Source organism: Cajanus cajan, chromosome 1 (genome assembly GCF_000230855.2).
Source record: "Cajanus cajan strain Asha chromosome 1, NIPB_CcT2T_4, whole genome shotgun sequence".
Taxonomy (NCBI): Eukaryota; Viridiplantae; Streptophyta; class Magnoliopsida; order Fabales; family Fabaceae; genus Cajanus; species Cajanus cajan.
Window position 1 is genome coordinate 23,162,396 of NC_138517.1, and position 72,089 is coordinate 23,234,484.

At 33.1% G+C, this 72,089-nt stretch overlaps 3 protein-coding genes across 3 annotated transcripts; all 3 read right to left on the reverse strand.

The window, feature by feature from the left end:
* Nucleotides 1-9,993: 9,993 nt before the first annotated feature.
* On the reverse strand, nt 9,994-14,310 carry LOC109808812 (tryptophan aminotransferase-related protein 4). The gene is made up of 5 exons (XM_020371956.3): nt 13,961-14,310; nt 13,289-13,583; nt 12,469-12,761; nt 10,795-11,075; nt 9,994-10,416 (listed from the first exon to the last, which is right to left on the reverse strand). Exons 1-5 carry the CDS (start codon nt 14,260-14,262, stop codon nt 10,223-10,225), a joined length of 1,365 nt encoding a protein of 454 aa, XP_020227545.1. The 5' UTR covers nt 14,263-14,310; the 3' UTR covers nt 9,994-10,222.
* Nucleotides 14,311-23,384: 9,074 nt separating this feature from the next.
* Nucleotides 23,385-34,963, reverse strand: LOC109793165 (uncharacterized). Its single transcript, XM_083076766.1, has 8 exons — nt 34,870-34,963; nt 32,460-32,524; nt 32,039-32,377; nt 31,441-31,550; nt 25,396-25,862; nt 25,172-25,307; nt 24,623-25,074; nt 23,385-24,006 (listed from the first exon to the last, which is right to left on the reverse strand). Exons 5-7 carry the CDS (start codon nt 25,845-25,847, stop codon nt 24,748-24,750), a joined length of 915 nt encoding a protein of 304 aa, XP_082932892.1. The 5' UTR covers nt 25,848-25,862; nt 31,441-31,550; nt 32,039-32,377; nt 32,460-32,524; nt 34,870-34,963; the 3' UTR covers nt 23,385-24,006; nt 24,623-24,747.
* LOC145958967 (uncharacterized) lies at nt 25,878-29,454 on the reverse strand. The gene is made up of 3 exons (XM_083076762.1): nt 27,235-29,454; nt 26,844-27,155; nt 25,878-26,762 (listed from the first exon to the last, which is right to left on the reverse strand). Exons 1-3 carry the CDS (start codon nt 29,301-29,303, stop codon nt 26,579-26,581), a joined length of 2,565 nt encoding a protein of 854 aa, XP_082932888.1. The 5' UTR covers nt 29,304-29,454; the 3' UTR covers nt 25,878-26,578.
* Nucleotides 34,964-72,089: the final 37,126 nt, after the last annotated feature.

Here is a 72,089-nt window from a genome sequence, read left to right on the forward strand (position 1 = left end):
TGGGAGAAATCCCTCATACATGAGCATACAAAAATACAACAAACACAGGATTGGGGGCCAATCCCACTACCTAGCATACAATCCCACACCCAGAGCGAGGTTTCTCACTCTCCCCTTACCTGGATAAGCAGAAGACAAAGGTGTGATCTAAGGTCGTTCCTGAGTACTCTTCCTTAGAGCTCTTTGTTTCTCCTTTTATTTTTCCTAACCCTTCAGAACGCAAATGAGGTAGATAGGGTTAACGCTACCTGACTCCTTAAAATTAATTCATTGGGTTGGGTCAACCCAACCCATTTTCCTTCTCTTCTAACCCACTTCTCTTTTTCCTCAAAATAATTAAATAAAATAAATACATGTATATTATAAAATATTTTTCCTCTATAATAATAATATATTTCTGACCCAAAATATAATAATATAATTTCAATAACAAAATATCATATAAAATCAACCTTCTCTTAAAACATATAAATATTTATTTAAATATGCTAATAAAAAATACTTATTTAATACGTACAAAATAATTGTCCAAAACAATAATTATTTAAAACGTAAAAAATAATATTCTTCTATAATTATTAAAATATTTATGACCAAATACCATATAATTGTAACACCTCAATTTTCAAAAAGGTTATTATTATTATTATTATTAGATGGTATTTGGTCATAATTATTTTAATAATTATAGATGAATATTATTTTGTACGTTTTAAATAATTATTATTTTGGACAATTATTTTGTACGTATTAAATAAGTATTTTTATTAGCATTTTTAAATAAATATTTATATGTTTTAAGAGAAGGTTGATTTTATATGATATTTTGTTATTGAAATTATATTATTATATTTAGGGTCAGAAATATATTATTATTATAGAGAAAAAATATTTTATAATATACATGTATTTATTTTATTTAATTATTTTGAGGAAAATTAGAAGTGAGTTAGAAGAGAAGGAAAATGGGTTGGGTTGACCCAGTCCAATGGATTAATTTTAAGAAAGGAGTCAGGTGGTGTTAACCCTATCTGCCTCATTTGCGTTCTGAAGGGTTAGGGAAAAAAAGAGGAGAAACAAAGAGCTCTAAGGAAGAGTACTCAGTAACGATCTTAGATCACACCAAGACCATTCATCTTCTGCTCATCCAGGTACGGGGGAGATGGGTTTCTTCATATGTGAATATAGGGGTGTTCGGGTAGTGAGGGCAATCTCTAAGTCCCTCTAGGAACTCTATTTAAAATTCTGAACGATTATCTGTGCAATCGATGTTCTAAATTCTTAATTCATTTGGAAGAACTTATTTCTTGAATTGTCTTTGAATTCCATTGGGGCTTTCTTGTTAATTCTTTATCCTTAAATTTGATGACTTGAATTTTATGTGTTAAGAAGAGTTTAGATTTTTTTTTTGTAAAACCAATGGAAACCAATTTTTGAGGCTTGAGATGCGTATGGATTGATTTGGAACGTATGAAGAATATAAATGGAGTTAAACTGAACCAACGGGGTGTAGAAGTAGTGAAAATTGGTAAAAACCTTGTTGAAACTCGTAAAACGCAGGTTTAATTTCACAGAGGGGAGTTTGGGCAGAGATTTGGGCGCTCAGCGCCAGTTTTGGGCGTCGGGCGTCGGGACCCCGACATACGTTTGTAATTTTACGATATCTTTCTGTGTAGTTATCCAAATCGAGTGCCGTTTATTTTGTTAGAAACTAGACATCTGGGGCTACCATTTAGACACAAGAATCATGTAAAAATATTAATATTTGATCAAGTTATGTGAGTTGCAATTTGAGCCTTCCAATCTGTGTGCGAACCACAACATCAATTTTTGTGAGCCCTGAATGGTAACCTAAACGACTTTATTAGGATTTGTGTTCTTCATGAAAGTTGTAGATATTGATGTTAGGATTCTAATGGAGTTGGGATCACTTAGAAAGGATATGTATATCTCGAGTTATGGTTAAATTATTAACTGAATGTCATAGATATTGTGATGTGTGTGAAGAATTATGTGAAATTTGTGGTCTATGATGTTGATAACTTAATGATAGGTACCTAGCATGTGAGGATGATATTGCATGGATTGTTATTGACATGTGATGATGTTATATAATGGAGATGCATTAATTATGAGTTACGTGGGATGCATGAGTTGCATGAGACTTATGAGTTGCATGTGGTGCTTGAGAAGCCAGACGTGGCTATATTGCATTGGACCCTGGGCCCAGAGAGGGGTTGAGACAGGGGGGACCATGACGGGAGGCATTCCATGCGTGGGTCGTTGGGTGTTTAACTGCGCAGCTCACTGGCCACAGAGGGTTTAACGGTGGGTGGATTGCCTTTGCACGGGCCGCTGGGTGTTTAACCGTGCAACATACCGGCCCTGGGAGGGTGTGAGAACGGTATGCCCGCATTGGCAACAACTAAGGGAATTGACGAGGTACGCCCATTGTGCGGAGTGCCAAGTTGAGACTCTTAGGAGAGGAGATGTGTATGAGCATATAGTGAGCATGTGTATGAAAGCTTGTATGATTGAAAAAAAATGATGTTTGGTAATTATATGAGATGTATTTGTTGTTTATAGTTAATGATGATATTTTGGTGCACGGTGTAGGGTGGGAATTGGGTAGCTCTATGTTCATATATGATGTTATCTATCTCTCACCGTCCTGTTTTTATGTGGTTTTCTTTTAGGTGAAGATGAAGGCACTCATAGTGTTGAGTTCTAAAGGGAAAGGGTTCTGCTCTGATAGGATGTGACATTGGGGCATGAATTTAGGATGCTTTAGTTATGAATTGTTATTTGTCGTTTGAGGAGACTTATTTTTAGGAGTTTTATATTCACCTTATATTTGTAAATTCTAGATCCCTTTCATTTTCTTTAGAGACCTTGATAATTTTCTTTTAAGAGTAAAACTTTATTATTATTATTATTATTATTATTATTATTTCTATTTATTTCAAGACTTGTGAACCTATGAGTTTTTATTAAAATATGTGGACCCTTCTTGATGTTATATTTATTGAATTATTCTTATTGTTGTTACTTATCTATTATGGGGTAGAAGGGTGTCACAATAATAATAATAATTATCATAATTAATAATATTATACAAAATAATTTTCATAAATGATTATTATTAAAAACCTTTAAAAATTCAATCAAACATATTTAATTAATCAAAATAATTATAAGGAAATAATTTTTATAAATACAAAAATAAATAATAATTATTTGTAGTATTAGTAAAAAAATTCGAGGTGTTACAAAAATAAAGAATACGTGATGTACCGGAAGGACCTTCTCGGCCACGTGGATCGACACGTCATGTCCTATCAGATATTGACGCGGGTCAAGCGTCATCTCGGCCCGACCACGTGGGTCGGCCACGTGGATCGACACGTAACACGACGCAGCCTAGATACCACTTCGGCTCGACAAGGAGTTCAAAGCTGTACTCCACCCCTATTGGCTCGGCCGAAGCCGAGAGAATACGTTTCGGTCGTTTTGTATCGGCTCGGCCAAAAGTCAACATTGAGTAACTAGAATAACGATCATGGTTAAAAGTTTATGTGATTAAATTGTGGATATTACTGGGGTCAAATATTCTAATGAAATTAAGAGCATTGAAATGCTTTTAATCAATGAAACGATTTTTTTTATCATGCAATATAATTTATATTACATCTTATTATTATATTTTATAATTTAGTTTGATTTCTTTAAATAACTTAACTTTTATTATACTTTTTTTTATATATAAAATGAGAAGATTCATGCGTGGGTGAAGAAAAAATTATTACACAAATTCAACAATGTTCTTGAATAAGGACAGAGATATGTGATTAACAATATTTTAATTGTTGAAAATGATTTCAAATTTAAAATTACAAATTACAATTTTAAGTTGCATTTTATTAATGACACAATTAATTTGTTCAAATATTGAGACACAAGCTATTCCTAAAAATCACTTTGATTTCATGTCATTTTTTTTTTTTTACATTCTGTCTGCAATAAGAGAAGATATATTACTAAATCAATTATATTATTTTATAATTTTAATTTTTAAGTAAAATTCTTACAATACAAATTGTTAATTTTCTAATTCATAGACTATTCAGATGTCACGTGTAGTGGAAAAAGATAACATAAAAGGAAAATGACAAAAATGGTTAGAAAAAAAAAACTAATTGAGATTGTTTTCCATGATTTAGGGTAAGAATTTTAAACATACATCAATATTATTATTTATTTAATAAAATTATTCACTTTAAATTATTATCAATCATTTTTTTTAATTTATTGGAATAGGAAAAATTTAATTCATTGAATTCTAAGAGAAGATTTTGCTCTCAAAATGCAATAATACCTTCATAACCACACCTCAAATAGTCCAATCATTATACTCTATGTAATTTTAATTTAATTTAACACACACATATATAAATGAATAATTTTTTTAATTTTATATATATATATATATATATATATATATATATATATACTTAAATTCAGTGCATATATTAAATTTAATGTAAATTTATATTCATCTTTTGATTATTTTTAAAAATTTACAACAAAATAATTTATCTAATACCTCTTCATTTGTTACCTGCATATTAGTTGTCATAGTTTCATATTAATTTAATATCAAAATTTTAATTTATATATATATATATATATATATATATATATATCATTAATTTATTATTTTTATAAACATTACATGTATAATTTATACATAATATTCTAAAATCTGTAAAACAACTTTTAATTTAACAATATACTACTAGAAAAGTGTTATTTTCCTGCGAATTTTCCCGCAAAAAAATATTCGCAGAAATTTTTTGCCAATTAATATTGGTAGAAATTTCTTGCAAATTTATTTGCGAAAAATAATTTACAGATATTTCTTATGAATTTTGCTACAATTTTAATAATCATAGAAATTTTTTTCCATGATAAAAATTTGCAGAAAATATTATAAAAATTTTATTTTTTTTCTTGCAATAATATTTACTAAATGGTAGAAAAATTTTGCTAGTAACTTTTCTTACGAACTTCCCTACAAATTTTAATCTACAAGAAAAATAAAATTAAAATTAAAATTTATAAGTTTAATATTTTCAAAAAAAATTTCAAGTCCCACATCGATTGAAAATAAAACAATTAAAGAGTATATAAGTTGGGGCAACACTTACCTTACAAGTTGATTTGTATGGTTGAGTATTAGGCTTATAATCTATAATCTTAGAATTTAAAAGATTATGTATCACATGTTAGAGACATGGAAACAAATGTTTCAAATATTCCTGCAGAGTTTCTTGTGAAAAAATTCGCAGGAAACTTGCAATTATTTTTTGCAGGAAACTTTCTTGCGAATTTTTTTTGCAAGAAATTTCGCAGGAAAATTTCCTGCTTAAAATTCGCAAAAATATATTATCCACGAAGGTATTACCTACAGATAAAATTTTGCAAAAAAATTTGTAGGAACGTTTCTTGCGAATTTTTCATAAAAATTCGCAGAAAAAATCGCATGTAATAAGAAAAATTCTAGTAGTGATAATAAAACATCACTTTATATAAAAAAATTAGTACAATTATTGATATTCATTCACCAGATTCATTATTTACCATTTGAAACATTCCCTACAATTTTATCAATTTTTATTCCAAGATTATCACTTTCTGATCCTAAAATTTCCTTTAAATTTCAACAAAAATAATTTTCACCAACGGTTTGTTTTGCGATAACTATTAATAAAAGTGAAGATTAATCACCGAAACATGTGACCATTTATCTTCTTAGACCTAATTTTTCACACATATAATTATATGTTGCAATATCAAAGGTTACAACACGTAATGGTTTGAAGATACTTATATGCAACAATGAAGAACCATATACAAATATGACTTTGAATGTAATTTATGAAAAAGTCTTTCAAAATTTGAAATAGGTATGAGTTTAGAAAACTTAGGGGTGTATTAGATTAGGATATTTTATAGAATTTTTTTAGTTGAAAAAAGTCTTACGAATTTTAAAGGACTTTATAGAATTTTCATAACTTTTAAGACTTTGCAGGATTTTGCAAGATTTTAAATCAGAATTTTAATAGATTATGTAAAACTTTTAAGTCAAGATTTTAATAGATTCTGCAGGATTTTATAGACTTTGCACGTGGACTTTTGACAACAATAAGAGTTCAAGATTTTTTCAAATTTAAAAAGAGTTAAAGACATATATATATATATATATATATATATATATATATTAATATTTTAGTTATATATTATATATGATAACTTTTTATATAAATAAATTTTTTAACAGATATTTTTAATCTTTAAATTATATTATAATTAAAATTCATAACAAATGGACATATTTAAATATATGAACTAGAATTTGAATTTATAATCAATAATTATTGATATAAAATTATTTTAAATATTAATAAATTTTTAAAAATAAATTATCAAAATTAAATTAAAAAATTAATATAAAATATAGTAGACTGGAAGGTTAGATAATTAAAAATTTATATGTTAACATAAAAATAAAATGAATATAATTTAACATAATTGAGAGATTTTTTTAATTACAAAAATAATGTGTAAAATTAATATTAGAAAAATAAATAATACTAAAAAAATAAATTAAAAATAAAAATAATCAACTAAAATAAGTTAATGGAGGCATAAAATATTTATAATGTAAATGTAAATTATTCTAAACAACACTTTAAAATATTTTATTTATAAATTTATAATTGTTGAGTCATAAAAGGAGCATGAATAATAATAACAAACTCAAGAGAGGGAGGGAGGGAGATCTCAATTCTTGTATTAAGAGGGTTTTTTCCCCATCTAAGATTCATTCTCATCTTATTCTATTCACAAAAATCCTAACTCAATTCATCTTATATATATATATATATATATAGTATTTTTTGTTCTAATAAATCTAAATTGATTACAAGGTCTTAAAGATTTTACAGTTGATTATAGAGATTATGATCTCAATTTCAGCTTTCAGCTTTCTCTTTTCTTGACGTGTGTTATAAAAAAATTACTACTTAAAAATTAAAATTTCAAGCATTTTCTATGTTATATATATGAGGAACAAACTCAACTAAATAGAGCAAAATAGAGCAATCAAGTTAATTAGCACTGTCATATACGTATTGGAATTTCACCAAATAGGAGAATAGAATGAGAACAGAAGTATAATATTATATACGAGCAGTACTGTAGTATATTAGAAAAGAAAAAAAATGGAGAAAACATGAGCATAAAAAAAATGAAAAATTTACTTGGAAAAGTCACTTCAAACAATCCTCCAAAATCTAATGAATTTGGATGTGATTGTTTTATGAATTTAGTATTTATAGATACTACTAAAAAATTCTTCAAAATCCCACTAATACAACTAGGGATGACAAATATACCCGTACCCGCGGGTAATACCCAAAGCCGTCCCAACTTTGACGGGGAATACCCGGTTTGACCGGGTACGGGTACGGGTACAGGTAAAACCCGATATATTAAATCGGGTACGGGTACGGGTATGTACTTATCCGCCCCGTATCTTTACTCGTCCCCGTCCCCGTTCCTATTTTTAATTTAATACCCACTTTCAATTTAATTATATTAAAGAATTTTAATATTTTTTTATGTGTAATTATTCATTATAATATGAGATAAAGAAATAACATAATTATAATTATAATATCATTAAAAAAATAATTTAAAAATATTATATTTTTTTTTAAAAAAATAAAAAATAAAAAATTTGACGGGTACGGGTATACCCGATACCCGACGAGGACGGGGATGGAGATGAAAATCACATACCCGACGGGTACGGGTACGGGGATGGGGATGAGTTTAGCTCGCGGGGACGGGGACGGGTATCATGAAACCCATACCCGCCCCGCCCCGTTGCCATCCCTAAATACAACAATCCTTTAAAATCTTTATATTTTTGAATATCAATGAATTATTTTTAAGTTGTAAAAAATCTCAAATGAATACTAATGAATTTTAATTGACTCTTTAAAAAATCTTGAAAATCTAGACTGAATACTACTGGATTGTTTTTAAGTGATATAAAATGCTGATTAAATTCAAATAAACTTTTTTACTTAATTTTCTTTAAATTTTTTTATAAAATCTTAAATTAATACACCCCCTTAATTATATGTTTTAATGCTTTATCTTCAAACTATGAATATCATATATTGTCAATCTTCATCCATGTCCAAATCCAATATTGATATACTTTCTCATGTTATATTATATCTTTTATGCAGATAATTATTTGCAGTTTTTTTTTTTGTAGATTTTTTTTTTTTTTTTTTTTTTTAGGTTCGTTCCTGGAGTATCCACCGCCGACAGCAGTGACTAATCTCCTCGCTACGTTGGAGGCACCTCAAAGGGTGGGATAGCTGGCCCCAAGATTTAACGCGGCTGCATACACAAGGCAGGATTCGAACCCCTGACCTTGCTTAAGCGTGGATCAACCCCTACCGCTGAACCACACGCTTGGGGTTTTTTTTTTTTTTGTAGATGAACTAAGGAAAAGGAGCGTTTAAATGTTTAGTAACAAATAATTAGTGTTACAAGTAGCTATTAAAGAAGACTATGATTTTCTTTTTTATTTCACTTTTATGTATTAAACACTTCTATAAAGTGATTTATAATGGGAACATTCATATAAATTCTATGATGTCTTTTATATATATATATATATATATATATATAAAAGTTAATCATCCATACAATGTTAGTGTAAATTTTTTTATACTGGTAACTATTATATCTTTTAAAGTTGTTTATTTTATTATTATTTCATCAAATAAGCAACTGACATGGTACTATTAAAAGATATGATTGGTTGCCAGTATAAAATTTTTTTACATTAAGAGTGTATAGGTAATATTTAACTCTCTCTCTCTCTATATATATACATATATATTTGTAAATTTCCCAATCACCAAATTAATTTGTAAATTACATCACAACTAAAAAAATTATTTTTTAGTAAACTTAACTAAATATTAATTTATATTTAGGACATATAATTCATGTTGTCAGTTTAAATATAAACTTTTATTAACAATATTTTATTTTTTAATAATACATAATAAAACTATTTAATTTAGTAAAATAATAACAATAAACAAACATTTACATATATACATCTGGGTCAAAATCTAGTTGTTATATAAAGATAAAAGTATTTGAAGATTCTCCACGACATAACTAAAGCAATTTTTAGGAGTTAGCGACTAATTTTTATTGAGAATCGTAAATACACACAAAGTAAATATTTTCTCTCTCAGTATAGTTTTTTCATACCCAAAGCAAAGATTCGAGCTTTGGACATCTTAGTTAATGGACATTACTACTTGTGTTAACCAATTTTGTTTGAACAAACTCATTTTAATATAACATCAAAGTTTATCTTAATGATAATTATTGAGTCTGATAGACAGATATTCAGTCCTACAAATTTTAATTCAAAATATTCAATCCCTTATAACTTGTGAAGGAATATGTTAGAAATTTCATATAAACTTATTATATAAAAAAAGTAATATATATAAATGAAAAATAATTATCATATTACTAACCAATTACATAGATTGAATAAAGTTTTAACTCGCGTCTTAAGAAGAGTCTAGTTCGCTAAAGCTTCTACTCATGAAGTTTAAAATACAAGTAGATAACAAATGACTATTGATCAATAAGGTTTTTTTTTCTTTATTTAAATACATGATTCATATAATACTGTAAAACCAACAATTATGAACTAATGTTTAGGACATTGCATGAATAAGTTTTGAAAAAAAAGAAAAAAAACTAATCTATACTATGGATAAGATTTATTTGTCCTTCAGATGATTTCCGGTATTTGATGATAATTAATTCTATTCTTAAAGGGCAGCTCTCCCATAGAAAAAACTAAAACAGCAGCCACAATACTGAATGCATTCGTAATTAGTATTTAAAGGCATTTTAGATTAATGCCTTACTAAAATGAGCAAGAGCAATGCTTTATTAATTCGATATCACGGTTTTACACTAAGAGTACAAGAAACAATACTTTTTTACTCAACAAACAACCATATATACCACCGAATTCAGAAGGTTTTATTGGTACGTAATTATTTTGATATTATGACACTAATTGTAAACTTTATTTGGATCCCTATCCCTTAGCAACAAGATTTGTGAGCTTGTTTATTAGTATCTCAAAATCATCTTGACTTCTAATGAGACTGAGACGCACGTAACGATTATCTGCGCTATAGACACGTCCTTCACGGCCATTGATACCAGCAGCTTCAAGAATTTCATAGCAATTCTTGTCTTCTTCTCTCTCACACTTTACCCAAGCATACGCTGAGGAAAAATTGTTTTGTAAGGACAAAGGAAAAGTTTTGCACTTCATATATTTTACTCAATTTGTATTGTGAAATTAAACTGAGATTAGCTATTAATTAATTCTTCATAAAATTCACAAATAAGTGGTGTATTAAAACAGAATCAGAAAGAATTTAATGATAATGTAGAATTAGTATCACAAGTTTTAAAGCTTATTATATATATATATATATATATATATATATATATATATGTTTGTAATTGGATGATAATATATATATATATATATATAATTTATACCATTAGTGCATTTTATGAATAAAAGGGTTTCATAATTAAAGGGTGAAGAAAGTTATGAAAACTAAAAATGTTATCTGTAATTTGGCGTTTAATTACCTGGTGAAGCATCTCTTTGCCTCTTGAAAAAGGTACAGTATTCAGAAGACAGTTTCTGTAGAGAAAACCGTTTTGATTTTGATATGATTTGTTTCAACCTTGTCCAACGATCTCTCATAGTTGAATATGCAAATTGAAATATTTGTTTTCCATCTCCTTCAACAACCACATCCAAAAGCTTTAAGGCTCTCAACTGAGCCTCACGGGAAACCCCCATCGTGTTCATGCTCAAATATGTCAACATCTTTTCATATACTGTCTCATCCTTTATTATTGCCCATCTGTTAAAACATCATAATTCAAAATATGTATTATATTGTAGTTCTGATAAAGTAGATATTAATTTTGATCTGAAATATACACTCACTTTATCCTTTCTTATATAACATTGCAGAATTCAAATTAAATATATAACATACATACATATATATATATATATATATATATATATATATCAATTCAAAATCCCGAAGTGCTTTAGGCTCTGTAGAAACTTTTAGAGAATTACCAAACTCTGATCTTAGAATGTCTTTATAGCTAGCTATAGCTGTAATTTTATGCCAGTATGTTAATTCATTCAGAAAAATCATAACAAATACCAAAACTTCAGATTACTAGGTAAAAGAGAAGCTTTTAATGGAGTTATTATTTTTTAATCTTAGTTACAATTTGTAGGGGTTAATTTATATGCTATAGTAGATTAGAAATGAGAAATCAAATGGTGGACAAAGTGCTATAAGGTCGTTTTTATATATATTGTCATTTTAGCAAGACAAGTCTTGTTTCGGTTATAGGTCAATTTTGAAAAAATTGATATCATGTATATCTAACTTAAATGAAGACAATTAATGAGGAATCCAAATAAAAAAAAAATGCTAAAAAGTATAAAAGTCATATCTAACTTATTTTTCAAACATTTAGTGGTCCTTAACTTAACTAGTACTCTTAAATTATATATTGACTAAACGACCCTAATGGTGTGTTTGGATGAGAAATTTATATAGGGTAATTCATTTATTTGAAGAATTTCAAATTCCTTGAGGTGAAATATTTTGTTTGGATGAGGAATTTACAAAGAATTTGAAATCCAAGCATTTGTGAAATTCTTTAAAATAATAGAATTTCAAATTCTCCCAAAAATGGGAGAATTTGAAATTTCTCATATTTGTTTTTCTTATTTCACCTATATATTTTATCTTATCTCTTCATTCTTTTAATTATTGGATATTCAAAAATATTTTTAAAAATTAAATATTATCTTATATTAATTTTTAAAATTATTAAATATTTAAAAATGGATTAATATTTATTTTTATAAAATTTAATTTAAAAATCTCAACATATAAATATATTTTTAAAATAAATTTTACAATGATGGAATCAAATTATCATATTCAACCTAACAATTTAAAATTTAAGAAATTTGAATTGACTCATCCAAACAAAATATTTTAAGAATGATAGAAATTGAAATAAAAGTAATTCAAATACCAAGAATTTAAAATTCTTTAAATTTATAAAATTCTTCATCCAAACACACACTATAAAGGTAATAAAGAAAACCTTTATGATTAAATAATGGCAACCGTACGTGAATATATGTAGATTCTATTTCATAGATTTATATAACTTAGCTTAATTGATGAAAGTTTCATATGTAGTAATATATCTCACCCAAATCTGCTCCCAGCATGGCCAGTGAGTTTGGAAATTGTAAAGATCATAAGATCATCATCAGCTGGTGAAGGAATAGCAGTGAAATGTGGCCAATAATAGGCACGATCATATATCGATTTTACATTTGAACCTTCAAGAACTCCCTCAGTCAACTTTCCATCTGGATTGTTTGGTGAAGTCACAAACTCAATAAATATTGAGTCGCTATCTGTCTTGTTTTTCCACGAAGATGTGTCTCCTTCATAGATATAATCCCTAGAATTAAAAAATTCTGTTTGTGTTCTATAGACCTGTCGCAAAGAGTTTACCACAATTTATGTCATCTATCTACTAATTTTATAATTTATACAAAATATAAATTAATGTATACGTAAAAAATGTAGTAGTACAAAGCTTATATTTAATTCATCCTTTAGTATATATTGATGTAATTTTTCTGTCATAATAAATGTCATCCTAATTTGTTTTATATAGACAAAAAAAAAAGTAATAAATAAATAAATAAATAATACTTTTTGTAAAATAAATTTATGATTGATCTTTCATTTGTTAAAAATAATATAATATACGATAATAGTTTTTTAAATGTTATTATAAAGAGTATAAATATAGAATAATAATTAATTCCAAATTAAAAAACTAACATACAATTGTTTAGGGACTTAATTATTTTTTTTAAAACATGACAGGACAGAGGAAGTAACATTTTCCAATTAAGTAAAAGGTCAACACAATTTTTTTCCAATTTTAATTAAATAATGACAAATACATAATAAATTAATTTGAATAAAAATTTTGTGAAAATATAAGAGCTCACCGGGTAATATGGGGCTGTGGCTACCACTTTTGCTGGAGAATCTGAAGAGTTGGGGGACAATGCATAAACAGCAGCATTAAGGAGTTGTGTTGAGCCACTTCCAAATATGAAGTACTTTCCATCAGTTATTGCATTACCAACGATGGAATGAACTTTTTTGAGGTACTCAACAAGTAGTTCTGAGATGTATGATCCATCGCTGTAAGAATAACCCATTCTGTGCCACCCTGATACTAAAATCGCACTACTTGCTGCATGTCTCATCCAAAATGGCTCCAAAAAATATGGATCCCCACTGCAATAAACGAATTTAATAAACTCTATTAAACATAAAATTTAATTAATATCGATCAGAAAATTTAAAAAATACTTTTAGCATTCTTGTTTGCTAACATTTTGCATTTGATTTAAAAATTTATATGGCCAATCTTAATGAATAAACAATATAGAGTGATTGACTCTTATAGCGAATAAATAAAGTCATCATAGTAACTGTGATATCTGATTAGTGGACAATATAAAACCATTTTGTACTATCAGTGTATGATCTATTAAACTCAGTAATATAATTGATATTGAGGTAGACTACTCATGCAATTTTGAGAGCATAGGTTAAATTAGAAGTTATTATTAGTATCAGTAGATTAAATTTATGAGAAAGGGTTTACGTACCTTCCAGCGTCGGCAGAACAATCAGATGAAAAGTTGGAGCAATCAGATCCAGAATAGCATGGATTGCACTCACAAACAGGTTGATGATGTCCTTTAAGAATTAAACCATCTAAGTAGGCTCTTCCATGTCCTGAGCATGGTATTGCTGCAACAGCCTCAGCTTCTTCTGCAGCTTTGCTGCTCCAACTTCCCTCCCATTCTCCCCTACAAACAAGCATGTTTGAGGCAAACAACGCAATCATGAACATTACAATCAATGCTAAATTCATTGGACTTGTTTTTTTCGCCATTCTATCGTTCATTTTTCTTATGAAATATTCAAAGCAATTTCTGGTTGCTCTTTGAGATGAATCTCCATGCATTTATATATAGATACAGGTTTGACCATAATGAATATTCAAATTTAAGGATAAAGACTCTACTATAGCTAGAGTTTATTAAGTGTACGTTTCCCTAGATGGAAAATTGCACACGCGTTACACCAAAGGATGACACATTCACATTAATAACTGAAAATTCTTCCTCCCTCGTCCATCCTATTGGTTATAATAGAACATTAAGACGTGGATTAATCAAATCACATATGGTTGAATTCTTATCTACGAATGGATATAGACCGAAACATAAAGAAAATACCAAAGTCAAAAACTCAAAATTCAACATTATGTAATTCCAGAGAACTTCTAGGATAAGAAAAACATACCTTATTTATAATTTATAATATTTTTTTTGTTTAAATTGTAGGAATGAAAAATAATAAAGTCTTGATAAATACATTATCTGTTATTGAATATCTTTGCTACACTTGATTATATAAATTTCCTACTTATAAAAATAATTCACAAACGCATACATACTTTAAGAAAAAGATTTGAACTTACGAAATGTGAATTTTAAGATGATATTTAGTTACGAGCTTCCTTAAAATACCTTTTTCTACCATATATTGGATAAATTCCTCTATTAAATAATCTGAACAATCCATTTATAGCCAGATCAACATCAATTTTATCCAATGGCAAAAGATGTATATTTATAAATAAATAAATAAAAATGTAAAACAGTGTTTTTAGGCTTTTCAACAAATAATTACAAACAAATACTTGTGCCTATGTGATGTGCAGAATAAATTATAAACTAACTATTATAAAATTTCTGATATATATTTTGAGTGGATATTTTAAAATGATATAATTGTTAAATTAAGATTTAGTTTTTATTAATATTTTAATTAATTTAATTTTGTTGACTTGGTCTTTTAGACCAAGTTTCATCGTATTTTATATTTTGACTTGGTCATCTAAAAATAGTTATATCTTATCTTCAATCTATTGACTTTTAATCTCAAAAAGTTTTGAGAATTAATTTTTCTTTACTCATAAATATAACTATTTTAAAAGGTTTTAAAAATGTATCTCCTTATGCATCTTTATCAATTATTCTCACTTATAAAATATTATAGTTCTATTACCCCAATTATTCTTGAAAAAAATTTGTTATATTGTGAGAGACTTATGTATCACATAAATAAGTCCTTTAAGAATAATGTTATTACACGTACTTCAATTATTCTTAGAAAAAACTTGTTATATATTATGAGAGACTTACGTACATAAACACTTAAGAATAATGTCATTACACGTCTCAAGTTGTTAATATTTATGAATTATGATTATACAAGTTCTAGACCAGAAAGTGAATCCCTGTTTGTGAATGATTATAAAGATGGACAACAATACATGCAAAGGTTAGTTGTTGTCCATGAAAATTTAAGTTTCATGGTGGATGGTAGACACCGCCAAACTAGCGCCCTTGCAAAATCCTAGAACACAAACCAATGCGAACGCAAAACGCAGAATCACTAGTGAGCAATTTTCACTGGAGCGGCGAAAGTTGCCGGAGGCAGTGAGTAAGGCTGTGCTAGGGTTCCGGCTGAGCGAGGTGGTGGTGTGTCTGATTTCGTTCTCTGTTATGGCGGCGGATAAGATGCAAGGTTGGAGTGTCGATTCCTATGATCTCTACAGAGAATATAGGTATTAATTGTTTATCTGTGAAGTGTGAATTTTATTGGCTTTGCATACTCAACATTACAGGCATGTGATCTTGTAGGTGAATTTGCCACGGGAAACACTTAATCAGTCATCAGTCATGGTTTTAAATTGCGGTTGCGATCGCGGTTGCAGTTACTGCGGTTGCGGGTATTGCGGGTATTGCAATGCAGATTGCGGCTGTTGCGGTGTGAGATTATTAATTATTTTCACTAAATATAAAAAAATTATAATTATCAATATATATTTTATTTTTAAGGATTTATACATTTTAATTCTTTTTTTTTTAAATATTCTATTATTTTAATGAATAATTTAATTTATTTTAAAATTATAGTATCAATTTATCGTATTGCGGATGTATTGCGGTACATTGCAGATGTGTTGCGGACGCAACACCGTTACGTTGCAGAAAAATGTGTGATTTCCAGTATCATCGCAATTGCGGTCCGATGCCGTTGCGAACAAGGCTGCAACAGCAATATTGCGGCCGCAACACGTGTTGCGGTCCGCAATTTAAAACCATGAGTCATCACCTTCGCTACCACTTTGATTTCTTCATGGATCAGGATCCGAATGCGGTCACTTTGAGGCAAACAGTGAAGCAGAATGGTGGTTACATATTGAAGCTTAGCAATTAGCATACGTGAGAAGTTGATCATGTGGTGAAGTAAATATCGCTCTAAAGTTTGACAGTCTCTCCAGAACATTCTCCCAATTGCTTACTCCCATTGCCACACGTCCACTGGAGGCTCAACCTTGTTGTGGGCACTGTTCCACTGAATCATTCTGCTGTGATGTGATGATGTTTTCGCAGTTAGTTAGAAAGGGAATAAAACAGGAGGACGTTATGTTCTTCGCAATATAATGATTCTTGTTCATTGTTGCATCACAATGAAGAGGTACACACATACAATATAATTATACTTTGTGCATGCATGTAAGTAACAATGAAGTGGTACACACATACAATATGATTATACTTTGTGTATGCATGTAAGTATAAGTTTATGACCATTTACTTGGTTGGTATTTAAAGTATATATTTTATTTGCTTTTGAAACTATGCATTATTAGAATGGGTTTGATCCATATGATATTATAAAATGTACATATATAAATTATAAAGTGACATCCTTAATTAATAATCCTAGAATATTCTTTTTTTTTGTATGCAATTCATTAAAGTATAGTAAATATTTATCCTATATTTATATAATATTATAAGGTATTATAAAATATAATAATATCGATATTGATATAAAAAAAAATCCATTGTACTAGTAAAAAAAAGACATTTAAGATATTTATTTTTGACTTTTAACATCGGTTAAAGAATCGATCTTAAAAGAGACAATAAAATCGGTTATTTAACCGATCTTAATAGTCTAGCTTTTAAGATCGGTTACGAAATAACCAATCTTAAAAGTACCAGGTTTAATTTTTGTCTAATTTTAATAAATTTATTAATGTAACAACCTTCATATTTGGCCTCAAGGATGTTATTTCATGACACTTCACTTTTCAACGTGTTTTATCCTTACTGCACATTTTCTGGGAAACTTCTCAGAAGGTCACCCATCTCTATATTACTCCAAGTTAAATACGCTTAATTGTAGAGTTCTGATAAGATAAGCTACCGAAAAGCAAATGCATGTTGTTAGTATAAGTAGTACAAATTAATTCATTTAAGTCATCCTCAACTATACAATCTTATACTTATACTATTTTTGGATCCCTCTCATTTTGGTGTGTCCAGACCTCTATAAAAATATAATAATTATATTATCAATAATACTAATTATATTATATTTAATTAATCTTTATTTATATATATATATACTTACTTGTATAATTAATAATCTACTTATTTCTATTTAAAATTAATATTATGATACAATTTAAATTATTTATTATAAATTTAAAAGTTTAAATAATAATTTATATATTTTAAAATGATAAGGGTTATAATAACACCGGTACAACTTTTACTAAGTATTATACCGCTCAATAACTTTATATTAAATGTGAATTTTGTAAATTCAACCGTTAGATTGAAAGTTCATATCACTTTATATGTTTATATCAAATTTTGTTAAAATTGAACAACAACTTGAAGGTAATCAAAGAGTTCATATTCTAGTATATTTTGAAATATATTACGTCAATTTTATTTTATAAGAATGAAGTATCAAATCATCTTGAATTAACATAAAAATTTGTATATATGAGCTAAGAGTAAAAAAATTTTAATCTAACGGTTGAATTTATAAAATTCACATTTAATATAAAGTTATTGAGCGGTGTAATACTTAGTAAAAGTTACATCAGTGTTATTATAACCCTTCTCTTTTAAAATATTATTTTTATAAATTAAATTTTAACATTTTAAATAAATTATTAATTAACTTAATATGTTTATTCATCCTAAAATATGAGTAAGGGAGGTGCATGCGAGGAAGAATGACTAAGGGAGAGCGTTGTATTTTTTAAATAGTTACAGTTCTTCTATGACCGGTCTTAAAAGGTATTTTTGACACAACTTTTAAGATCAGTTCTTTTGTAACCGATCTTAAAAGTTGTGTTAGACATAACTTTTAAGATCATTTAAAATTTAATCAATCTTAAAAGTGTTCACATTATTTACAAAATTGTCACCACCTCAATATTAAGATCGGTCACCTTTTAACCGATCTTAAAACCCTGATTTTAAAACTAATTTTTGCACTAGTGATCTTAATAATCCTAGAATATTCTTCTTTTTTGTATGCAATTCAGTAAAGTATAGTAAATATTTATTGTATATTTATATAATATTATAAGGTATTATAAAATATAATAATATCGATATTGATATAAAAAAACCCATTGCAACAATTTAACAAGTGAAATCTCACCTGTCAAATTACAATGATCTAATTATCAATATCAAAATTATTATTAAAAAATATAATATTTTATAGTATTATGTAAAATAAATAATAAATATTCACTACACCTTGTTGAGAGATAAGTTTAATGTTGAGGAGATATAACTAGTGTTAGTTAAGTTTTTGATTAATTAATGTTTCAATTATATGATGAATGGTGATGCCTTTGGTATTAGTGATGTGCAAAATTACTTGATAGAATATTCTTAACATATAATGATTTATTTTTTTAGTTTCTAAGTTTGTTAAAGAAGTTATTGATCTTTATAAGCGTACTTTTTATGTGTTCTGTTGATTTAAAGAAGTTATTAATGTTTATAAAGATTTTAATTATGGAAGTTTTTGTGCAGATTTATAGTGATAAAATTTTCTTAAAAAGGTATGAAAGTTTTAGGTTTTTTAAATAAAGTGAATGACAAGTAAGTTCATATTTGATTTTGATACATGGTTTTTAGACTAAACTAGACTTGTAGTTTTGGTAAATCAGGTTGAGATGTGATATGATGTAAGGAATGTGAGTTTAAAATTAAGGCAACTTTATGATATAAAACTAGCAAGATTTGAGAATTTTGGTGCAATTTTTTTTTGTGAGAATGGTTCTTGGAAAGAACAAGAGAAATCTATCCATAAGCTTGTGACAAGATTAAGTCAAAAGGAGGACTTGATAAAAGTATTTATAAGTTGTAATCCTTTGTTGACTTCTTAAGGGAGTAAGTTTTAGTTCTTATTATGAGACAATACCTCCACCATCTCTTGGAGATGTGAGTTCTCTATGTTTAACTTTTGAAGGAATTTGTCACTTATGACATGAGATGCTAAGAATTATGTGAATTGCTAAAAAAATTATTTGTATTTTTAACTATAGTACTGTCAATGTGAAGTTCTCCATATTACAAAATTTTACATACTATGAGATGTTGGGGAGATACAATAAATTAATGGTATTCAACATAGTTGATTTTTCATTGTATTAGAATACAATGATGGTAATAATTGGATCTTTGATCAAAATGAGACAAAATCCACCATTGGTTGAATCACTATACTTAGTTGTAGTGTAATTACTTTGAGATCAAACAACTAAATAATTATTGAGTCAAGTTTATTACTCTTGATATGGTTGATTGTGAGGCTAAGTTATTAAAAAATCTCTTAGAAATATTCCTTTGTTAATATAAGATTGAGATTGAATAATGTGATAAAATAATTGCTTAATTAAAAAGATTAAAGTTAATTTATTGATCATGTAAAGTCAACAATGGATTCGATTGATCCTATGACATAAACCCCTAAGGAAGATATTGTTATACTAAACATAGAGGTGAATGAGACTTTATTAAGCCACTTGAAAAAAAATAAGTGATGGTAATAACCCAACCTTTGTGATTAGATATCCTATGAATAAGGTTCATATGATTAAGAACAAGTAACTTGTCAGTTCTGCTGATACTGAATTGATTCTTATCAATTTTAATATTTAAGTTTCTTCCTATGATGTGAGAAAGTGTTAGAGTTGCATTAACGCGAGGATAATTTTTATAGTTGAGCTTTATGAAGTTATGGGAAAACTTGACATTATATAAAATTTTAATGATTTTCATATCTCTTATGGGTGGTGTATGATTGGTAGAATACACTTGATGAAATTACCTATATGAGTGTTAAGTGAGTTCGCTTGTATGAGGTCTTAATGAGATCTCTAGAGTACTCATGAATATCATACACGTGCATGGCCTATTAGCACACAATAACGATAACAACAAGGATTTTAGAGGTTTCATGTGATTAGTAGATCTCTAACATACGTCAAGTATCTTTGGTTCATATAACTTGTTGAACCAATTACACTGTGTTAAGTCTTATCAGTCTAGGTCTAGTTCATATAGTCTGGTACACTAGATCCGACGCATTACATCCAAGAGAATGAGAATCCAAAAATTATTTTCTTTACTAAAACTTTTCTTTAACCTTTTAAAATGTGTGGGGTATTGTTGTAAATTTTGAGTGGATATTTCAAAATGGTTAATATATTTTTCAAATTAACATTTATTTTTTATTAGATAAATATTTTAATTAATTTAGTTTTGTTGACTTGGTCTTTTAGATTAAGTCTCATCTTATCTGATCTTATATGTTGACTTGGTCTCAGGAAGTTTTGAGAAATATATTTTTTTTTCTTATAAATATAACTATTTCAGAAGGTTTTAAAAATATGTCTCCTTGCACATCTTTATCACTCTTGGGTTATTCTTATAAAACTTACTAGTTCTGTAATTATTCTTGGGATAAACATGTCATATCCTAAGAGACTTGAATATCACACGGATAAGTTCTTAAAAATAGTGTTATCACACAACTCAAGTTATTAACATTTATGATTATTCAGGTTCTAATCTAGAAGATGAATTATTATTTGTGATTGATCGTGAAGATGAACAACAATGTACAATAGTTTCCTCAAGAACCTTGATCACAATACTATATATAGGATAACTTAATTACTAGAAAAGTTTCCACATCTTAGGAGGTGCATTTTTGTAGTGGGGTGGATTTAGAGTTGCAAGCAAAATAGTTGACTTCTCTAAGGGTTGGTGACTCAATTATTGATGATCAAGAGACTATTCACAAGAATGTTCTTCAATATTGTGCTTCCTTATATGATTTAGAGAACATTTGTATCCTTAATGAGTTGGTTGACACCGTGATTCCCCCTAGTGTTTCTGATGAGGACAATGTTATGCTTACTAATCTACCCACATAGAAGGAGGTCAAAAAACATGTTTTTTATATGAGTCCTTTGGGTGCTTTTGGTTCTGATGGTTTTAGTGGCAACTTCTTTCATTCCTTTTGGAATATTATTGGTTTGGATGTTTCTCATTTGAACCTTGTAACAACCTAAACATACCAAAATGAGAGAGTTCCATATATTATACATGTGTGAGTGAATAAATTTAGAGATGGGTGATTTTTTGAGAATTTTCCTAAAAAATGTTCGAGTGAAGACAAAATACACTAAAAAGTCTTGTATTGGTTTATGGGTGTCGTTGATCCTTAAAATGAACGAATATCTTAGAAAGAGCTATCCTAGAAGGGTTCTGACCAATGAAAGGTTCTAACCAACGAGGAGTTGTGTGAAGTATTACCGTGAGAAATATTATGGAATGGAGTTGTTGAAATGTCAAATGTGAGGAGTGTTATAGTCCTACAATTGTTTTTTTTATCAAAATTGGATTCTTCCTAGTTTGAATTCCAATTTGGTGGCTCTTTTACCAAAGTTTTTTGGGGCAAATTGAATTGAGGAATTTCGACCTATTTCCATGACAAACTTTCAATTCAAGTTACTTTCCAACGTTTTGGTAGATAAATTGGTTTTCATTTCTACTAGGATTATTTCTTTGGAGAAAAAAGGTTTTATCTGTGGGTGAAATATATCTGACTACATTTGTGTTGCTTCTAAGGCTATTAATATGCTTGATAGGTAATTTTTTGGTGGTCATTTGGTGATTAAGCTTGACATTCATAAAACATTTGATACTTTGGATTGGAACTTTCTATTATTCGTGCTTAGAGCATTATGTGGCTAGATTTGTACGATTTTGGAATCATCTAGGTTTTCATTTAATATACTTTGTTTGACTTCTGGGTACACTACTAGAAAAATTAAAATTAGAGAGGAAACAAATCCGTCACTAAATTTTATAAAATCCGTCACAAAATAAATTTGTGACGGAACTGATTCCGTCACAAAAATTGGCGTCACAAAATCATTAGTGACGGAAATTTCAGTCTGTCACAATTAGTGACGGAGTGAAGGCGTCACAAAAGATATATTTTCCGTCACTAATTGCTAACAATAAATGTTTATAAATTAATAAAAATTCGTCGTAATTTGTGACGACCTGTAACTCCGTCGCAATTTGTGAGGGATTAAGTCCATCGCAATTTGTGAGGGGCTACCACCGTCACAAATTTGTGAGGGATAAAGTCCGTCACAAATTGTGATGAATAGAATCCCTCACAAACTGTGATGAATAGAATCCGTCACAAACTGTGATGACTAGAATCCCTCACAAATTGTGATGACAAGAATCCCTCACAAACTGTGATGACTAGAATCCGTCACAAACTATGAAGGATCTATCACAAGAACAAAATCTGTCACAAACTGTGATGACTAGAATCCCTCACAAACTGTGAAATCTGTTATAGACTGCTATGATAAATGGAATCCGCCAGTTATATTGATCTTATAAAGAACTTTTTTTTTACGTGAAGAATATGTTTTTCTCTTGTAATTGTGATATATTTTTTTAATTATGAATATAACAAATAATTTATTAATTAATCAAAAAAGTTGAATTTATTGTCTATTTGTTTGAAAAATTAACAAAATAAATAATTAGGAAAAATTTTTCAATTCTATAAAAGCATGTAACTAAACACGAATATAAGAAAGTCAAGCATACCATATATACAAATAACACCAAATATAACAAAGTTTATGACTGTAGCTGATCCGTAATGTATGATAAGTACTGTAGTAAAAGTTAAACATAACAAATTATAAGTTTAAAGCATAGTAAACATAATAGTAAAAGATAATGCATCCCTAAACATCTATATCATGATCATCATCTAACTCATTATCATCAGATTGTATAGTGTCAGCATCATGTGTAGGAGGAGGTTGGGGAGGACGAGAAGATTGAGAAAACATCTCCATAAATTGCTTCAGTTGCTCACGAACCAACCGAGACTCTTCCTGTGAACCACGAATCAAATCTGCATGGCTTTGCAATTGTTCTTTCAATGTTTTGTTTTCTTCAGACAAATTTGAAACAAGATTTTTCATTTGTTCATACTCAGGAGTTGAGATACCATCTAAGAATGTAGAAGAAGAAGGTTTATACTTCCCAGCCTCTGAACCTAAACCAAATATTATTCCTTTATTGTTCACACCACCAACAACATCATAGAAAATACTATTTTCAGATTGCACACTAGAGGCAACATGATGTCCCGATAATTGTTGTCACTGTCTTTCAGATAACCGTCTTTCATACTCATTCTATAAAAAGAAAAGTAAGAAACAAAAGTATATAAACATTAATGACAATAGAAGATCTCATGAATGTCATGAATGATGCAAAGAATCATGCAAGAAGAACACACAAAAATACTTAGTAAAAAGTCTAAGATGTAACTTATGAGCAACATGACTAGATAAGTATGAATTCCAATGAAATTAGTAACTTGTAAACCTAAATGCAACACCACATACACATGAATCTCGTTGAATTTAGAAATTAGTAAACTAAGATGTAGAGATGGTGGCACTTCACATTACATGAAACTAAAATTGAGCACAACCAATAAGGTGAAATGATTCTATGTTGACATAATTCAGTAAAAAATTCAAATCATATAAAAAAATTACATACTATAAATGGTATGGCTTGAAATTTTGAGACCATTAATTGTAACCTATCTTAATATGTCAAGTCGATAGTGAAGGACGAAACATGACAACTTTCACAGTACCATAACCATTGTTGAAACATAACCATTGTTGTGTCTCTAATATAACCATTATATGTCAAGTCTTGCAAACATAATCATTGTTATCTCTCTAACAGAATCAATCAACTTCTTCATAATTCAATATATATAAAATTATAACTTACCGCTATCCTTTCTGCCTTGGAAGACACCCATGTATTCCCGTTCGCTGTCTTATGGGTCTTTTGGAATAGGTCCCAACATGTTGGAGTCATATCTCTAGATATTTTCTGAAGGAACAAAAAGTAATCTAGTTTAATTTTAAATTTTGCTCCTGAAAAGAATAAGTTAATATACTTAGCAATCTCTTAAAATGCTCAGAAGTAGGAATGGATCCCCCAGTATGCAATGAACCATCAGAAGAATTTCTATTATTAGCATTAGTCATTGACTTTTGTTTCCAATTCTCATCATTCCATTTCTGTTGAAGTTCTACACGTTTTTGCTTTGGAATCCAACTCCCTAGATCAATGCCTCGTCGCACCCTATACATAGCATTTGAAAGCCCTTCAGATGCTTTATGGTCAAATGCTTTTCTTATTTGTGCATCATGATCAGGCAGCCACTTGAACTTCCTCTACATCAAAAATTTATAAAATTTTATATAAACAATGTGTAATTTAATGCAATGAAAAATATAAAATGGTTATTATAATATTTGTAGTTCTTTATACCTGAAACTCTTCAAACCACATGTTTTCCACACCTTCATTAGTGCTTTTAACCTCTCCATATGATTCCCATGACCCTTCAAACTTCCCTTTGATTATTCTTGAAATTTCACGGGTAGGGTGAATTGGTGGGTCGAATCTATAAAAATAAAATAGAAGAACTAAAATCACTTATAACAGGAAACACGTTTATATTGATCTAAAAGAAAAGAATTATTAATACTTACGTGTTTTGTTGACCTGGACGAATCCAAATACGTCCATCAGAGTCAAAACTTCCAATTTCTAAAAATGGATCAATAGAGGATGATGAGCTAACAATTGGACTACAAGCAGCATGAATGGAGGGATTTGTCTGTGGTCTTTTAGTCATATTTGGGGATTGTGCCAAAGAAACATGAGGGGTAGGTATAGACTGGTTAGTTTGAGGAACTAAATGTGGTTGAGAAGTGGAAGTAACATGAGGGGTAGGTGTAGCTTTGTTACTTTGGGGAGTTGTAGGTGTTTGGGAGGTGGAACCATGTGTAGGTTGTGTAATACAATGAGGGGGTTCTCCAATAGAATGTGTTGGCTGAGAAGTAGAAGGTGGTGGCACAATGGTGGTACCTCTACCTCTCCCTCTTCCCCTACCTCTACTAATACCTCTACCAGTGCCTCTCCCTCTTCCTCTATCAGTCATGTTATTGCTCACAATCTATATACACAATGTACAACATTAATAAATGAAGTTTATTAAGACATCAATAATAAGTTCAAGATTAACAAATAATATGTACTATATAGTAATATATGCATATCCACAACAACCACAACATTATGACATCAAAGTCTATTAACAAGACTTTGTTGAAAATCATCATTTGAAACATCTAAAGGCATTTGTTGTAGATCATCATCTTGGTAAGAAACATTTGTTTCAAATTTATCATTTCCTAATGATTGAATTATATTTCGTGCCTTAGTTTTTATGAAACCAAACCAACCTTGTTGTCCCTCAGGAAAGGATGTAAAATACACTTGTTCTACTTGTTGAGCTAGTATAAAAGAATCATAGCTATGATATCTCCTAGATTTTTTAATTTCAACATTGTCATAAATATCTATTTTTGTCCCTTGAGAACTGGAATCAAACCAGTCACATTTAAATAAATTAAAACCAACTTTTTGTTAGGCCACCCAGTGTACTCCAATTCACAAATATCAATTAACAGTCCATAATAATCATTTTCCATTACTTCATATTGGCCTCCTCGCACACAAACATGATGGTTTGTTGTACTCATTCCCTCATTTTGGGATTTAGTTACAAACTTGTATCCATTGATAGCACAATTAGGCCATTTTGTGACTTTTCTAATAGGGCCCCATGCCAAACTCCTTAAAAGCACATCATCAATTGCATTATCAGGGTTAAGCACCTACATTTGATACTTTGTTAGTCAAAGCTAATAAAATAAGGTACCTTGTTTGAAATAAAATAATTATTTCACGTACATGTGTTTTAAACCAAGTAGAAAAGTTCATGGAAATTTCCTTGTCTAGGTTGGCTTCATTTATCTTAGGGTTCAATTCCCGTAACAAATGCGAGTAGATACTGCATATCCAAGATTAGGATTTAATCATTTTTAAGTCTAACTTAAATTTATCACACGATGCTTATATTAAATATACTTACTTTAAGTAAGGAACCACCTCTGGAAAATTTAAAAGCACATACAAATGTGCAACTTCCATTTCCTTCTCTTCCAAGGTAGAATTGATACGTTTCCCAAAAAGACGACATGGATAATTGAAAATTGACAATGGAGGATATGAAGAAGATTGTTCACCGTCATCATTTCGTGACACTCTTGTTCTCCTTGATGGAATATGGGAAGGATAATAATATGATGCAAATGTCGACATCTCCTCAAGTAAATATGCTTTACAAATTGAGCCTTCCACATAAGCTTGGTTTGTAACTTTCTTTTTTAATGATCCTATAAACCTATGAAAAAAGTAAGTCTTAAAATTCAAGCAAAAAAAATAAGCATATTGTAATAGATTTAATATTAATAATAACTAACCTTTCAAATGGATACATCCATCTATATTGAACAGGACCACCAACTCTTACTTCATATGCTAAATGAATTGGTAGATGTTCCATTGAGTCAAAAAAACTTGGAGGGAATATTTGTTCTAGTTTGCACATTATGATTGGAATGTTATCTTCTAACACACACAACTTCTCTTCTGAAAGCAGGGATGAAGTAATTTCTCTAAAGAATTGACTAAACTCAGTAAGAGTGTTCCATATAGGCTTAGGCAACACTTTGAATGCAAGTGAAAGCAAACGTTGCATAAACACATGACAATCATGACTTTTCATGCCAAATAACTTTGCTTCCCTCAAGTCAACACACATACTCAAATTGGAAGCATAACCATCTGGAAGCTTGAGACTTATAACCCATTGACATACAGCTAGTCTTTGTTGTTTGGTTAATGTATATTGTGCCTTTGGCTTTACAAGGTTCCTAGTCCTGCCGACATGTAGCTCTAAACCTCTACGCTTACAATGAACTTCCAAGTCCTTTCTAGATTTGATAGTATCCTTTGTTTTTCCTTTGGTATCCATGACTGTGAACAAAATATTGAGAAATACGTTTCTATCAATGTGCATCACATCAAGATTATGTCGAAGAAGATTTGTCTTCCAATATGGTAATTCCCAAAAAATACTTCGTTTTGTCCAATTGTGCTCTTTCCCATAGCCTGATGGATTTTGTTCTTGGGATTCTTCAATACTTGGTAGATGTTGCACCCTTTCCCATATTTCTTGACCACTCAACCTTCGTGGAGGAGTTAGAACCTCAACTTTGCCTTTTGTAAATGAAGTCTTATTCCTTCTATATGGATGATCTTGTGGTAAGAATCGACGATGGCAATCAAACCATGATGTCTTTTTACTACATGCAAGGCTAAACCCTCTATTATTTTCCATACAAATTGGGCAAGCAAGTCTTCCCATTGTCATCCAACCACTTAACATCCCATAGGCTGGAAAATCATTGATCGTCCACATCAAAGCTGCTCTCATCATAAAATTTTGCTTCAAGGATACATCATAAGTCATAACTCCATCATCCCATAACACTTTCAATTCATCTATAAGGAGGCGCAAATACACATCAACTTTATTCTTTGGGTTGGATGGCCCAGGAATTATAATGGTTAAGAACATGAACTCTCTTCTCATACACAACCAAGGCGGCAAATTATAAGGAGTAACAATTACAGACCAACAAGAATAAGTCCTACCAATTTTGTCAAATGGAGAAAAGCCATCAGCACACAACCCTAATCGAACATTTCGAGCCTCTTGAGCAAAATCAGGCCATGTTTCATCAAAGTGTCTCCAAGCTTCTGCATCTGAGGGATGAGACAAAGAACCAGGTTCTCTTTGATGAGTATGATTCCATTTCATTTCATGAGCTGTTTGCATTGAAGAATACAATCGTTTCAACCTAGGAACAAGCGGGAAGTACCACATACTTTTAAGTGGCACTACTTTGTCCTTACCTCGTCTTGGAAAATGTTTATACCGCTGCCTTTGACAAACTTTACAATTTTGGAGCATCTCATTTTCCTTGTAGTACAACATACATCCACTTGGACAACAATCAATTTTCATACTTCCTAACCCCAATTCAGCAACTGTTTTCTTTGCTTGGTAAATATTTTTAGGCAAATGATTGTCATCTGGCATTATATCCCCCATAAATTGCATCCATTCATTAAAACATCCTTTGGATAAACCATAGTCTGTTTTCAAAGTTAAAGCTCTTAAAGAAACAGACAAAATAGAATATTTATCACAACCATCCCATAAAGGAGATTGTGCATCCTTTAACATTTGAAAGAATTTTTGTGCCTCTACATTTGGATCTTCCATCATTATGTTGTTGTTGTCATCATCATGTTGGTCAAGGTGGGTGCCAATTTCTGGTCCAACAGCATCCATGACCAATTGTTCATAATTATCAAACATTTCCCTAGGCCCATTACTAGCATAGTATGATTGATCTGCAACCATAGGAGGAATTGGGGGTATTGGTTCACCATGATTTGTCCAATGATAATAGTTAGCCATGAATCCTTTCTTGCAAAGATGCACCCTTACTAAGTTAGATGTTTCATATCTCCTACACTTACATTTCTTACAAGGGCACCTAATCTTCCCTTGTCCAATATCATCTTCATCGTGTTCCAAAGCAAAATTCACAAATTCATTAATTCCAACAATAAGACAAAATTAATAAGACAAAATTAATTATTATCCATCCACCTTCTATTTTCAGGAATATTCATTTCTGATGCATATAATAAGACAAAATTAATTATTATAACAATTTTAATCTATTTTATCCTGTGACACTCCTATGAGCATTAAATGAATTTTGTGTGTGTATATATATATATATATATATATATATATATATTGATGGAGAAGGTAGGAGAAGTGGATGTGATTCTTCTCCTTAGCTTCACCTTAGCTTGGATCTTCTTCAAAGGAGATGGAGATCGAATCTAAGACACTTGAAGGAGTGAAGATTTTCGGAACTAAGGTTTCCTAAGCTATGGAGGGAAGTATCCAAGCTTAAGAAGCAAATGATTGCTCACTTCAAAAGGTAGGAACTAGGTAGAATTCCTAAGGTTCTTGAAGGCAATATCTAGGAGACTTTTGGGAGAAACTTGGCAAATGAAACGCTCTCAAATTTCTGAAGTTCAAAAGTGATTACAATGTGTGAAGGAGGTAGCTTAAATGGATCCGGAATTAGGGACACTTGGCGCCAATGTGGAGGCTTCACATGTGGCGCCAAGTTTTGAATTCAAATTTTGAATTTTGAATTCAAAACTTAACTCACATGTACAAGTCCGGTTCACATTGATGCTAGGTGTATTTAGGTTTGATTTAGTGTGCAATTAGGGTTGAATTTGAGTCACACATGTTCAGCCAAGGTGGTACCATCCATGTGACTCAAAGTGCAACTTAAATGCATGCTAAATTAAACCTAGTTTTGCCTAATTCACTTAAACTAATAATCCTCCTTAAATCCTAATCTAATGGCCTAAATACAATGGCCAAACATATACAATGAATAGGAAAAATTACAAGAATGAAAATGAGCCCAATATTGGCTACCAAAAGCCCAAAGGCCCACAAAGCCCAAAAACAGGCCCAATAAGCCTATGGCCAAAAAATGCTAATCTATGTGGTCCAAAATACAAGACCAAAATATATGAAACCTATACTAATAGAATATGTACAAAATATAAGAAAATGGATTTATCAAGATAGGCCCATGAGAAGTTTCAAATTGGGCCTTCTAGGCCCATTGGGCCTTGACTGGCCCAAACCTCCATACCTAGCCCACTCCTCTTGGATCTTTTAGGTTGTCACCTCTTGCCTTCCTAAGCATGATTCCATCATATATATATAGAGAGAGAGAGAGAGAGAGAAACAGAGAGAGATGAGATAGAGACAATGAGGGGTTCACTTCAACAATAACACTTAGTGGAGTTACTCCACTCAATAATAGCCCATACATTAGTCGTTTACATAGAGGCATAGTGTATATATATATATATATATATATATATATATATATATATATATATATATATATATATATATATATATATATATATATAAACCATACTTGTAGTAGAATAAACAGTCTTAGTTGACTATTTCTTATTTTATTGTTATTCTGAACTAAACAGTAACATTTGTCTTCTGAAATTTAATAACAAGTAACTAAGTGTGCTATATAATCCTATCAGCTGCAAACAATCATTGAAAAATTCGTTTATAGTATGTTAATGGAACAATTATTGATTCAAGATCTTGCGTATTTAATTTGTACAATTAATCAACTATACTCTTAATCTTTCATGTTTTTATTTTGTAAAGTTGGTAGCTGTCAGTACATAATGCAAAATATAAAACCAACTAATCAACTATACTCTTATTTTATTCTTTCATGTTTTTATTCAATTTGATTTTGGTTTCCGAAATGAACATGTGGTTCGCATTAAGTATATGCAGTAGTAAGTTAAAAATTAAAAAAGGTGTTCTACGGAGGTCGTTTTCTTCTTTTATGAAGATTGTTATTTTTCGGATTCAATGAAGGTCGGTCCATATAAAACCAAGTTGAATTTGTCCACTAAAACCAACTCTAACAGTAATAATTATAAAAACTCAATGATAAAAAGGTTATAAATACCTTGAGTAAATCAGAAACCTTCTCAGCAATATATTTTTGTTCAATATTGACTCCCTCCTATGTTACTTATCAACATGAATGCACAGTATAACTTCATCAACACATTACACCTGAAAGTATAACTTAATAAATTCTAGGAACAATATATATAAATTATTGCAAGTATATATAAATAGACAAGGCAGACGAGAGGCAAGTAGTATAAAACAACAATGAACCATATTAATATCAACCAGCTAATAGAAAATAACAATTAAGAAATAAGATATTTTGGTCTATGATCATGGTCTTTTCACTAACTCTCGTGATAATTAAGAAGATTAAATTTGTAAATTTTTTAATATGATAAAATATGTAAATTTAAAAGTTTAGTGATAAAACTCGTAAAACCATAAAATATAATAATTAAGATAGAAAGAAATAGTAGAAAGCAAACTATCCTTGCAATTGTGGTGGGGAATATTTATCACCATTGACCCATCATAATTTGTCACTTGTTAATTACTGTATGAGTACAAACTATAAAAGGAACCTTTACATCAACCAACCAACCAAATGAGAATTATATAAATTATAAAGTAGAAACTGAGGAGGCTACCTTTAATTGAAGTCATGTAATTAGAAAGGAACTTAGTAGGGAATGCACCAATAGCAGGTCATCACCGGTAGCTAACTCTCAAAAATCAAACAAGAATTGCAAGCTACGCCAAGAAACCAAACATCACCCTCCGTTTTACAATTAACACACAACCATGTCATCCTATTAAAAAGAGACAGTAACGCTTACATTCAAAATACCGATGATCTTAACTGATAAATAAACAATTCACAAGATAATACTTTTACAATAACACATGCTTGTGCCAAAGGTGATACTCGGGGACTGATCCCTCCTTCACGCTCCATCTGTGCCAATGTACAAGCTATTCTGAGCTCCCTGGTAACAGCACAAATATCATTAAAATCCTCCATCCATTTGTGTTCCAAAGAAATTTCAAGAAATAAAAATAGCATGTTACTTTAATGTTTCTCCCCCAAGAATAGCTGCTAAAAATAATCCATCTGGCTTCAATGCTAATCTGGACTGCAAAACATTATAAAAAATAAAAAATCAGATAATAATAAATGATATTAAAAATAACATTCAGATAAGGATAAAGACAGGTAATTTGCACATAAAATTTTTCTCCGTATTGACGAAAGCAAATGCTCAAACATTAATGAGAATTATAACTCAATTATAAGCCAAATTATCCATAAATTACAATCAAGTCCTTCCCAACTAATGAGGCTTTAACTAGCTGTTTTCTGTGGCTTCTTTTGGTCATAAGAATTTGCAGATGTTCAAGAGTAAAAACACACTTAGCACATAAGGTGTGTGACTTTGAACAGTGTTTACAAACTCCACATCCTGACTTTGTCAAACAACATTAGAGACTAACTTACAAAATGGTAGGATATATATTCTTTCAAACTATAAAATCCACAGTTGCTACTCAGTTACGGTGTTTGTATGCTACAGTACCTGGGAATTACATAAAGCTTTATAAATCTTTTGCTTTAAACATAACATATAAATCTTAAACGTTTCAAATATCCATTATATTAAATCGCTAAAATGAATTAAATAGTTTTCCAGTCAATTTGATACAACATTCACCCCTAGTAATGTTTACACCGAACCAGTGGGTTGAACCCGTCAAACTGTGAACCATGTCTCCACTTCAAGCATATCCGGTTCAACCAGAAATCAAATTGGCTGAACTATGTCATAGAGGTCTTGCCAGTCGACCTTTGCTTTAGTTTTCAAAACATCACCTAGAAGATTGTTACTGATAAAATTTGTTTTCTAGTTGATAGTGTTTTTTTTTTCTGAATTAAAACCTACCTGCTGTTTATAATCATTTACTCATTGTTCATTGTGGAGAATTCTAAAAGTTGAAATCAATAGAAGTATGCTTGTTGAAATCATGCTATCCACTAGTTGGCTTCTACTGGTTAAATTCATGCAGCTGTAAAATGTTATTGAATTTACATGATGCTTTTTAATTTATGCTTTCAAGTAGTCTGGCTATGTGATTTAATTTACTCTATTGTTTTATCTCACAGCATTCCACTGACAGTGGAGTGGTCAGTTAAGCCGCCTCATGACTATATACTTGCTGGCTGCCATGATGGAATGGTATAATTCCCTAAAGGTTCAATTATTTGTACTTTACCTTCTCTAAATTGATGTTTACCTTGCTTTTTAACAAATAGGAACTATATTTTTCCATAATGTTTCGTTATGGAAAAGGGAGAAAACATTCAATTTTTTTCCATAATAGCATTGTTGTTTTAAAATATCAGCATATTGTTGTCTGAAGCCCTTTTTTCACAATATATATCACTTTTAATATAATTTGCTTTATATTTATATAGGTGGCTTTGTGGAAATTTTGTACAAATTCTTCATCAAAATGCGAGGGTAATAATTTTGTTACTTTATGTGTGTCTCATGTTTACCTATTTGGTTGTTAGAGCAAGTAGCTATATTGAAAAATAAGTTTATGCTTTATTGTTTATTTACTAAATTTGCAATCTACAGAATCAAAGCCTGTGCTTTGTTTTGGTGCGGATACAGTTCCTATTAGAACTGTTGCCTGAGCTCCATTTAAAGGGTTAGTAAAAATAAAATTTTGTAAAAGTATATTAATATATAAATTTTCTTAGTGCCTAATACCCTCAAAACTTGATGACACTTGAGGAAGACAAAAGAAAACCATCACAGTATCACAATCTGCGCCTTCAATATTTTTATGAGAATTAACACAACACTAAGAAAGTTTATGGCACTTAAACGCCCCACTTAACTAACACTCACTCACTTAGTCTATAATTAATTAATCGAGTAAACAAATTAATTACTACACTAACTAATCAGTCTAATTAATTAGTCTAACTAAACTTATTTCATTATACTAACTTATATAGTCTAATGCTAATCCTCAAAAACTAACTTACTCTAATTTTTATTTATCTAATACAAAACGACTAACGAAGAAATTAATCAAAAATTAGTTTCTTTATTATATGGCTTTTATCAAACAATTAACAACCATAATAAAAAATAAAAATAAAAAAACTAATCAAACCAAATATTTTTGGAACATTTCCACACCCACCTCTACACGCACCTGACATGGATGGCGAAAACAAAGCACAACATATTCATTCCATAAACACGTTATCCCAATAACAGCACAGGAATGCAATCAAACAAAAATGAAAAGAAAATGTGAAAATGCAACAAAATAGGAGCAACACGAGCAAGAAAGTAAAAACAAAGAAGGCAAAGGAGCACGCCAAGCCAGAAAGAGAATGGAGTAGAAAAACATTGAGTGAGGAAGAGAATAGAGAGACATTTGGGAATGGAATTGAAACCCTAACCTTAGGAGGGGCGGCGGACTCCTAATTTTTTCGGGAGATAGAGCAAAAATTAATTGCAAGACGCGGGACGGGTTTGGGACTCATAAAGGAAGGATTTTATTTTATTATTTATTTTCAAATTTTTTTAACAATATTTTTTAAAACAAATTTTACATTAAATTATTAATTATAGTCATTTTTTAACTAAGTTATTTAATTTTTGTTTTTACAATCATTTTTTTTATTATTTTTATACTGAATTTAAATTTATTCCGTAACAGCCCAAAATCGCTGGGTCAGAGGCCCAATTGATTGCCCGGAACAGGCCGTTTCAAAAGTGAAACGGGCCATTCCGGAATAAGAAAAATGCCCAAAACTGGAGAAGCAGAACGGGTCGTTCTGGTTTCAGAACGGGCCGTTCTGCTGGTTTTGAGAACAGGTCGTTCTGCTTCTCCAGTTTTGGGCATTTTTCTTATTCCGGAACGACCCGTTTTACTTTTGAAACGTGTGACACCCTTCTACCCCATAATAGATAAGTAACAACAATAAGAATAATTCAATAAATATAACATCAAGAAGGGTCCACATATTTTAATAAAAACTCATAGGTTCACAAGTCTTGAAATAAATAGAAATAATAATAATAATAATAATAATAAAGTTTTACTCTTAAAAGAAAATTATCAAGGTCTCTAAAGAAAAATGAAAGGGATCCAGAATTTACAAATATAAGGTGAATATAAAACTCCTAAAAATAAGTCTCCTCAAACGACAAATAACAATTCATAACTAAAGCATCCTAAATTCATGCCCCAATGTCACATCCTATCAGAGCAGAACCCTTTCCCTTTAGAACTCAACACTATGAGTGCCTTCATCTTCACCTAAAAGAAAACCATATAAAAACAGGACGGTGAGAGATAGATAACATCATATATGAACATAGAGCTATCCAATTCCCACCCCACACCGTGCACCAAAATATCATCATTAACTATAAACAACAAATACATCTCATATAATTACCAAACATCATTTTTTTTCAATCATACAAGCTTTCATACACATGCTCACTATATGCTCATACACATCTCCTCTCCTAAGAGTCTCAACTTGGCACTCCGCACAATGGGCGTACCTCGTCAATTCCCTTAGTTGTTGCCAATGCGGGCATACCGTTCTCACACCCTTCCAGGGCCGATATGTTGCACGGTTAAACACCCAGCAGCCCGTGCAAAGGCAATCCACCCACCGTTAAACCCTCTGTGGCCAGTGAGCTGCGCAGTTAAACACCCAACGGCCCACGCATGGAATGCCTCCCGTCATGGTCCCCCTGTCTCAACCCCTCTCTGGGCCCAGGGTCCAATGCAATATAGCCACGTCTGGCTTCTCAAGCACCACATGCAACTCATAAGTCTCATGCAACTCATGCATCCCACGTAACTCATAATTAATGCATCTCCATTATATAACATCGTCACATGTCAATAACAATCCATGCAATATCATCCTCACATGCTAGGTACCTATCATTAAGTTATCAACATCATAGATCACAAATTTCACATAATTCTTCACACACATCACAATATCTATGACATTTAGTTAATAATTTAACCATAACTCGAGATATACATATCCTTTCTAAGTGATCCCAACTCCATTAGAATCCTAACATCAATATCTACAACTTTCATGAAGAATACAAATCCTAATAAAGTCGTTTAGGTTACCATTCAGGGCTCACAAAAATTGATGTTGTGGTTCGCACACAGATTGGAAGGCTCAAATTTCAACTCACATAACTTGATAAAATATTAATATTTTTACACGATTCTTGTGTCTAAATGGTAGCCCCAGATGTGTAGTTTCTAACAAAACAAACGGAACTCGATTTGGATAATTACACAGAAAGATATCGCAAAATTACAAACGTATGTCGGGGTCCCGACGCCTGACGCCCAAAACTGGCGCTGAGCGCCCAAATCTCTGCCCAGACTCCCCTCTGTGAAATTAAACCTGCGTTTTACGAGTTTCAACAAGGTTTTTACCAATTTTCACTACTTCTACACCCCGTTGGTTCAGTTTAACTCCATTTATATTCTTCATACGTTCCAAATCAATCCATACACATCTCAAGCCTCAAAAATTGGTTTCCATTGGTTTTACAAAAAAAAATCTAAACTCTTCTTAACACATAAAATTCAAGTCATCAAATTTAAGGATAAAGAATTAACAAGAAAGCCCCAATGGAATTCAAAGACAATTCAAGAAATAAGTTCTTCCAAATGAATTAAGAATTTAGAACATCAATTGCACAGATAATCGTTCAGAATTTTAAATAGAGTTCCTAGAGGGACTTAGGGATTGCCCTCACTACCCGAACACCCCTATATTCACATATGAAGAAACTCATCTCCCCCGTACCTGGATGAGCAGAAGATGAATGGTCTTGGTGTGATCTAAGATCGTTCCTGAGTACACTTCCTTAGAGCTATTTGTTTCTCCTCTTTTTTTCCCTAACCCTTCAGAACGCAAATGAGGCAGATAGGGTTAACACCACCTGACTCCTTTCTTAAAATTAATCCATTGGACTGGGTCAACCCAACCCATTTTCCTTCTCTTCTAACCCACTTCTAATTTTCCTCAAAATAATTAAATAAAATAAATACATGTATATTATAAAATATTTTTTCTCTATAATAATAATATATTTCTGACCCTAAATATAATAATATAATTTCAATAACAAAATATCATATAAAATCAACCTTCTCTTAAAACATATAAATATTTATTTAAAAATGCTAATAAAAATACCTATTTAATACGTACAAAATAATTGTCCAAAATAATAATTATTTAAAACGTACAAAATAATATTCCTCTATAATTATTAAAATAATTATGACTAAATACCATCTAATAATAATAATAATAACCTTTTTGAAAATTAGGGTGTTACAAAACGGCCCGTTCCAGGCAATCAATTGGGCCTCTGGCCCAGAAATTTTGGGCTGTTACATATTCAACTTATTAAAAATCTAAATTTAAGATATTTCTATTTATCAAATTCATTTTTTTTATTTAAAATAACATAAATATAAATTATCGTTTCAATAATTTCTAAATTCATTTTTAAAAATTTAAATATATAATCATATTTTATTATAAATTCAATTTTAAAATTAGCCTAATTTTGAATTTTGAAATTTATATAATTTTTATGGGTTTTTTAATTAAAAAATTTCAAATAACTAAATTTATGTTATTTTGAATATTTTATTTAGAAATTTGATTTCATTTGAGTTTTTCCAAAAAAAAAATTATAAATAAAATCAACAATAAATTATTACGTTTAGTCATTTTTTTAATCTAAATCATGTTTCCTCATTTTAAAAAAAAACCAATTTAAACTTATTTATAACTTAACTAAAGATAAAAGAAATACAAAGGTTTTGGTCTCCACTTTATTAAAAAATAACCTCCATGTAGTAGTTTTGTTGGTTATCCAATTTTACAGTTTTGTTGGTTTTTATAATAAAAATAAGACATAATTTAAAATAGATAAATTATTGACGGTTCTTAGAGGATGGAGCAAAGCAATTCTTGCATTTCAAAATCAAAGTGTTTAGGGTTTATTGAATATGCATTCCAATTCATCACAGTAGTAGTACTTTCCATTTTCATTCGAATTAAATCTTCGATATAAGGTTCCCAACCTCTCCATGTTCTTGTTAATCGAATTCATAACGACCATGTGTTACTGTCAAACCCATGGTTGAGCCAAGTACTATGGTATTGATAAAAATTTATTCACTAGAGTCTGGGATTGTTTCTCATAATTTGTTAGATATGACTCAATGAAGGGTTTCAAGATTTCTTGTTTTCTTACTTCTTTTCCTTCATTTAGAAGCAATTAAAGTTAAAAAAAATAATTAAAAAGTTGTAAATTATCCTTGTCACTTTTAAATCTAAATTACATAAATTTATAAGTTTGTTTTTAAACATAAAAATAAAGAAATTAAAAGATATTATTTTATTAACATAAAATAAGAAACTTTTAATTTTTTAACTAAAAATTTACACTTTAATATTATGAAATTAGAAAGACATTTTTCAATAAACAACTAAACTAAAAAAAAAAAAGAAATCAATAACTTAGAAAAATAAATTGACACTTCTAATTTCTTTACTTTAATTTATAAGTTTTTTTTTTAAATTTATTATATTATAATTAAATTATTAAATTAAAAAATAAATATTTTAAACTTATTTAATTACACATTCATTTTTAACTTTTTTAGCTAAAAAATTATATGCTTAATTGTATTTTTGATCTTTCAAGTATTGCAATTGTGCAATTTAGATTCCTAAGATTTTAATTGGGTAATTTTAGATTGCAATGGTGCAATTTTAGTCCTTCAATTTTTAATTGAACAATTTTAGTCTATTAAATATCATAATTGTGTGATTTTAGTCTCTCTCATTAAAAATTTAATAATTTTACTATATATACATACATATATATATACAATATTTTAAAATTATATTATTTGTCTATTCAAATCAACGTATATTATAATTTTCATTAATATATCAAATTGTAACATCCTGTGTGACACCCTTACTACCCCAACACATATATTGTAATAATATAAATAAACTAAGGAAATAAAATTTTCCACGTAGGTAAAAGGGTTCACATAAAAACCTTTGGAAACATTATTCAATATCTAAAATAGTCTGAAAATGAAACTTGGAAAATAAAACATAAGAGGTTACAAAATGTTTTCAAAATAATAGGTTCAACTCCATATACAAATACAATTCATATCCTAGAAATCCTCTGCTCCGATGTCACAATATCAGAGCATACCCATAAATCAACTGTTGACATTCTAGATGCCACTCATAGCCCGAATCTTCCTCACCTAAAACATCCACAAGTTGTACGGTGAGAAAAGAAAACATCTATATATATAGCACATAAGAAAACACAACATATTATCTCATTATAGCTTAATATTCATAAATATTTCAATCAATCATGCATCGTCATCACGTCATAATTCTCAATCACACCATTCATCACAAATCTTGCACTTCACACTATGCCAAGGTCACGCTACCCAATTAACAATCCAAGGTCGTGCTCACCCCTGATATAACACTGTGCCAAGGTCACGATTCCCCTGTAGCATACTAGCCCAAGGTCGTGCTCACCCCCGACATGTTATTCAAGGTCACGATACCCACGTAACAATCCAGAGCCGTGCTCACCCCTGATATAACACTATGCCAAGGTCACGTTACCCCTAACCTAGGGCCGTGCTCACCCCTGACATGTTAACCAAGGTCACGATACTCATGTAACATACCCGGGCCGTGCTCACCCCTGATATAACACTGTGCCAAGGTCACGTTACCCCTAACCCAAGGTTGTGCTCACCCCTGACATGTTAACCAAGGTCACGATACCCATGTAACAATCCCGGGCCGTGCTCACCCCTGGTCATAGGTGTGAAGAACCACAATCACATCTCATTCACATTCCACACAACATCTCATAGTTCAACTCCATACACGCATCAAATAAGTCCAAGATAATGAGTTTCATACATCTCAAGCAATTCACATCTAAGTCATCAATTTTATCAAGTGATATAGCAATAACATTCATAAGTTAATATGATAATCAATGGAATTATCAGTTTAATACAATGATGGAGAAGGTTAGGAGGAGTGATAGTTGACTTCTCCTTAGCTACTCCTTAAACTCGGATCTTCTTCAAAGGAGATTGAACACGAAATGATGAACCAAAGAAGGTGGAAGTATCACGGATGGAAGAGGCTTAAGCCTTGGATGGAATCATCCAAGCTTAAGGTGCAAGGGAAAACTCACTTCAAAGAGGAGGAAAACCTAGCTAGGGTTCCTAGAAAGTGAGGTTTCTCTCTTGGTGACTCTTGAACGAAATTTGGCAGAAAATGCTCTCAAATTTCATATATCTCAAAAGTGTGTACAATGTATGATAAAGGAGGTATATATTGAACCGAAACTAGGGTTACTTGGCGCCATTGTGAAAGGCATCACATGTGGCGCCAATTTTGAATTCAAATTCAAAAACTTGAATTCAAAATTTGGCTCACATGTTCAAGTCCGGTCACACTAGTGCTAAGTTCATTTAGATTTGATTTAATATGCATTTAGGGTTGCATTTTGAGTCACACATGTTCAGCCAAGGTGGCACCAAACATGTGACCCAAAATGCAACTTAAATGCATCCTAAATTAAACCTAGTTTACCCTAATTCATTTAAACTAGTAATCCTCCTTAAATCCTAATCTAATGACCTAAATACAATGGTCAAGGAAATACAATGAATAGGAAAAATTACAAGAATGAAAATGAGCCCAATATTGGGTACCAAAAGCCCAAAGGCCCATGAAGCCCAAAACTAGGCCCAACAAGCCTAAAACTTAAAATGCCACTCTATGTGGTCCAAAATACAAGACCAAAATATATTCAAACTATGCTAAAAAAATATAATAAGAATGTTCATATCAAGATAGGCCCATGTTGAAAACTTGGTTTGGGCCTTCCAAGCCCATAAGGCCCATTGGGCCTTGACTGACCCAATCTTCCATGTCTAACCCACTCCTCTTGGATCTTTGAGTGTGTCACCTCTTGCATTCCCAAGTATGATTCCATCATCCCCTCCCTCTTGAAAAGGATTTGTCCTCAAATCTAGAGGATGCATGGAAAAAAAATTAGTACCTACATGTAAAACATGCAAGGAATAAGAAGTGACATGGTAAGAGAAAAAATCATGGATCCTAAGAGGAGTCCTACTATCTAACCTAACAAAGAAAGATAAAATATTAGACTCTCTAGAAATAGAAATAGGCTCCTCTCCTAAGCATAACCTAGAAGTAAAACCTAAAAATGTGATAACACTATGACTAAGACAACGAAAAGATTGATTTTTAAACACTACAATATCTTGCCTAAAGTACCCTAAATGGTAACCTAGGCTTTTCCTAAAATATAAAGAAAAAACTACTAGAAAAGGCCCTAAACAATTTTGGATTTGATTATTTACTAGATACTCATAATTATATAAGCTATATTTATCTTGTAGGGAAGGAAACATATTAAGTTCAAAAGAGTAAGAACTTCCCATAAGATCAAACATAGGATATAGATTATTACAAGTTGTACCTACTAAACAATGTAAACTGAAAATTGGGTGCTTTATGAAATTCAAATAAATACTTCCTTCCTTGTGCACCTTCAAGGAAGTAGTATAAGGAGTAACACTAGGAATAGTCCACCCCTTCTTCACTATATCTTGAAGTTGAGAATTATTTGTTTGAAATTTATTTTTTTCCTCATTCTCAACTTCAAGATTAGTGGTAGCATTAGGATAAGAGTCAAAACTTTTATGAATAAAGAGAGTTCTTTTCAAGTCTTGTTTGGTCATAAAATAACTCTCCTTTGTCACAAAGGTTTTAGTGGAATCCCCTTCTTCCACACTCTTTCCTTCTTTTCTTTCTTTATTTCTTTTTCTTTTCATTTTCCTTTGATCCTCAAACACTTGGGGTGGTGTTAAAGGATTAAAAACAATTTCCTTTTTTTTATGAGTGAAGGTTATTTTGTTAGTAAGGCCATCATGTATAGTTTGTTTATCAAATTGCCATGGCCTACCAAGCAAAATATGACAAGCTTCCATAGGGATCACATCACATAAAACTTTGTCTTTATAATCCCCTATAGAAAACTTGACCTTCACTTGTTGATTCACCTCCAATTCTTCACCTTCATTGAGCCAATGAAGTTTATAAGGGTGTGGGTGAGGAATAGTGGTAAGGGCTAACTTGTTAACCAACCTTGTACTACAACAATTAGAACAAGAACCACTATCAACAATGAGAGAACAAGTTCTTTTGGAAACCAAACATCTTGTATGAAAGATGTTCTCTCTTTGAGATAGTGAAGTGGGACAAGGTTGACTTCCAAGAAGCCTTTTGATCATAAGAAGATCACTATCAACAGGATATAGCTTTTCAATTTGAGGATCTTCCTGACTAGTCTCACTATCACTTGAAGTGGTAGAACTAGATTCATCAAGGCTACTATAAATGTCTTGTCCTCTCAAAATCATGACCTTTTTAGTTGGACATTGAGAAGCTATATGGCCTCTCCCAAGACATTTAAAGCATTTGATATCACTAGTTTTACTACTAGAAGTGACAACATTATTTTTATCATTTTCTTTTTTTATTTCTTTTTCTTGACCCTTACTAGAGTTTGTAGAAGAGTCATGTTGACCCTCCCTCTTGTAGTCATTCTTGATATATGAGCTAGATTGAGTTTTACCTTTAAAAGAACTTTTTCTCAAATTTTGTTGTTCCACCCTTATACAAAGTTGAACCAAATCATCAAGGTCCTTATAAGGGAGTAACTCAACTCTATCTCTAATATCAAAATTTAGACCACTCAAAAATCTAGCAATGGTCAATCTTTCTTCTTCCCTAATCCCAGCCCTCATGAGATACAACTCCATTTTCTGTCTATACTCCTCTACACTCATGTTCTTTTGTTGGAGTCTTTGGAGCTTATCCATAAGCTCCCTACTATAATAAGAAGGTATGTGCCTTCTTCTCATAGCACTCCTCAACTCATTCCAATAAGTGATTGGAGGGTCATTGTGAAGTCTTCTCTCTCTTTCCAAGGATGTCCACCAATACATAGCTTGTCCTTGGAAAGCTAAGGTGGATAGGGAAACTTTTCTTTCTTCACCTACTTGGTGACAAGTGAAGATTTGCTCCACTTTCATTTCCCAATCCAAGTAGGCATCCACATCTTCCTTTCCATGGAAGTAAGGGAGATCAACCCTTGATTCCCTCACTTTGGGTTCCTTAATGACTCTCCTAGGTTTAGGTTGGTAGTATGCATCCATATTCAAACTACCATCATACTCTTGGCTTTGAGAGTCATTGGAACTCTTGGTTGAGCTCCTTGAAGAACTTTTTTTGACTTTTACTTTTATTGATTTTTTTCAAAAGTTTTTCTTCTTGTTGCTTAATCTTTTGTATCTCTTCTTCAAAAGCAATAAGTTGTACTTCTCTTTGAACCTTTTCTTTTTGTTTTTGAAGTACCTCTTCATGCTTCCAAAGTTTTAGTGCTTCAACCTCCTTGATAATTCTTTTTAAACTTTTAGGAGTTTCAAAGTCACTACTACTTTGAGAATGATGACTCATGATTAAGTAATAAGAATTTATATGCTATGCAAAAAGATATAAAATGTTTTTGGTAATTTTCTAGGAATGAAAATAGAACTTGGGAGTCTAAGTGTACAAGTTGCACTATTAAGGGAGGTGAGCTACAAAGACCCACTTAATAACCAAGCCTTTTCAAGTGGAAATCACTAAACTCCTTTGTGGTACTTCCAATTCCCCAAAACTTTTCACAAATTTTTTTTTGTATGCTTTTCACAATTTGTTTGTTTTTGAAACTAAACTAAGCGTGAGCAATTAAACTACACAATTCTAGAAGAATTAGGGCAGCAAAGTAAACACAAATAGAGATAAGAAACTTAAAGGAAGCAAGGTAAGCAACTAGTCGGATAACCCTAAGTGGAAGCTTGAAACATATGAAATTTCCAAGCCACTTCCACTAGTACTACACGTGTGTAGGCTACCAAGGAGTTAGATATACCTGACCAGCTTCTTAATACTCCCTCCAAGCTTTACAAATTGGTTTAAAATACAAGAGAGATTGCAAAAATTTAAACTAGCCTAGAAAGCAATAAATGGCGGTTTTAGTGACCAATTAGTGACGAATTTTGTTGTCCAATTTTCTAACACTTGTTTAAGTGTTTTAATCCGCCACTAACCCTTGAAATAAGATGCTCCTGGACCTTCACAATGAACACAACAAAAGTGATTAATGGAGGCTTCTCACAAGGTGAAAGGAATGGTCACTCAAGTGAAGGAAGTTTAGGAAAAGTAAGGTCACTAAATTAGGTCAAATTTTGTGGTATTAGTGTCCAAAACTTTCCTACTCTTTGTTGAGTCAATGCTTGATCCTTAAGCAACGATTTGAGGCCACTTCCAGCACAGGGAATTTAATGAAAGAAAACTAGACAAGCAACAAAGCACAATTTGAAAAGCTTATACCAAAAATAAAGAGTAATAGGTGTATATGACAAGGCTCAAAGAGATCAAGAAGTAAAACTGAAAATTAAGACTCCAAAGAAAGCTAGCACACAGTTAGGAAGGTTCCTAGATAGGTACTAGAGTAGATGAACAATACAAAAAAAAATTGAAAGCAATTGGATAAGTATAAACCAAATAGTAGTCAAAACAATAACAAGGAATCAGGTGAATTTTGTCAATGAACACCTCTCGGCTTTTTCAATTTAAATTGCTTTAACTATTTTTTTATTATTATTTCTTTTTCTATATTCAAATTAAGATTCCAGAGAAGGTATTTGCCTTTTGTTTCAATTTTTTTATGATTCCAAGCTATAGAAACCGAGACTACAAGTTATCAAAAAATTCAAGTGAAAAATGATGAAACTAGTGCACTAGTTTTTAGGTTTTGTGTTTGGATTCCTTTTGTACTCTTTTCTTTTGAACTTTTGCAACTTAGGCTCTTTTTTTATCTCTGTTTTCAGCCTCTTAATTCCTCTTTTTTTTTTTTTTTTTTTTTTTTTTAATTTGAATCCACAAAAGTAGTGCACTAGAAGTAGGATTACACTTGAGATTTTGAGTAACACAATTTTTTTGAGAATTTTCAATGGAAAGTGAAATGAAAACTTAAGTACACAATGGAAACCTAACTCTAAAGAAATTTGCTAGAACTAATAGCAAATTATGAACACAATAAGGTAAAAGAAAAAGCACATATAGGTAGGCAATAATGAGAACAAACCGAGAGCAAAATGTAGACACACAATTCAAAATAAAACTAGGTTAAACATGCTATTCAAGGAATTTGCAACATATAAGGACTAAACACAAACTTCTAAGACAAAACAAAGATTCAAAACAAAAATTCTAATGCAATGAATGAGGTCCAATCACGGACACATACAAGGAAATGGAGAGACTCAAATAAAAGCAAAAATAAGCACAAGCAAATAAGTCCTAAACACATTGATTGTGGAAGAAAATCAAAACAATCAATAATGGATCTATGAAACACAAGAACACCAAGACAATATAGATCCAAAAATGAAACTCAAATTAAGACACAAGAACACACAAGAACAGCACAAGACACGGACACAAAAGTTGAAGCAACTTATCTCCTTGAAGACCTTGCTCTTGATACCAAAAATGATAGAGAAGGTTAGGAGGAGTGATAGTTGACTTCTCCTTAGCTACTCCTTAAACTCGGATCTTCTTCAAAGGAGATTGAACACGAAATGATGAACCAAAGAAGGTGGAAGTATCACGGATGGAAGAGGCTTAAGCCTTGGATGGAAGCATCCAAGCTTAAGGTGCAAGGGAAAGCTCACTTCAAAGAGGAGGAAAACCTAGCTAGGGTTCCTAGAAATGAGGTTTCTCTCTTGGTGACTCTTGAACGAAATTTGGCAGAAAATGCTCTCAAATTTCATATATCTCAAAAGTGTGTACAATGTATGATAAAGGAGGTATATATTGAACCGAAACTAGGGTTACTTGGCGCCATTCACTACAAGAAAAATGCTGATTTCCGACGGAAATAGGTAAATTTTCGACGGATTTTGCTTTTTCCGACGGATTTCAATCCGTCGGAAAAAGTGGCGTCGGAAAAAAAAAATCCGTCGGAAATAATTTTTTCGACGGAATTTTCCGACAGAAAATTCCGTCGGAAAATTCCTGTCAAATTTTCCTCGAAAATTATAATTTTTTTTTAATTTTAATAAATTTATTAATGTAACAACTCTCATATTTGGCTTCTCAAGGGTTCTATTTCACAATATTTCACTGTTTAGCGTGTTTTATTCTTACTTGTGCAATTTCTGGGAGACTTCCCAGAAGGTCACCCATCCCAGTACTACTCCAGGTCAAGCACGCTTAACTGTGAAGTTCTGATGAGTAAGCTACCGAAATGTCTATGTATGTTGTCAGTATAACTTGTACAAATTAATTCATTTAAGTCATCCTCAAATATACAATCTCATATTTGTACTATAATAATAATATATAATAATTTTATATTACGAATAATAATAATAATAATAATAATAATAATAATATATTTAATTATTCTTTATTTATATGTACTTACTTTTATAATTAACATCTACTTATTTTTATTTAAAATTATAATTTAAATTATTTAATTTTATAATTTATAATGATAATATAATTTATAAAATTATAAATATTTATTTATTACATACTTATAAATTAAATTTTAATATTTTAAATAAATTATTAATTAATTTAATATATTTATTTACCTTAAATCAAACATATAAAATTTAAAAAATGTATTTATCCTTATTTTTTTTCTTCTAATTATCAACTATTAATAAAATACTAACTTAAAATCTTATCTAATTATATATAATATTTTCATATCAAATTTAAAACCAGATATTAGTTATACAAAAATATTAAGATCATATAGTAAATTGTCAATAAGATTTTAGTTAAATAATTTAAAATAATTAATATTTCAATTATATTGTTAATTAGCAAATAATTTATTCCAAAACTAATTAATTTTTTATATTAATTATTAGTAAAATTTAATAACTTTTAATTTAACAATTAATTGGATCGATGAAATTCAACACACCATGAGTTATTGAGCGGAATAACTTTACCAAGAGTTATTTTGTAAGTTATCTTAAATCAAACATATAAAATTCAAATAATGTATTTATCCATGTTTTATTTTTTAATTATCAACCATTAATAAAATACTAACTTAAAATATTATCTAATTATATCATAATATTTTCATATCAAATTTAAAACCAGTTCTTACATTTTTGACAAATATAAATTTGTCTGAAATATTCTATCAATAATATAACTTTTCTTACAAAAATTTTCTCATCAAAAATATAAATTTTTCGACAGATTTAATTTTATTTTATAAAAAATCATCTTCGATTAATATAACATTTTGTATATATGATTTAAGAGTAAAAGATTTTCAATTTAACGGTTGAATTTACAAAATTCACATTTAATATAAAGTTATTGAGCGGTGTAACACTTAGTAAAATTAATACCATTGTAATTATAGCTCCCCTCATGTATATATATATATATATATATATATATATATATATATATATATATATATGTGTGTGTGTGTGTGTGTGTGTGTGTGTGTGTGTGTGTCTATATATATATATGATTTAAGAGTAAAAAATTTTCAATTTAACGGTTGAATTTACAAAATTCACATTTAATATAAAGTTATTGAGCGGTGTAACACTTAGTAAAATTTATACCATTGTAATTATAACCCCCCTCATATATATATATATATATATATATATATTAAATGCGACTTTTACAATGTATTACACCGCTCAATAACTTTATATTAAATGTGAATTTGGTAAATCCAACTGTTAGATTGAAAGTTCATATCTCTTATAGATTATATATACAAAACTTTATATTAATTCAAGATGATTTGATACTTCATTTTTATAAAACAAAATTGATGTAATATATTCATTTCAAAATACACTAAAATATGAACACTTGGATTATCTTCCAGTTGTTGTTCAATTTTAACAAAACTTGATATACACGTATAAAGTGATATGAACTTTCAATTTAACGGTTGGATTTACAAAATTCACATTTAATATAAAGTTATAGAGCGGCATAATACTTAGTAAAAGTTACACCGATATAATTATAACCCCTTATATTATATATATATATATATATATATACACACATACATATATATACAGCGACAGCTGCACGTTTGGAATAGTGAGGCACTTGCCCTCACTACTATTTGACATATACATAATTTTTTATCTAAAAAAATAATAATTTTAAAAAATAAAATTATATTCTAATAAAATAAATATATAGATTCAGAAAAAATGTTTATTTATTTGATATCTGTCAAATTTTTGAAGGAAATTAATTCTCATGTGATAAAAAAAATTTCTTAATAATGAATTAATTTTTAAAAAAAGTTTAATTATAATATATATATGTATATATATATATGTCTTAATATTCACATATATAATGTAATATATTAAAACAAATAATTTTTTGATAAAATAAAATTTGTAGCATGCATGTTTTTCTTTTGTGTTTTTTATTTATTGTATACGTTGATTGAAAAAATCAAAATAGTAAAATTGTAAACATTGATTAAAAAAATCAAAATAAGAAAAATCATAAGATTTATATTCTATTTAGAATTGTTATTATAAGATATATTTTAAAATAAATTATCATCTAAAAATATATATTAGATATTAAAAACAGATTTATATCATAAATAAATTAAACTTTATTTTTATAAATTTAACATATAGATTTTTATATTTTTAATAGTGTTAAATTATTATAAAATAAGTCTATATGATTGTAGTTCTACCCAAATATTTAAAAATTATCTATGATAGATAAATAAGTCACACTTAAAATATATATTTTTAAAGAAAGTTAGGTTCAAACCAAGTACATTATCATAAAATATAGTATAACCTAATTTATTTTCATCTTTAATACTAATCGTAGATATAAAAAACTTGTAATAAATAATTATAATATATATTTATACCTTTAAAAGATATATAAAATTTTTAATACTACAAATATATATAAGAAATTAAAAATAATAAATTAAAAATAAGAAATTAAAAAAAGATTTAAAATAAAGTAAAAATAAGATTTCCGACGGAAAATTCCGTCAGAAAATTCCGTCGGAAATTTCTGACAGAATAATTCCGTCAGAAATTTTCCGGCAGAAATTTCCGACGGATTTATTTTTCCGTCGGAGATTTCCGACAGAATTTTCCGTCGGAAAGTTTCTATCAGAAATTTCTGATGGATTTATATTTCCGTCAGAAATTTCCGACGGAAAATTTCTGACAGAAAATTCTGTCAGAAATTTCTGACGGAAATATAAATCCGTCAGAAATTTCCGACGGATCCATATCCGTCAGAAATTTTCCGTCGAAAATTTACATTTTTCTTGTAGTGATTGTGAAAGGCATCACATGTGGCGCCAATTTTGAATTCAAATTCAAAAACTTGAATTCAAAATTTGGCTCACATGTTCAAGTCCGGTCACACTAGTGCTAAGTTCATTTAGATTTGATTTAATATGCATTTAGGGTTGCATTTTGAGTCACACATGTTCAGCCAAGGTGGCACCAAACATGTGACCCAAAATGCAACTTAAATGCATCCTAAATTAAACCTAGTTTACCCTAATTCATTTAAACTAGTAATCCTCCTTAAATCCTAATCTAATGACCTAAATACAATGGTCAAGGAAATACAATGAATAGGAAAAATTACAAGAATGAAAATGAGCTCAATATTGGGTACCAAAAGCCCAAAGGCCCATGAAGCCCAAAACTAGGCCCAACAAGCCTAAAACTTAAAATGCTACTCTATGTGGTCCAAAATACAAGACCAAAATATATTCAAACTATGCTAACAAAATATAATAAGAATGTTCATATCAAGATAGGCCCATGTTGAAAACTTGGTTTGGGCCTTCCAAGCCCATAGGGCCCATTGGGCCTTGACTGGCCCAATCTTCCATGTCTAGCCCACTCCTCTTGGATCTTTGAGTGTGTCACCTCTTGCATTCCCAAGTATGATTCCATCATACAATCTTAACATAAATAGTAAAACCCTCAATTGTTCCAAAACCTAGCTCACAAGCACTTTTCTACAATTTCGTTCTCTCCCCCCAGATCATCATTCTTACAAATTATTGGCATATTTATAATCCTCATCACATACAGAATCTAGTGGGGTCATTAATTCCTCAAATAGAAATCATCCAATTTTTCACAACCTAACTTACAGGCACTTTTCTATAATTTCGTTCTCTCTCCCAGAGCATCATTTTTACCAATTAATCATATATCCATATTTCTAAATACATACAAAATCAAATAAGACCAATAATTCTTCAAACAAAAATAATTATAAAATTACTCATAATCCTAAGAGATTCTTCCTCTACCCAATTCCCTCATGTAACTCTACATATAAATAATTCCCTTTTTCCCCCGTACCTGGATAAACAGAAATTGAAACTACAACAAGGATCTCTTGGTCTCCTCCTCTAAGTGCCCCATGGTCTTTAGAGAGAAGAAGAGGGGAAGAAGGAAGAACAGAAGAGAATAGGAAGAGAGAATGAGAGATGTGTGAAAATGAGAGGTAAGGCCTCCTATTTATAGGAATCTGCCTCAGCTAACCCGGAACGGCCCGTTCCAAAAGTGGAACGGCCGTTTTGGACCCTCCAGAACCAAGCAAAAATCTCAATTGGAACGGCCCGTTCCAAAACCGGAACGGCCCATTCTCAATCCCAGTAGAATGGCCCGTTCTACTTTCAGAACGGCCCATTCTCCAAACCAGAATGGCCCGTTCTCCAACCGGAACGGCCCGTTCTCAACTATGTTTTTTAGGCAATTTCTTTATTCCGGAACGGCCCGTTTCACTTTCAAAATGGCCCGTTCCAGGCAATGAATTGGGCCCACGGCCTAGTGAAAATTTGGGCTGTTACAATACTCCCTTCCTTTAAGAAATTTCGTCCCCGAAATTTTTGCAATGGTAGACTCCTCGCTTCTTACTTTCTAATTCTCATGCAACCTCACTACCTTATTGATGTACAACTCTATCAATTTCACCAAAGGATATCTAAGGGTAAAACAAGTAAACTTGGCGAGCATATCCTCTAAAACACAAATAGAATCGATCTCTTAAGCGTCTCAGACAAACCTACAATTAAGGTCTATCCACTCGCCATTACAGTTCCAAAATGGGACGTCTAAGTGCTACAAAAATTCCTAAAGACTTCTTGCATACTAAACACGAGCATACAATTTCTCTACTCCTCTCTTCACCTTAGGCCACCATGCTTCCGCTGCACCACTCTGATACATCCCCTAAGGTCCCAATACATCTCAGTAGCTCCTAAATGAATGTCCTTCCTCTAAAATCATCTTTCTTAATTGAAGGTTACTAAGCACTCAAATTTGTTGTTGCACCTCGAAACAACATCGATTCTACTCAGAAAAGTTATCTACACTCCTACCAATCTTTTCCACTTGGTTCTCTAAGAAAGGCTCTAACTCCTAGGCTTCTCTAATCTCATTCATTAATTCACTAGTCACTTTCAACATAAACAATTCAATGCCCCCAAGGATAATCTCACACACAAAGCATAAGTCTCTAAATTCTTCAATCAAATCCAACCCTTAAATCATCATAAATGATATACCAGAGGTCATCATAATCAAGGCATCTGCCACAATATTGTTTTTACTTCTATGATCATCTTTAAAGATTAAGCACCTAAGCGTAAGTTCACTAGGTATACATATCAGATCTCTAATTTCACCACTCCATCTACACCCAAGTCAAACTCTTATCCATCTCCTTATCCTATAGCCTCATATCTTGTCACCAAAATTATGCTTCTCCAATTTCCTTTAACAATCCATTCGTTACTCAAGTCATACTTAGTCTCACACTATTAAGGGTAACCTTATAAACCAAACTTAAATCTCTAATTTGAGCCAAAAGGATTCATCTCTCTAATCATAAGGGAAGATAAATATAAAGGTTTCCTACACAAAACATCGGTCACCACAATGACTTTACTCAAATAACAACTAAGTTTGAAATATTAGTCCTCCAGAAAGTTAAATTATCTCTTTTGTCTAATAATTAACTCCTTCAGTCAACAGATAATTAAGGCTCTAATTATCAATAAATACCTCAAGCTTAGAATCATATAGGCAGTATCTCTAAATATTACAACTGCTACCAAAAAACAAAAATCATAGGTAAGGTAATTCCTCTAATGAGTTTTCAATTGCCTAGAATCACAAGCTACTACCTTTCCTTCTTACATCAACACTCAACACAAACCTATCTTAGAAACATCAACCCATACCACAAAAGGCTTACTAAGATCGTCCAATGCTCACACTAGTGCACTAGTCGATCTTTCCTTAAGAATTTGGAAACTACTCTCACACTTACTATCTCACACAAAAATAACACTCTTCTTACTCAATCTGTTCAAAGGTAATGCTATCTTAGAAAGTTACTCAATCAATATCCAACAACAATGAGCTAATCCAAGAAACTCATAACCTCGCTAATAGACTCAAGTATCTCTCACTTAAGCACAACTTCTATCTTAGATAGATCTACGTTTTACCTCCACAAGAAATTACATGGCTTAGAACACTCAACTCATACAATCAAAAATCATACTTAGATAATCTATCCTAAATTTATCTTGGATATATCTTCACACTTACTCTTAATATGATGATATCACATCCTAAGGTCAATCTCATTAATACACAAACATCCACTAATTGATCCATAAAGTCATTTATCCTCATATCAACATACATGCATATCCGAATCAATCATCGTTTACACCATATAGCATGAATTAACCTTACCACATAGCATCATATCACCTTAAACATCCTTTCAATGACAACACCTCAGAGAACATCATCTCCAAATCAGTTTCTATCCTTGCTATGCCTAATAACTCAAAACATCATGACAGCATATACCTCCCTTCAACAATGTCAAAGAAAACGACACACAAAGAGTTATACTCATCAAAATAATCTCAACCCTATTTCAAAGGAAATCTAAGGGAATAAGTTATAACTCTTACGAAGACATGAGATTCTAAATAAAATCATCTTCTTAGCTAAAAAATTCAAAAACTAAACAAATATATTCAGTGCTTACAACTAGACTTTTGATCACCAAAGCAGTTATAAGAAGTTCTAGACCTCTGTTTTATCTTATTCCAGTTCCATTGGAAAGATAATATCCAAAGCCACCACTTTCATGAAGACCACAAAATCTAATTCTGTCAATACGACACTCATATTAGCACAACAAAACTGCAGCGAAAATACCCCATATACCATACAACGATAGTGTACTAACATTCCACAAAATACCTCAACCATTCCAAACTCACTCCTTTCCACCTTAAACTCCTATTCAAGCTTTCCACTACAATCCTAACAACTCACATATTCGGTACAAAAGACTTAGAGAATAAAATTCACATGCTACCTAAACCATAAAAGGTTATCATGCAAGCACCAATACTCAAGGAAATTATCAACGTTCCAATCTCTCATAAAAAATCTCAAAACTCCAATTCTCAGATACAACCTTCTTGGATTCTGTAACACCCCAATTTTCAAAAAGGTTATTATTATTATTATTATTAGATGGTATTTGGTCATAATTATTTTAATAATTATAGAGGAATATTATTTTGTACGTTTTAAATAATTATTATTTTGGACAATTATTTTGTACGTATTAAATAAGTATTTTTATTAGCATTTTTAAATAAATATTTATATGTTTTAAGAGAAGGTTGATTTTATATGATATTTTGTTATTAAAATTATATTATTATATTTAGGGTCAGAAATATATTATTATTATAGAGAAAAAATATTTTATAATATACATGTATTTATTTTATTTAATTATTTTGAGGAAAATTAGAAGTGGGTTAGAAGAGAAGGAAAATGGGTTGGGTTGACCCAATCCAATGGATTAATTTTAAGAAAGGAGTCAGGTGGTGTTAACCCTATCTGCCTCATTTGCGTTCTGAAGGGTTAGGGAAAAAAAGAGGAGAAACAAAGAGCTCTAAGGAAGAGTACTCAGGAACGATCTTAGATCACACCAAGACCATTCATCTTCTGCTCATCCAGGTACGGGGGAGATGGGTTTCTTCATATGTGAATATAGGGGCGTTCGGGTAGTGAGGGCAATCCCTAAGTCCCTCTAGGAACTCTATTTAAAATTCTGAACGATTATCTGTGCAATCGATGTTCTAAATTCTTAATTCATTTGGAAGAACTTATTTCTTGAATTGTCTTTGAATCCCATTGGGGCTTTCTTGTTAATTCTTTATCCTTAAATTTGATGACTTGAATTTTATGTGTTAAGAAGAGTTTAGATTTTTTTTTGTAAAACCAATGGAAACCAATTTTTGAGGCTTGAGATGTGTATGGATTGATTTGGAACGTATGAAGAATATAAATGGAGTTAAACTGAACCAACGGGGTGTAGAAGTAGTGAAAATTGGTAAAAACCTTGTTGGAACTCGTAAAACGCAGGTTTAATTTCACAGAGGGGAGTCTGGGCAGAGATTTGGGCGCTCAGCGCCAGTTTTGGGCGTCGGGATCCCGACATACGTTTGTAATTTTGCGATATCTTTCTGTGTAGTTATCCAAATCGAGTGCCGTTTGTTTTGTTAGAAACTAGATATCTGGGGCTACCATTTAGACACAAGAATCATGTAAAAATATTAATATTTTATCAAGTTATGTGAGTTGCAATTTGAGCCTTCCAATCTGTGTGCGAACCACAACATCAATTTTTGTGAGCCCTGAATGGTAACCTAAACGACTTTATTAGGATTTGTGTTCTTCATGAAAGTTGTAGATATTGATGTTAGGATTCTAATGGAGTTGGGATCACTTAGAAAGGATATGTATATCTCGAGTTATGGTTAAATTATTAACTGAATGTCATAGATATTGTGATGTGTGTGAAGAAGTATGTGAAATTTGTGATCTATGATGTTGATAACTTAATGATAGGTACCTAGCATGTGAGGATGATATTGCATGGATTGTTATTGACATGTGATGATGTTATATAATGGAGATGCATTAATTATGAGTTGCGTGGGATGCATGAGTTGCATGAGACTTATGAGTTGCATGTGGTGCTTGAGAAGCCAGACGTGGCTATATTGCATTGGACCCTGGGCCCAGAGAGGGGTTGAGACAGGGGGGACCATGAGGGGAGGCATTCCATGCATGGGCCGTTGGGTGTTTAACTGCGCAGCTCACTGGCCACAGAGGGTTTAACGGTGGGTGGATTGCCTTTGCACGGGCCGCTGGGTGTTTAACCGTGCAACATACCGGCCCTGGGAGGGTGTGAGAACGGTATGCCCGCATTGGCAACAACTAAGGGAATTGACGAGGTACGCCCATTGTGCGGAGTGCCAAGTTGAGACTCTTAGGAGAGGAGATGTGTATGAGCATATAGTGAGCATGTGTATGAAAGCTTGTATGATTGAAAAAAAAATGATGTTTGGTAATTATATGAGATGTATTTGTTGTTTATATTTAATGATGATATTTTGGTGCACGGTGTGGGGTGGGAATTGGGTAGCTCTATGTTCATATATGATGTTATCTATCTCTCACCGTCCTATTTTTATGTGGTTTTCTTTTAGGTGAAGATGAAGGCACTCATAGTGTTGAGTTCTAAAGGGAAAGGGTTCTGCTCTGATAGGATGTGACATTGGGGCATGAATTTAGGATGCTTTAATTATGAATTGTTATTTTTCGTTTGAGGAGACTTATTTTTAAGAGTTTTATATTCACCTTATATTTGTAAATTCTGGATTCCTTTCATTTTCTTTAGAGACCTTGATAATTTTCTTTTAAGAGTAAAACTTTATTATTATTATTATTATTATTTCTATTTATTTCAAGACTTGTGAACCTATGAGTTTTTATTAAAATATGTGGACCCTTCTTGATGTTATATTTATTGAATTATTCTTATTGTTGTTACTTATCTATTATGGGGTAGAAGGGTGTCACAGATTCAATCGCTACCACTATAGATTCCAGAAATTCCATTAACCGTAAACTCTCGACAAATCAACGTCTCACCCAAATCTAAGGTCCCAATAATTTCTTGTTGATTAGCAAGGGTTCATCCACTACTACTGGCACATATGCTCGTAACACGAGCGATAACATTCATCCACTACTTCTTACGTAAGTAAGAAGTATCAAAACCAATGAGTAATCATGAATAACATCAACTAATCAATATCATGTCTTTTAGCCAAATTCTGAAAAAACTATACACAACAACACCAACAACACAATTAAATAACAACAAACAAAATCAATCATATCATACTAACATATCAATAAATTCCACAATCAATTCATCTACCAAACAAGCATAGTAGACTCATAACTCACGGCCGATTAGATCGACCTGCTCAAATACCACTAAATGTGACACCCTTACTACCCGAACACATATATTGTAATAATATAAATAAACTAAGGAAATAAAATTTTCCACGTAGGTAAAAGGTTTCACATAAAAACCTTTAGAAACATTCTTCAATATCTAAAATAGTCTGAAAATGAAACTTGGAAAATAAAACATAAGAGGTTACAAAATGTTTTCAAAATAATAGGTTCAACTCCATATACAAATACAATTCATATCCTAGAAATTCTCTGCCCCGATGTCACAATATCAGAGCATACCCATAAATCAACTGTTGACATTCTAGATGCCACTCATAGCCCGGATCTTCCTCACCTAAAACATCCACAAGTTGTACGGTGAGAAAAGAAAACATCTATATATATAGCACATAAGAAAACACAACATATTATCTCATTATAGCTTAATATTCATAAATATTTCAATCAATCATGCATCGTCATCACGTCATAATTCTCAATCACACCATTCATCACAAATCTTGCACTTCACACTATGCCAAGGTCACGCTACCCAATTAACAATCCAAGGCCGTGGTCACCCCTGGTATAACACTGTGCCAAGGTCACGATTCCCCTGTAGCATATCTAGCCCAGGGTCATGCTCACCCCGACATGTTATTCAAGGTCACGATACCCACGTAACAATCTAGAGCTGTGCTCACCCCTGATATAACACTGTGCCAAGGTCACGTTACCCCTAACCTAGTGCCGTGCTCACCCCTGACATGTTAACCAAGGTCACGATACTCATGTAACATACCCGGGTCGTGCTCAACCCTAATATAACACTATGCCAAGGTCACGTTACCCCTAACCCAGGGTCGTGCTCACCCCTGACATGTTAACCAAGGTCACGATACCCATGTAACAATCTCGGGCCGTGCTCACTCCTGGTCATAGGTGTGAAGAACCATAATCACATCTCATTCACATTCCACAAAACATCTCATAGTTCAACTCCATACACGCATCAGATAAGTCCAAGATAATGAGTTTCATACATCTCAAGCAATTCACATCTAAGTCATCAATTTTATCAAGTGATATAGCAACAACATTCACAAGTTAATATGATAATCAATGGAATTATCAGTTTAATACAATCTTAACATAAATAGTAAAACCCTCAATTGTTCCAAAACCTAGCTCACAGGAACTTTTCAACAATTTTGTTCTCTCCCCCAGATCATCATTCTTACAAATTATTGGCATGTTTATAATCCTCATCACATACAGAATCTAATGGGGTCATTAATTCCTCAAACAGAAATCATCCAATTTTTCACAACCTAACTTACAGACACTTTTCTATAATTTCGTTCTCTCTCCCAGAGCATCATTTTTACCAATTAATCATATATCCATATTCCTAAATACATACAGAATCAAATAAGACCAATAATTCTTCAAACAGAAATAATTATAAAATTACTCATAATCCTAAGGGATTCTTCCTCTACCCAATTCCCTCATGCAACTCTACATATAAATAATTTCCTTTTCCCCCGTACCTGGATAAACAGAAATTGAAACTACAACAAGGATCTCTTGGTCTCCTCCTCTAAGTGCCCCATGGTCTTCAGAGAGAAGAAGAGGGGAAGAAGGAAGAACAGAAGAGAATAGGAAGATAGAATGAGAGATGTGTGAAAATGAGAGGTAAGGCCTCCTATTTATAGGAATCTGCCTCAGCTAACCCGGAACGGCCCGTTCCAAAAGTGGAACGGTCATTCTGGACCCTCCAGAACCAAGCAAAAATCTCAACTGGAACGGCCCGTTCCAAAACCGGAACGGCCCGTTCTCAATCCCAGCAGAACAGCCCGTTCTACTTTCAGAACGGCCCGTTCTCCAAACCAGAACGGCCCATTCTCCAACCGGAACAGCCCGTTCTCAACTATGTTTTTTAGGCAATTTCTTTATTCCGGAACGGCCCGTTTCACTTTCGAAATGGCCCATTCCAGGCAACGAATTGGGCCCATGGCCCAGTGAAAATTTGGGCTGTTACATCCTGAATTTTCTATTAGTATAATAGTTTATTATTACTAAATAAATAAAATTTATATATTATTATTTTTATAATATTATTGATAAATTAATATCAATAATATTATTAGTATATTTATAGATAAACTCATAATTTGATAAATATAACTTATTATATATTAATATACTTTTACAAAATTATAAGTATATTAATTATAAATATACATATCTTATCTAGTATATTTATATTTTTGTAAAATTATATTAACATATACTAAGTTATATTTATCAAATTATGAGTTTATCTATAAATATACTAAAAATATTATTGTATATGTTAACTTAAATAAGCAAATAATTATATAATTTTAAATTATTATATATATATATATATATTAAAATTTTAAAATTATTAAATTTTTAATGGGAGACATTCAAATTGCACAATTATGATATTTGAGGGACTAAAATTGTTCAATTAAAAATTCAAGAACTAAAATTGCACAATTACAATTTTTTTGGGACTAAAATTATCCAATTAAAACTTTAGGGATCAAAATTGCACAATTACAATACTTAAGGGATCAAAAATGTAATTAAGCCAAAATTAAATTAATACTCTTTTTTTTTTTTTTTAATTTCACAAGTTTTTTTTAAATATTTTTAATGAATGTCTTAATTTCTTATGCTCAAAATTGACAATTTTTTATTTAATTAAATAAATTTCATAATTTTTTCAGTCCTTTAATGAAATAAAATATTTTTAATTTTATTATTTTTTTAAAAAAATTAACATATTTTCTTTAATTATGCATAATTCTTAAATATAAAAGTTTCATAAATAAAATTTAATATTTTGAGAGGGAACAATTCGTCATAAATTTTTTCACAAAATATTTTAACCTATTTGTGACGGAATTTTGAGAGGAAAAAATCCGTCACTAAATTTTTTTTTTATTTAGTGACGAAATTTGTAACGGATTTTTTAGAGACGAAGTTCATTCCGTCACAAACATTTTTTTTAGTGATGAAATTTGTGACGGATTTTTAGAGACGAAAATTTTTCCATCACAAAATCCGTCACAAAAGTTTTTGTTTTTATTTAGTGACGAAATTTGTGACGGATTTTTAGAGACGAAATATATTCCATCACAAAATCCGTCACAAAAGTCAATAAATGCTAGTCCGTCACAAAACTTAAAATTCCCTCACAAAATGCGTCACTATTAGCGAAGCTATTTTTTCCGTCACAAAATTTGTCACAAATATTAATTTTTCTACTAGTGGTACTTGGTCTTGTGAATGAGGTGTTCGTTAGGGTGATCCTTTGTCTCTATTGCTTTTTGGCCTTGTGAAGGATGTCCTAAGTGGATATGTTTTGTAGTTTTTCACAATCTATTAACATTGATGGCAAGTTCAAAAGGATTTTCTACACCTTCACATATTTTCTATGTTGATGATATCATGATTTTCTTACAAAGGTGAATTTTGTAATTTACGAAGTCTCATGCCTTTATTTCAAATGTATGAGGATGTGTTTGGACATCACATCAATTATGAGAAGTCTCACTTCTTCCATGGGGCTATTGTTCCTGTTTGTGTGGCTCGTATTAAGGAAATTCTAGATTTTACTATTGGTGGTCTTTCTTTTATCTACTTGGGGGTCCCCATTTTCAAAGCTAAACTAGTTTGTGCCGTATTTTGGGGGTGTTGTATTGGATCAAGAGTAAGTTGTTGGCATGGAAAGGTTCTCTTTTATCCATTATGGGTCAAGTGCAATTGGTGAATTCAATGATTTCAAGGATGTTAATATATACCTTTCATGTCTATTTGTGGCTTAAATCATTATTGAAGAAAATTGACGGTTTAATAAAGGATTTTGTTTGGTTTAGGAATATAAATGTCATGGAGCATGTCATAATGGCCTAGAAAAAAGTGTACAAACCTAAATGTGAGGGTGGTTTAGGTCTTAAGTAATTTCATCTATCAATGTTGCGACTATTCTTAAACTAGCATGGGGTTTTGCTCACTCTAATTTGCAATGGGTTTCTCTCATTCGAGTTGGGGTTTTGCATGGTGGGCCCCTATGGTAGAATTTAAATCCTCTTCTATTTTGTTTTTTATTCTTTTGCATTGGTCAACCATTCAAGATAATACAAGGTGGGTTGGATAGTGATGATGTGGTGAACTTTTGGACTGATATTTGGTGTCTTAATAGGTTTATCATAGATTTGGACATTCCCTTACTAGTTCAACACAAGCTTTTAGCCATTGTTAATTGTTTTGTTAGTGGATCTTCTTGGGTTATTCCCTCAATTTTGTTCTTTTGACTTCCTAAGTTATCTTAGGATGTGTGGCGTGTACATCCTCTAGATGGGAATGGTAGGGACCAAGTTGTATAAAGGCTTATAGGTAGTGGTATTATCTCTTTTAAGTAAGCTTTCATGCACATTATTAACATCATGCCTTCTTCTACATGGTACAAGCACATCAATCTCAAGGTATAACGGTTGTCTCAATGTGTAGTTTGTGTGGCAAACATAGGAAGGATTAATCTAATATGTTCCTTCGTTGATCTTTCGTGATGTCTCTTTGGTTATGGATTTAGGATATTTTTAACACCAAATATGTAACACCCCAGCAACCCGCATGTGGATATTGTCCGCTTTGGCCGCAGCCCTCACGGTTTTGCTTCTGGAAATGGCACGCATGCCACCCCAAAACGCGTCCACACAAGGAAGGTATCCACACCCATATATGGCATGCTTCGTTCTCCTTCCTAACCGATGTGGGACTTCACAATCCACCCCCCTCAAGGGAGTCCAGCGCCCTCGCTGGCACACCGGCCCGGGTCCCGGCTCTGATACCAAATGTAACAACCCAGCAACCCGCATGTGGATATTGTCCGCTTTGGCCGCAGCCCTCACGGTTTTGCTTCTGGCAATGGCACGCATGCCACCCCAAAACCAACAATTCAAATTAAATGCATTCTCTATTTTTTATTAAAATCACATATGCATGATCATAACAAGTTTATAAGGGAATAAATTCATTCACAATCTTGTCATTTTTAATTTTTTATTAATGTTAAATTTATATATTTTATTATTATACAATATTGTATCCTACAAAAAGTTAACAATTTTATATAACTAAAATCCATACAAAATAAATTTAAAACATCACACTAAGACTTATTGTAAGACCCGTATGATTTTTTTTTTCTCAACCCCCTTCCTCTCTAAACTCTCACTCCCTCAATTCTCTTATCTCACTCTCAATCCTCCCCCTTTTCACTTAGACCTTCCTTTTCCTGCTACTAGGTGGTAGAACTGAGTGAAGTGGGTTGCTAGCTGGTGTTGAAGTTCGCTATTCTCCTTTCCCGTGTTCAAGCTTCCTTCGTTTTCTCTTTGGGTTCTCTCCGACGCTTGGATTTCTTCATACCGAGGTAAGGGAAGTTAGTATTTTGGCTGCGTTTTTGGCTGGAAAATGAGTTTAGGAACTCATTTGGCTGCTGGTGATTGATTTTGTGGTTGGCTGGGTTGCTGGAAAAATTGGGGTTTTGGGGTTTTATGGTTTTGAGTCAAAATTTGAGATTTTCTTTGATCTGTTGTTGCATGCGCATAAAGCTGGTACTTTCGAGCTCCTTGATGAAAATGTGGCACTTTGAACCGTTTGCATGTGAGTTTTCTGTGAAATTTTGCAGGTTTTGGAAATTTTTTGAACTTGGGAGAGTTACTGATGAGTTCACGCTGAGCAATGTTCGTCGCGCCGGGCGCGTGACCACCAGGAGACTCTGTTTAGGCAAGCCCGCTGGGCGCAAGGCTGTGTGCGCTGGGCGAGCTTGCAAATGGGGGTCTCTGGTTGGCCTGCGCCGGGCCTGACTCGAGCTGCGCTGGGCGCGATATCAAGAGTAACATGTTTTTGGGATACTTGGATTGCGCTAGGCGCACTTTTGGACTCGCTGGGCGCGGAGGCTCCTTGGGAGTCTCTGCCAAGGGCACGCCGGGCGCAATTGTGAATTGCGCTGGGCGCGAGACCCTGATAGGTCTCTGCCTTCCCCACGCTGGGCGCGGGTTAGGCTCCGCTGGGCGCACGAGACTCCTTGAGTCTCTCCAGACAGGCGCTAGGCGCAATTTGCAATTGCGCCAGGCGCGGGAGAGCCTTGGTGCTCTCGGGTTGAGTCGCGCTGGGCGCAACCTCCAGTGCGCCGGGCGCGCAAGGAAATGATGATCTATAGGACATTGACTGTTGAGTTGTGCCGAAATTGTTAATCAATGATGTGATATGCTGAACCAAGCGAATTTGATGAATATGTTGTGATGATTAGGGGATTAAGCTGAGATAAATATGTTAGTTGTATTAGAGGTGTATTGTTGAGCTGGAATGAATGGATTAATAAGAGAAATTATATAGTATAGCGGCATTATAGACCGTTGGGCTGAATTGTAGAAAGTAATAATTTTGTTGAATTGCTGTGCTGTGCTGTGCTGTACTGTGCTGAGATATGCTGGGTTGGGTGATATTATAGCCGCTAAGTCGGTGCTGTTGTTAGCCACACATGTGGTGCTGATTCTAACCGCTAAGGCGGTGTTGTTGTTGCCGCTAAGTCGGTGCCGTTATAGCCACTAGAGTGGTGTTGTTGTTTCCGCTTTGCGGTGCCGTTATAGCCACTAGAGTGGTGCTGTTGTTGCTGCTAAGCAGTGCTGATATTGCCGCATTGCGGTGCTGATATTGTTGAGTGGTATAAGCTGTACAAGTGTGCTGATAACTGTATCTGTTGTCATTTATATTGCCAATTATATAATTGTATGATGAATTTTAATTTCACTAGCTTACCCTTCTGTTGTTTTCCATGTTTTTGGACTGCGATGATCATACTATGTATGGGAGCAGGGCAGGAATAGAGGTGCGTCTTGTGGTGAGGTTGGTGGACCTTGCAGCTGTTTTGCTTGGCGATGTGTTGTTTTGCTTGTGGCTACGTGGGATAGTAGCATTTGGTTGTATTTTTCTTTAGTACACTTTAACTCTAGTCAGATTGGAACCTTGTATATCTATATATTCTAGATCCTATATTCATATACTTGTTCTATCTGTCTGGTGTTTCTAGTGTGCTATGCCGGGCGTAGTGACCAGTCGGGTCGTTACACTTTAGTGGTATCAGAGCAGTTCGAGTCTAGTGGACACTCTTTGGGGGTGGTCCCTTTAGGCTTTTTGCTGTGTTAGCTCTGTGCTGTGTTGTTTTGCTGTGATGTCTGCTGTGCTGAAAATTGCTGTGTTGAAATTGTTGTGGTGATTTGTTGTGCTACTGATTTTGTGTGGTTTAGTTACTGTTTACTAAAGAAGTTGTTACCTTTGTAGAAGATGACTAGGACAAATGAGCAGATAGCCCGTGCCCTAGAGATGTTGGCCATGGCTATGCAACAGCAAAATGCCTATTTTGCTAGGATGGAGGCTGAGAGAGCTGCAGCTGGTGCAGCAAGACCTGCAGGGTCACAGGAGAGCCGGGATCTTGCTGAGTTCCGGAAGTGTAATCCTCCACAGTTTGCAGGAGATGCGGATCTAGAAGTGGCTGACCGCTGGATCCGTGAATTAGAGAAGATCTTTACCGTACTGGGATGTCCTCCAGAGAGGAGGTTAGCATACGCTGTATACATGCTTGTTGGGGAGGCTGAACATTGGTGGAGAGGCACCTATCAGATGCTTGTTGCTAGGGGAGTTACAGTTGATTGGGAGTGCTTCCGGACAGTGTTTATGGAGAAGTTCTTCCCGGAAAGCGTGAGGCATGCCAAGGAGGCAGAGTTTATGCGATTGCATCAGGGTGGGATGACAGTATCAGAGTATGCGGTAAAATTCGAGCACCTAGCCCGTTTTTATTCGCAGGGTATGCCTGAGGCTTGGAAATGCAGGAAATTTGCAGATGGATTGAAATATGAGCTGAAGAGGATGGTGGTGCCTATGGCCATCACGGAGTTCCCAGCCTTAGTGGAGAAGGCGAAGGTAGTTGAGCAGTTGGAAGGTGGCAACCGTGCAGTGAGGACTATTGGGGGACCATCTGGGTCCAAGAAGGGTGAGAGTCAGAGGAAACCATATGACAGGCCCCAACCACAGCAAGGGGGTTCTGTTTCTAGGCGATCTTCCAGTGCTGCTAGTGGAGGTAGACAGAGTGGAGGTGCTACTCTGAGATGTTTTAGGTGTGCTGGGCCCCACTTTATCAGGGACTGTCCGCACACGGAGAGCCGTTGCTTCAGATGTCATCAGATGGGCCACGAATCGGAAAATTGTCCTACGAGGGATAGACCAGAGAGGAGCACTCAGAGGAGTAATGTACAGAGGGCTGATACTCAGAGGAGTAGTGCACAGAGAGCTGATACACAGAGGGGTGACAGACCTACTACTGCTGGTAGGGTATTTGCTTTGACGGGTGCTGAGGCTTCGACTTCTTCTGATCTTGTGAAGGGGAAGGGCAAGGCCGCTGGTAAGGATGTGATGATTCTATTTGACTCTGGTGCTACGCATTCATTTATATCATATGCATGTGCTGCTTTGTTGGGTGTGCCTGTGTGTGAGTTGGGGTTGAGACTACTTGTGTCGACGCCCGCTTCTACTTCTGTGATTGCTTCTGAATTGTGCGTGGGTTGTCCAGTTGTGGTGAATGAGAAGAAGTACAAGGTGAACTTGATTTGTTTACCTTTGGTGGATATTGACATAATCTTAGGGATGGATTGGTTGTCTGCCAATCGCATCCTTATAGACTGTGCCAATAGGCGGTTAATCTTCCCTCAAGAGGAGGATGAGCTGTTGATCTCAGCTGTTCAAGCTGAGTCCTTGCTGAGGGATGGGGCAGAGTGCTGTCTTCTGCTTGCTACCACGAGTGTGGAGACCGAGAGGATCTTAGCTGGTACCGATGTGGTGAGGGAGTATGCCGAGGTGTTCCCTGACGAGGTGCCTGGGTTGCCTCCTGTTAGGGAGATGGAGTTCAGCATTGACCTGGTTCCAAGTGCGGGACCAGTGTCAGTAGCTCCCTATAGGATGGCTCCTGCTGAGCTGGCTGAGCTGAAAGATCAGTTGGAGGACTTATTGGAAAAGCAGTTGGTGCGACCGAGTGTTTCGCCGTGGGGTGCCCCTGTGTTGTTGGTAAAGAAGAAGGATGGGGGTAGTCGACTGTGTGTTGATTACCGGCAGCTGAACAAATTGACCATTAAGAACAAATATCCACTTCCCCGGATAGATGACTTAATGGATCAACTGAGGGGCGCGTCGGTGTTTTCTAAGATTGACTTGAGGTCAGGATATCACCAGATTAGGGTGAAGGAGGGTGACATACCGAAGACTGCTTTCAGGACTAGGTATGGTCACTATGAATATGTTGTGATGCCGTTCGGTGTGACCAACGCCCCCGCAATGTTCATGGACTACATGAACAGGATCTTCCGGCCATTCTTGGATAAATTCTTGGTAGTGTTTATTGATGATATCTTAATCTATTCAAGGACCCCGGAGGAACATGGAGAGCACTTGAGGACAGTGTTGGAGATTTTGAAAGCGAAGCAATTGTATGCTAAGCTTTCAAAATGTGAGTTCTGGTTGGATGAGGTGAAGTTCTTGGGCCACGTGATTTCAGCTAAGGGGATTGCTGTTGATCCGGCTAAGGTGGAGTCGGTATTGCAGTGGGAGCGCCCGAGGACTGTCACGGATATACGGAGCTTTGTGGGCTTAGCGGGTTACTATCGGAGGTTCATTGAAGGGTTCTCTAGGATAGTAGCGCCTCTGACCCAGTTGACGAGGAAGGAGCAGCCGTTTATTTGGACAGATGCCTGTGAGCGGAGCTTTGAGGAGTTGAAGAGAAGGTTGACTACTTCTCCTGTGTTGGTGTTACCGGATTCTGGTGAGCCTTTTGACGTGTACTGTGATGCTTCTCATCAGGGTCTGGGGTGTGTGCTGATGCAAAACGGGAGAGTGGTGGCATATGCTTCAAGGCAACTGAAGATTCATGAGAGGAACTACCCCACTCATGACTTAGAGTTAGCAGCTGTGGTGTTTGCCTTGAAAATTTGGAGGCATTATTTATATGGTGCTCGGTTCAACGTTTTTAGTGATCACAAGAGTCTGAAGTACTTATTTGATCAGAAAGAGCTGAACATGAGGCAGAGGCGGTGGATGGAGTTTCTGAAGGATTATGATTTTCAGTTGATGTATCATCCGGGCAAGGCCAATGTGGTGGCAGATGCACTAAGTAGGAAATCCATCCACATGTCGAACATGATGGTGAGAGAGCTGGAGCTGGTTGAGAAGTTCAGAGATTTGAATCTCTGTGTGAAGTTAGCTCAGGATCACATTAGTTGTGGGGCAGTTACCATAACTAATGAGTTCTTGAGGCAGGTTGGACTCAAGCAGTTGCAGGATGAGGAATTGGTGAGACTTCTTGGTTTATTGGGCACCGAGAAAGCTGCTGGTTTTGAGCTGGGAGAAGATGGGATCTTGAGGTTTAGGGGCAGGATTTGCCTACCTCAGGATGCTGAGCTGAAGAGAGCTGTGCTGGAGGAGGGCCACAAAAGTAGACTTAGCATACACCCAGGTATGACTAAGATGTACCAAGACCTCAAGAAGACTTTCTGGTGGTCTGGTATGAAGAGGGAGATAGCTGAGTATGTGGCAGTCTGTTTGACCTGTCAGAAGGCAAAGGTTGAGCATCAGAAGCCGAGTGGGTTAATACAACTGATGGAAATTCCGGAATGGAAGTGGGATAGCATTACTATGGATTTCATTGTGGGGTTGCCTAGGTCCGCTAGGAATAGTGATGCTATCTGGGTAATTGTTGATCGGTTGACCAAGTGTGCGCATTTCTTGCCTGTCAACATGAAGTGGTCCTTAGAGAAGCTGACACAGTTGTATGTGAGGGAGATAGTACGGTTGCACGGGGTGCCTTCCAGTATTATTTCCGACCGAGATCCGAGGTTCACTTCCAGATTCTGGCAGAGTCTACACCAAGCTTTAGGCACAAAGCTGAAGCTGAGTTCTGCTTATCATCCGCAGACGGATGGTCAGTCGGAGAGGACAATCCAGTCCTTGGAGGATCTGCTGAGGGCTTGTATGTTAGATCACTTGGGTAGTTAGGAGGAAGTATTACCGCTTGTGGAGTTTACTTACAACAACAGTTTCCATGCTAGTATTGGGATGGCGCCGTTTGAAGCCTTATATGGCAGGAGATGTAGGACTCCTCTGTGCTGGTATCAGGATGGTGAGTCAGTGGTTGTGGGACCGGAGTTGATCCTACAGACTACTGAGAAGGTGAAGATGATTCAGGAGAAAATGAGGACTGCCCAGAGTAGGCAGAAATCATATGCTGACAAAAGGCGTAAGCCTTTGGAGTTTGCTGAGGGGGAACATGTGTTTCTGAAGGTGACCCCGACTTCTGGTGTGGGTAGAGCGCTGAAGGCTCGGAAGTTAACACCAAGATTTGTGGGTCCCTATCAGATAATACAGCGTGTGGGTCCGGTTGCTTATCGGTTGGCTTTGCCACCGTCTCTTTCAAACCTACACGATGTATTTCATGTGTCCCAGCTGAGGAAGTATGTGCATGATCCGAGTCATGTGGTGGAGCTGGATGATGTACAAGTGAAGCCGAACCTGACTTTTGAGAAGTTGCCAGTAGCTGTGGTGGATCATAAGCTGAAGGAGCTGAGGGGCAAGTCCATTGCTCTGGTGAAAGTATTGTGGGATGCAGCTACTGGTGAGGCTACTTGGGAGGTTGAGCAGCAGTGCAGGGAGCGATACCCGTTTCTTTTCCCAAGTGAGTCTGTTTTCGGGGACGAAAACTCCTGTTGATGGGGAGGTTGTAAGACCCGTATGATTTTTTTTTCTCAACCCCCTTCCTCTCTAAACTCTCACTCCCTCAATTCTCTTATCTCACTCTCAATCCTCCCCTTTTTCACTTAGACCTTCCTTTTCCTGCTACTAGGTGGTAGAACTGAGTGAAGTGGGTTGCTAGCTGGTGTTGAAGTTCGCTATTCTCCTTTCCCGTGTTCAAGCTTCCTTCGTTTTCTCTTTGGGTTCTCTCCGACGCTTGGATTTCTTCATACCGAGGTAAGGGAAGTTAGTATTTTGGCTGCGTTTTTGGCTGGAAAATGAGTTTAGGAACTCATTTGGCTGCTGGTGATTGATTTTGTGGTTGGCTGGGTTGCTGGAAAAATTGGGGTTTTGGGGTTTTATGGTTTTGAGTCAAAATTTGAGATTTTCTTTGATCTGTTGTTGCATGCGCATAAAGCTGGTACTTTCGAGCTCCTTGATGAAAATGTGGCACTTTGAACCGTTTGCATGTGAGTTTTCTGTGAAATTTTGCAGGTTTTGGAAATTTTTCGAACTTGGGAGAGTTACTGATGAGTTCGCGCGGAGCGCTGTTCGTCGCGCCGGGCGCGTGACCACCAGGAGACTCTGTTTAGGCAAGCCCGCCGGGCGCAAGGCTGTGTGCGCTGGGCGAGCTTGCAAATAGGGGTCTCTGGTTGGCCCGCGCCGGGCCTGACTCGAGCTGCGCTGGGCGCGATATCAAGAGTAACATGTTTTTGGGATACTTGGATTGCGCTAGGCGCACTTTTGGACTCGCTGGGCGCGGAGGCTCCTTGGGAGTCTCTGCCAAGGGCACGCCGGGCGCAATTGTGAATTGCGCTGGGCGCGAGACCCTGATAGGTCTCTGCCTTCCCCACGCTGGGCGCGGGTTAGGCTCCGCTGGGCGCACGAGACTCCTTGAGTCTCTGCCAGACAGGCGCTAGGCGCAATTTGCAATTGCGCCAGGCGCGGGAGAGCCTTGGTGCTCTCGGGTTGAGTCGCGCTGGGCGCAACCTCCAGTGCGCCGGGCGCGCAAGGAAATGATGATCTATAGGACATTGACTGTTGAGTTGTGCCGAAATTGTTAATCAATGATGTGATATGCTGAACCAAGCGAATTTGATGAATATGTTGTGATGATTAGGGGATTAAGCTGAGATAAATATGTTAGTTGTATTAGAGGTGTATTGTTGAGCTGGAATCAATGGATTAATAAGAGAAATTATATAGTATAGCGGCATTATAGACCGTTGGGCTGAATTGTAGAAAGTAATAATTTTGTTGAATTGTTGTGTTGTGCTGTGCTGTACTTTGCTGAGATATGCTGGGTTGGGTGATATTATAGCCGCTAAGTCGGTGCTGTTGTTAGCCACACATGTGGTGCTGATTCTAACCGCTAAGGCGGTGCTGTTGTTGCCGCTAAGTCGGTGCCGTTATAGCCACTAGAGTGGTGCTGTTGTTGCCGCTTTGCGGTGCCGTTATAGCCACTAGAGTGGTGCTGTTGTTGCTGCTAAGCAGTGCTGATATTGCCGCATTGCGGTGCTGATATTGTTGAGTGGTATAAGCTGTACAAGTGTGCTGATAACTGTATCTGTTGTTATTTATATTGCCAATTATATAATTGTATGATGAATTTTAATTTCACTAGCTTACCCTTCTGTTGTTTTCCATGTTTTTGGACTGCGATGATCATACTATGTATGGGAGCAGGGCAGGAATAGAGGTGCGTCTTGTGGTGAGGTTGGTGGACCTTGCAGCTATTTTGCTTGGCGATGTGTTGTTTTGCTTGTGGCTACGTGGGATAGTAGCATTTGGTTGTATTTTTCTTTAGTACACTTTAACTCTAGTCAGATTGGAACCTTGTATATCTATATATTCTAGATCCTATATTCATATACTTGTTCTATCTGTCTGGTGTTTCTAGTGTGCTATGCCGGGCGTAGTGACCAGCCGGGTCGTTACACTTATCACAATAATTAGAATTTAACATAAATTTATTAAAATTAAAGCTTAGGTGATCAAGGCATCATAATTGGGTAAAGAAATCTCAACTAGGTTGACATCTCAAGACCTACTAATCCAACAGCCCCACACCTAAAAAATAACATAAAAGAAAATTCAAAATAAGAGCATGGAGGGACTAGACCAAGATCCATGAAAAATTAACAAAACCTAAAGGAAGGTAAAAATCCACTAAATAAAATCACCTCTATTCACCAAACCATACCTAACTTTTTGTAGGATACAATATTGTATAATAATAAAATATATAAATTTATCATTAATAAAAAATTAAAAATGACAAGATTGTGAATGAATTTATTCCCTTATAATACAAATAATGAAGTCTAGGTGAAATCAATGGATAATGTTGAGTCAGACGAAGCAATTCCCAGTAAGGTTTTGAATGAGACAAATATAATACATGTTGTTATCTCTAACAAGTGTGTTAGTGTTTCAGAAAAACATAAATATAGGCAAAATGAAGAACGGAGTATGTGCAACTTCCCACACCAAAACTAAGACAAAGGGTAAAAGCTACAAGGCATCAGATGAAGAGATCAAACGAAGCCAAAACCAGCACAAGAAGGAAAATAATGAAGCCTCAGATGATACAAGACCACAGACAATGGATATACACAAGACGAGAAGAAAAGTCAAAGTCTACCTCTCAAACTAAGACTTAAAGTCCAGAAGCAGATAAAGAATATTGAAAAACGTCTGAAGTCCACTAAGTCACAATGAGAAGTACTGCTTATCATCCACACTCTTAGAAGAATACATGAAGTCATCAAAAATAGAAGAAGAAAGAAGAAAAATGGACTAGCACGTATCCACAAGTCAAAGCTGCATGTGTCAGAGCAAGTACACCTACCATTTAGTAAAAGACAATGCCTTTGCAGCTACAATGCCAGGAAAAGTACAGATATACCTAGGTTATGATTGAAGTCAGACATAGAAGTGAACAAATGGTACAAAAGACTTCACGTAACACAGATTCGGCAAGCAAAACATTTAATGCAAAATCAAATGCATTAAATACAAGATCTACGAATCCTGGACGAACTAAACAAGGCTAAATCTAGAACAAGACTAGATCTGATCAAAAGAAAGAAGAACATTCAACAAACACTAGAC

Excerpts from the sequence above, each read along its gene's own strand:
- LOC109808812 (XM_020371956.3), bottom strand. The coding sequence starts at position 14,262 with ATGAACGATAGAATGGCGAAAAAAACAAGTCCAATGAATTTAGCATTG. Across the intron at positions 13,584-13,960 it reads TGTTCTGCCGACGCTGGAAG|TGGGGATCCATATTTTTTGG; the intron begins GTACGTAAACCC and ends CGTTTATTGCAG. Across the intron at positions 10,417-10,794 it reads GCAAAGAGATGCTTCACCAG|CGTATGCTTGGGTAAAGTGT; the intron begins GTAATTAAACGC and ends ATTTTTCCTCAG.
- LOC109793165 (XM_083076766.1), bottom strand. The coding sequence starts at position 25,847 with ATGACTGATAGAGGAAGAGGGAGAGGCACTGGTAGAGGTATTAGTAGA. Across the intron at positions 25,308-25,395 it reads CGTCCAGGTCAACAAAACAC|ATTCGACCCACCAATTCACC; the intron begins GTAAGTATTAAT and ends TTATTTTTATAG. Across the intron at positions 25,075-25,171 it reads TGTGGTTTGAAGAGTTTCAG|AGGAAGTTCAAGTGGCTGCC; the intron begins GTATAAAGAACT and ends TTTTTGATGTAG.
- LOC145958967 (XM_083076762.1), bottom strand. The coding sequence starts at position 29,303 with ATGGCTAACTATTATCATTGGACAAATCATGGTGAACCAATACCCCCA. Across the intron at positions 27,156-27,234 it reads TGGATGTATCCATTTGAAAG|GTTTATAGGATCATTAAAAA; the intron begins GTTAGTTATTAT and ends CTTTTTTCATAG. Across the intron at positions 26,763-26,843 it reads GAGGTGGTTCCTTACTTAAA|TATCTACTCGCATTTGTTAC; the intron begins GTAAGTATATTT and ends TTGGATATGCAG.